Source organism: Lactuca sativa, chromosome 3, assembly GCF_002870075.4.
Source record: "Lactuca sativa cultivar Salinas chromosome 3, Lsat_Salinas_v11, whole genome shotgun sequence".
NCBI lineage: Eukaryota > Viridiplantae > Streptophyta > Magnoliopsida > Asterales > Asteraceae > Lactuca > Lactuca sativa.
In genome coordinates, this window is record NC_056625.2 from 294304452 (window position 1) to 294376540 (window position 72089).

The window sequence follows — 72089 nt, forward strand, 5'->3', positions numbered from 1 at the left end:
TACTAAAATGCAGTCTAGTACCCAACTCCTCATGAAACTTCTTCCAGAATCTGGAAGTGAAATGCACATCACGGTCTAAAACAATCAAGATCGGCACCCCATGCCGAGATACCACTTCCCTCACATACACCTCTGCCAATTTTTCTGCTGAAGAACTATCACTGATAGCAAGAAAATGAGCGCTCTTCGTCAACCTGCCGACAGTCACCCAAATTGCATCAACTCCTCTGGAAGTCCTTGGCAATTTGGTGATGAAATCCATGGTGATCTGTTCCCACTTCCATTCGGGAACCTCCAATGGCTGCAACTTACCATGCGGCCTCTAGTGTTCGGCCTTAACCCTACGGCAGGTCAAGCACCTCTCAACAAACCACGCAACATCCCTTTTCATACAGGGCCACCAATACTCCTTTCTCAGGTCCAAATACATCTTAGTGGCCCCGAGATGGATCGAAAATTTCGACCGATGAGCCTCTTCCATCAAAATGGTACGCGTTCCTCCCACAAACGACACCCAGATACGCCCCTGAAATGTCATAAGCCCCCGACCATCGGTAACGAACTCTGAAACCAAACCAACAACCCGCTCTTTCTACTGCATCTTAGGTTGCACAGCCTCGGCCTGTGCCCCACGAATGGCATCCAACACTGGAGCTATCACGGTCAATCTCAAACATACATCCCGCAGCGGGGTGCTCTCCGCCCTGCGGCTCAGTGCATCAGCTACAACATTAGCCTTGCCTGGGTGGTTGGGCTGATCCATCAAACCACCTTCTCTGTCGCATGTTTAGGTTGGGCTGATCCATCAAATATTTCAAACTCTTATGGTCCGTGTATATCGTACACCGAACCCCATACAGGTAGTGACGCTAAATCTTGACGGCGAACACCACTGCCCCCAACTCTAGATCATGCGTGGGGTACCTCATCTCATGAGGCTTCAGCTGCCTCGATGCATATGCTATCACATGCCCCCTCTGCATCAGCACCGCCCCCAACCCCAGAATCGATGCGTCACAGTATACCACAAAGTCCTCCATCCCTTCCGGGAGGGCTAACACCGGGGCTTCGCATAACCTTTGGCGAAGTGTCTCAAAGGAGGCCTGCTGCTCGGGGCCCCATGAAAAAGCAAAACCCTTCCGGGTCAACCTGGTGAGTGACACTGCGATCTTAGATAAATCCTTGATAAATCTCCGATAATACCCTGCCAACCCTAGAAAACTCTTGATCTCGGAGGGTGACCTCGGCACCTCCCAACTCATCACCGCCTCATCCTTGGCCGGGTCGACCAATATCCCTTTCTGGTTAACGAGATGTCCTAAGAACTAGACCTCCCGCAACCAGAAATCACACTTGGAGAATTTGGCATAAAGCTTCTCCAATCTCATAACTCCGAGAACCTCTCTCAAATGCTCCTCATGCTGCTCTCTAGATCTCGAATATACCAGAATGTCGTCGATAAATACAATCACAGTCCGATCCAGCATCGGTCTACACACTCGGTTCATGAGATCCATCAACACTGTCGGGGCATTGGTGAGCCCGAAAGGCATCACCACAAACTCGTAATGCCCATAACGCGTCCTGAACACTGTCTTCTGGACGTCCTCATCTCGCACCCTCACCTGATGATATCCAGACCTCAAATCGATCTTGGAGAACCAAGACGCTCCCTGCAACTGATCGAACAAATCGTCGATCCTCGGCAACGGGTAACGGTTCTTGACCGTCAGCTTGTTCAACTCCCGGTAATCAATGCACATCCGGTGTGAACCATCCTTCTTCTTGACGAACAGGATAGGCGCTCCCCACGGCGAGCTGCTCGGCTGAATCAACCCCTTTCCCAGCAGCTCCTGAAGCTGCAAGGATAACTCTTGCATCTCTGGAGGTGCAAGGCGATAAGGCACCTTAGCGATAGGCGCGGCCCCCGAAACCAAATCGATACTGAACTCCACTTGCCTCACAGGAGGCACACCCGGAAACTCCTCAGGAAATACATCCGGGAACTCACGCACTACCAGAACCTCCTCAACTGACCTCGGTCTCTCGGAATCGACCCGCGTATCCATCACATACGCCACAAAACCCATACAGCCCTGCTGTAGACATTGGCTCGCCCTAGCGGCCGAACAAAACGTTGATCCTGAACGTGTACCCTCGTCGTACACCGAAAGAACTCCCCCACTAGGGTCTCGTATGGTCACCAGCTGTCGCTCGCAGTTGATAACCACACCGAATCTGCTCAACCAGTCCATGCCCACAATGACACAGACATCACCCATCGCAATAGGAACCAGATCAATCGGGAAATCAACACCGAAAATCACGAATACACACCCTCGGAGAACCTCTGTAGCATATATCACCCTCTCGTCAGCTACGGAAACTCTCAGAGGCCGACTCAATGCCTCACGACTAACACTGATATGTTGACTAAAAGCCAAAGATATAAAAGACTGACTCGCACCCGAGTCAAATAACACCAAGGCAGGTACAGAATTCACAAGAAAAGTACCTACGCATAACATAATATAAGAATAATATCTCAACATCAAAATAAATACATGAAAGATTACATACCAGCCACGACATCGGGCGCTGCGCGGACCTCCTCCGCTGTCAGCTGAAAAGCTCTCCCTCGTGCCCTCGGCGCCTCGGCCTTCACTGGCCGACTATCGGTAGCTCTTATGGCGGCAAGGGCAGATCCTTGTGGTGCTCCCTGAGATGATCCTCGCAATTGCGGACACTCTGCCTTCCGGTGTCCGGTCTGGTTGTAGTGGAAACACACCGCAAATCCCTTGGGGCAGTCCTTGGCCATATGCCCCTACTTGCCACACTTGTAGCAAGATCCTGCTTTATAGACTCCATCATGACCCTTGCCGCACTTCCCACAAGTGCGGCCTTTCTGGCTCCCTGGTTTGGGATCAGCGGGCTTGGCCCGCTTGGCTGCTGGCTGAGACTGTGCCGGTCGCCGATCCCTCCCCTGAGACTCCGCCTCCTCCCTGGCCTGAGTGTCTAGCTCAATCTCCATCTTCCGGGCATTTGCCTGAAGCTCGAAAAATGTCCGGTATGAGGATTTCGCCGCGAAATCCCGAATGTCTCTCCTCAAAATACTCAGATATCGGCTCATACGTGCCTGCTCAGTGGACACGTGCTTAGGACAGAACATCGCCCTCTCATGGAACATCCTGGTAATCACCGTAACAGACTCAGTACCCTGCTTGAGGGTCAGAAAATCCTGGGCCAAACGCTCCCTCTCCACCTGGGGAACGTAATCATCTCGGAACATGGAAGTGAACCTCTCCCAGGTCACTGCCGGTAGCTCAGCAGGCGTAAAGTGAGCCGTCACAAACTTCCACCAGTCCTTCGCTCCCAAGCGAAGCTGGTTCAGCGCGAACCGAACCTTCAAGTGCTCAGGAGTTGAGCAAGTGAAGAAACACCCCTCCATGTCAGAAATCCATCTCATTGCCGCCACCGGGTCCTGGGTCCCATCAAACTTTGGTGGTTTTGTGTTGCTGAACTCTCGGAACAGCACCGCATCACCACCCTGCGGCTTCGCGGCAGCAATAGCTGCGGTGGCCGCTGCAACAGCAGCCTCAGAAAGAGCGGCATAACGCTCGTTGAAGGTCTCAATTAGCGTGGTCTTAATAGACCCGAACATCTCTGGTATCTCTGCCCTGATGGCCGCAGCCACCTCCTCATGGATGATCTGGCGGATCTCCTCATCAATGGTATCACTGCTCTCAGGCATCAGACGTGTCCTCACCATGATCTACCTCTGAAATACAACATGTCATACACCCCAAGGTATTCCAGACATCAGGCATACTCATACTCGACAACTCATCCCTCCTTGATCCTAGGTATTCCAAAGATTCCTATTTGGGCTGTACATCGCTCCGGTGCTTTCAGTAGTACGGGCCCAATACTACTGTCCGCACCGTATCAGAATACACCCCAAGTCCTCCTCTTCGGATCCCAAATTCCAAGTACTCTATCATGCACAATCCACTTTCTAACAAATCTCTCATAAGCCCCTCGCTGCTACCTACTCACTCTCAAGCATCTCATTGTAGCTCACCTCTCCCTAGGCTAAGGCATCACAAATCAGGCCACTCTAGTCCTAATAGGAGTACCTAGCCTACTCTAGCCTGAGAATACATCATATCAATATCAATATCACATAACATGAGGGTATTTTGGGAAATCACCGTTCGGGCGCGGACTGATCGTACACACAACTCTGCTCTATGTTTTTCCAAAAATCTTTTACTCTTTATGAAAATACTTCTCAAATCCTCAGTTTGAGTTCAAATACGCCCGAAGGTGTACTCGAATCCCTCAAACCAAGGCTCTGATACCAAATTGTAACACCGTGAATTTCAAAATAATTTTTCGCATAATCTAAAAACATATTCATTTAATTTTCATAAAAATATTAATGTTTAAAACTCCAATCCATGTCATACAAAAATCCCAAGATCACAAATCATAAAAATCCCATGTGTGTGTACTGATCAAGTCGGCGCCTTCCCAAGGTCATCGCTAGTACCTGAAACAAATAACACCAACACTGTAAGCATAAAGCTTAGTGAGTTCCCCAAATACCACACATAATACATATTAGCCACTCGAGGCTATAACTCTGTGGGTTCGTAGACCCTACTCTGTGAACCCACTGGTTCTAACTCTGGGAACCTTCCGGTTCCAACTCTATAAACATGCACAGCATAAATCACATAGAAATAATGCAGTACAACACATAACATACATATAGCATACAAATACTCTGTCAAATAACTCTGATTACCTACTCAAGGTAAAGTATAGTGAGAAGACTCACCTTGCGTATCTCGATAACTCGCAAATCCTGGAAATCACTCGCGCTCGATCCTCCGAGCTATAATCCTCCTATAACACAATATATCTCTAATTAACACTTCCTCAACTAAGGTTGACTACCCCCATCGAGTCAACACTGGTCAACTCTGGTCAACGGTCAACAGTCAACTTTGATCGGACTCGGCGAGTGCACTAGAGCGACTCGGCGAGTCTATACGTGTTCACTGACTCCCTAGGATCCTCTCTTGACACGTCGAGTTCTTCCCTGACACGACGAGTTCCACCTGGCATGAATCGAGGGGCCACCATGACTCAACTCGCCGAGTCTCAAGAACAACTCGGTCCAGCTCGACTCAGTCCACCTGTCAACCCTCTCTAACTCTCCCTGACTCACTGAGTAAACCCCTTAACTCGGCAAGACCACTCGCTAAGTAGTTAGGGACAATCTTCATGCTACTCGCCGAGTCTGTTCTTCGGACTCGGCGAGTCTAAGCAGTGCATGAACTCAATCTCACTCCTGAGGTCAGATCCGTTCAATTAACTTACAGATCCAGCCCTTCCAAGCACACTCATCACGTAAAGTTACAATCTTGACTACCATGCAACGACTACAAGGCTTCTTTTGGTGAAATGACATCTAAAATGGTAACCTAAGTCCCCAACTCAAAATGAAAGGCAAAAAGCAGAGCATTTGGGACTCTCTGGACCTACTAAGGTCCAGTTAAAGGTACCATTTCCCCATGGGACCTCTCACAATCCAATTACAAGGCAAACAAGGCATGAAGAAACCCTAGATTTGACCATCTCAAGAAAAACACGAGAATAAGCTTTGAATGTTACCTCAAATAGCTTCCTCTGCCGAAATGGAAGTAGATCCGAGCTCCCCAACTTTCCTAGCTTGACCTTCCTCTTCCTTTCTTGCAAACACAAACAAAGATGGTGAATAGTGGCCTCTTATCTCACTCACAAGGACTCTCAGATGCTCTGGTGCTCTCAAGGTCGAAGGTAGCCGCAATGAAGGGTTATAAGGTCCTTTAAATAGGGCTCAGGGCCGGGAAATTAAGGTTTCATTAAACAGCATGGACTCGCCAATTCCACTCTTGGACTCGTCGAGTCCGGACGCGAACCCGCGTCCAAATCCGCGATCATACTCGGCGAGTCTAGGCTCCAACTCACCGAGTCTCCTCACAATTTACCAAAAATAAATAAATGAATAATACCTGGGAATCCGGGCTGTTACAATCCTAGCCCTAATTTTCTTATTGGGTGATAATTAGGGATTCATATTCTAATCTATCCTTGTCCTTCCTATTTGTAGATGTCAAACGCAAACAACGTTGCTGCAAGTTCATTCACATTGATGAGCCTTTGTCAAAAGGTCACTTTCGATGGGACGAACTTTAGTGAATGGATAAGATACATCCGCACTATTGCTCACTGTGAGGACAAGGAGTATGTCCTCGATGAGAAGCTCGAGAAAATCAACCCTGAAATCGCTACTCCGGCTGAAATGACCGCTTTTGAAACTCACGAGCGTGATGCAACGAAGGTACATTGCATCATGATAGCCACTATGAACTCCGAATTCCAAAAGTCCTATGAGGACATGTACCCGTACGAGATGCACCAAGACTTGTTGGAGAGATACCACCAAAACGCAAGACAAGAGTGTTATGAAATTTTTACTAACATGATTTCCGCTAAAATGGGTCACGGAGAGTCTCTTACCGTGCACCTGCAAAAGATGCAAAGGTATGTCGACCGTCTTCGCAAGTTGAATGTTGACTTTGGGGAAGACTTGGCGATCGACATGGTGCTTCACTCTTTGCCTCCAACTTACAATCAATTTAGGATGATCTACGACATGAACAAAGAAGAGGTCACCCTAAGCAAGCTCCAAGGTCTCTTGAGGGTCGCTGAGAGCAACTTCAAGGACAAGTCTGTTGCACCAACTCCCAATCCACCCGCTGCTCTTGTGTTGGCTATTGGACAAGGAAGGGGAAAGAAGAGGAAGGCTTCATCTAAGAACCATCGCAAGGTTAAGTCCCGAGATGGTGCCTCTTCTAGTGGGACCAAAGTTGATCTTGCTAAACCCTGCCCTAACCCAAAAGAGGTAGAGTGCCACCACTGCCACAAGATAGGACATTGGAAGAGAAGCTGCGCAGAGTACCTGCAAGCCATCAAGGAAGGAAAGATCAAGCCGTCTTTCGCAGGTATACACACAATTAAATCTAACGATTCATCTCATGCTATTTCTTGGGTTCTTGATACTGGTTGTGGTTACCACATTTGTTCTAATGTGTAGGGACTAAGAAGAAATAGGGATGTGGAGGCTGGAAGAATAAATCTAATCATGGGGAACAGAAGATCAACGCCTGTGACCAAGATTGGAGTATATTCTTTAGTGCTTAGGAATGGTTTATCTTTAGATTTGAACAATTGTTGCTATTCACTAGAAATGGCTAGAAACATCATTTCATTTCATGGTTTGTTTAGACAAGGTTTTAGATTTTCTTTTAAGAATGAGAATGGTTCTATTTTGGCTTATCTAAATGGTGTCTTTTATTTTGAAGCTATACCATGTAATGGAATTTATGAAACCGTTATGATTGTGGATAACTTAGGAAATGATGTTTTATGCATGGATTCTTCCAATAGTATGGATAGAGCATCCTCGTGGCATTATCGTCTTGGACATGTCAACAAGAAGTGCATAGCCCAACTCCAAAAGGATGGAGTGTTAGAGTCATTCGACCTTAGGGAAGACGACACATGCGAGTCTTGTTTACTTGGAAAGATGACTAAGTCACCATTCACAAGTACATGTGAAAGGGGTGAGGGTCTATTGGACCTAATACATACCGATGTATGTGGACCGTTTAGATCAACCACAAAGGATGGGAACCGCTTCTATGTGACTTTTACCGATGACTATAGTAGATATGGATATATCTACTTAATCAGACAAAAGTCAGAAACTTTTGAAAAGTTCAAAGAGTTCAAGAATGAAGTGGAGAATTAATTGGGCAGGAAAATCAAGATGCTTCGATCCGATCGAGGAGGAGAGTACCTAAGTCTTGAATTCCACGATTATCTCAAGGAGTGTGTAATAGTTTCACAATTGACGCCATCTAGGACACCACAATTGAATGGTGTGGCAGAAAGGCATAATCGAACCTTGTTGGACATGGTTCGCTCTATGATGAGTTATGCTTCACTATCAATCTCTTTTTAGGGGTATGCCTTCGAGACTGCCGCCCATATCCTTAACCGAGTCCCTACTAAAAAGGTTGCCAAAACACCTCACGAGATGTGCACAGGGAAGGCTCCCTTGTTGGCACATATCAAGGTTTGGGGTTGTGAGGCTTTCATAAGACGAGATACTCACGACAAGCTCGAACCTCATAGTGAGCGATGTATTTTCATCGGCTACCCGCATAAATCCTTTGGATATCTCTTCTATAGACCGAAGGACAATGTTGTCTTTGTTGTGAGGAGAGGAGTTTTCCAAGAGCGAGAACTCATAAGCCAAGGAGACAGTGGGAGGCAAATTGAGCTTGAAGAGATTCAAGAATCGATAGATGAAGGAACCTTTACCGCTGGCACTCAACCCGAGGAGGAAACTCCGGTTGAACCGATTGACGAATCCTTACCTCTTAGACGTTTCGAAAGAGTTAGACTTCAACCCTAGTTTTATGGTTTTCATATTACTACCGAAGGGAACACGTATATTAGTGATGGTACACTAATAAACCTTGATGAACCTAATAGCTATAAGGAAGCCATGGCAGGCCCGGAGTCTGCGAAATGGAAAGAGGCGATGGATAGCGAGATCCAATCCATGTATGATAACCAAGTTTGGAATTTGGTTGATAATGTGCCCGGACATAAGACCGTTGGGTGCAAATGGATCTTCAAGACGAAGACTGACGTGGATGGGAACGTACACACATATAAGGCGCGATTGGTTGCGAAGGGCTTTACTCAAACTCCCGGAGTTGAATATGATGAGACCTTCTCACCAGTTGCGAAGATAAAGTCTATTAGAGTAATGCTAGCTATTTCCGCATTTCATGATTATGAGATTTGGCAAATGGATGTCAAGACCGCTTTCCTTAACGAAAAGTTGGCTAAAGATGTTTACATGGCTCAGCCAGAGGGGTTTGTGGATCCAAAGCATCCGAATAGAGTGTGTAAGCTTGAGAAGTCCATTTACGGACTTAAGCAAGCATCTCGCAGATGGAATCTTTGCTTCGATGAGAAAGTCAAAGAGTTTGGATTTGTACGAAGCGAAGATGAATCGTGTGTATATGTCAAAGTCAGTGGGAGTATAATAAGCTTCCTCGTTTTATATGTCGATGACATATTACTCATAGGAAACGACATCCCGACTCTGCAGGAGGTTAAATCCTGGCTCGGGAAGTGCTTCGCTATGAAGGACCTCGGAGAGGATTCTTATATTTTGGGAATAAGGATAGTAAGAGAGAGAAGTAAGAGACTAATAGGACTTAGTCAGAACACTTACTTAGAGAAGGTACTAAAACGTTTTAGTATGGAGAACTCGAAGAAGGGAGTATTACCGATACAAAGTAATGCCAAGTTGAGTAAGACTCAAAGTCCGAGTACCGAAGCTGAAATAGCAGAAATGAGCCGAGTACCATACGCTTCCGCAGTTGGCTCAATCATGTATGCTATGAATTGTACTCGCCCTGATGTAGCCTTTGCTTTGAGCATGGTTAGCAGATATCAAGGGAATCCTGGTAGAGCCCATTGGATTGCGGTTAAGAATATCCTTAAGTACCTTCGGAGGACGAAGGAATGGTTCTTAGTTCTATGAGGGAGTGATGACTTGAAGGTGCGAGGGTATAGTGACGCCAGCTTTGAGACCTACAGGGACAACTACCTTTCGCAGTCGGGCTGGGTCTTTACCCTGAATGGAGGAGCAGTAACTTCGAAAAGTTCCAAGCAGGAAACCGTAGCTGATTCAACGTGCGAATCAGAGTACATTGCAGCGAGCGATGCGTCGAAGGAGGCGATATGGTTGAAGAACTTCATCGGTGATCTTGGAGTTGTACCTGCCATAAAGGAACCCATGTAAATTTTCTGTGATAATGAAGGAGCGGTTGCCTTGACCAAGGAACCGAGGGATCATGGTAGATCTCGACATATCGACAGTAAATATCACTTTATTAGACATCATGTAAAAGAAGGACAACTCGTAGTGAAGAGGATATCATCAGAAGATAACCTAGCAGATTCGCTTACAAACGGACTGAGTAGGGTTAAGCACTTGCAGCATGCTAGGAGTATTGGGCTGAAGGGTGATATTAGCATAGATTAGATAGTAGTAGAAACGTATAATAGATAAATGTAATTGACATTTGATGATTAAATAAAGGAGTATTATTTATGAGTAATGTCACTGTCTTGTGTTAATTGTTTAACTATTGTTTCATTTTTGCATGTTTTGACTTCCAAAATAATTGAGTTTATTAAGAATAATCGAATTATTCAAATTGTCCACAATCGTTCATATGTTGGAACTAGATATGAATGAAGATTGTCATGAATCGGTGTGTAGATTGTCTAAATGGTTTTAGACATAGCAAAGGGTTGCTGCAACGGTCATGAGTGCTTATGAGCTAGTTTTGAGCATTGGAACAAACCCACGCTTGTTGGAATCACCTTATGGAATATGATATAAAAGGGTGATCGCAAGACGATAATATCATATAGTCTTAAAACCTAGATATATGGTTTGTTATTTGTTAAGTGGTTGTACATTGATAATGCGAAAAGATTATCCAAGGGCTTGGGATAAGCCACAAATCTTCCAAGGGCTTATCTTGGAAAGGATTTGGATTGCTTTGAGTAAAGATTATGCAACTAGGGTTTAAGGGTGAAACCCTAGGAGCCTTACAAGTATAAATAGACACTTGGGGAAAGGGAAATCGACACCTCTGCTAAAGCAAAGAAACCCTGGCCGATTTCTATTCCCTCTCCTCTTTCTCGAATGATCCTCTTGCTAGTTGGTGTTTGTAAGCCATTAGAGGAGTTACATTTGTGACTCTAAGGCTCCAAGAACAAGAAGATTAAACAAGTGTTTCAAGGTATACTTCTAACTTTGATTTTGTATTATTCTTATACTCTATTAGTTATTAGAAGTCTTGGATCCAATGCATGTTTAATTAGAGAAACCTAGATCCAAGCATTAGGGTTCGCATCGGATCTTTATAGATTATCGGGAGCTGAAAAAGGTAAGCGTGAAGAACCGTTATCCACTCCTGAGGATTGATGACCTCTTTGACCAGCTGCAGGGAGCATCTTGGTTCTCGAAGATTGATCTGCGTTCATGATACCATCAGATGAGGGTCAGAGAGGAGGATGTGCAGAAGATTGCGTTTCGGACGCGCTATGGCCACTACGAGTTTTTGGTGATGCCCTTCGGGCTCACCAATGCTCCTGCCGCATTCATGGACCTCATGAACCGCGTGTGTAGACCGATATTAGACCGGTCTATGATAGTGTTGATTGATGATATCTTGGATTACTCCAAGATGCAGGAGAAGCACGAGGAGCATCTGCGAGAGGTTCTGGAGACTTTTAGAAGGGAGAACTTGTATGCTAAATTCTCCAAGTGTGAGTTTTGGTTGCACGAGGTGCAGTTCCTTGGGTATCTCGTCAACCAGAACGGGATCTCAGTGGACCCGGCCAAATTGGAGGCCGTGATGAGATGGGACTTTCTAAAGTCTCCATCCGAGATTCGGAGTTTCCTAGGATTAGCCAGCTACTATCGGAGACTCATCCAAGATTTCTCCAAGATAGCCGTACCCCTGACTAGGCTAATAAGGAAATTCGTCGTCTTTCGTCGGGGGCCTGGGCAGCAGGCCGCATTCGAGACTCTAAGACAGAGATTATGCGAGGCGCCAATCTTAGCCCTGCCAGATGGCATGGAGGATTATGTTGTGTATTGTGATGTGTCCATCTTAGGTTTGGGTGTGGTTCCGATGCAGAGAGGGCATGTCATCACCTACGCATCGAGGCAGCTGAAGCCTCACGAGGCGAACTACCTGACGCATGATTTAGAGTTGGGGGCTGTTGTTTTCGCCCTCAAGATTTGGCATCATTTCCTCTATGTTGTTCGTTGTACTATCTAAACGGACCATATGAGTTTGAGGTACGTCATGAATCAGCCGAATCTAAACATGAGGCAGCGCCGGTGGATGGACGTGGTAAATGATTATGATTGCGAGATCCTTTATCACCCGGGTAAGACCAATGTGGTGGCCGACGTGCTTAGCCACCAGGCAGCGCCGATCAGGGATATATGCCCGAGGATGACGGTGGTGCCTATGTTGTTGGAGCAGATTTGGGAGGCCCAGCAGGAGGCCATAAAGGAGGAACATCGGAAGAGCGATCGGATTATGGGTCAGGTCTCTTCCTTTGACTATGACAGTCGGGGGTTGTTGACTCTGCACCATAGGGTGTGGGTCTCGTATCATGGGGGTGTGCACCAAGTATTGATGGAGGAGGTGCGCAAATCTCGATTCTCCATTCACCCCGGGGGGACGAAGATGTATAGGGATCTTTGTTTTGACTATTGGTGGCCCTGCATGAAGCGGGTTGTGGAATGGTACGTAGAGCGGTGCTTGACCTGCAGGAAGGTCAAAGATGAGCATTAGAGACCTCACGACAAGATGCAGCCGTTTGATATTCCGATGTGGAAATGGGAAGACATCACGATGGATTTTATCACTAAGCTTCCCAGGACTGTGCGGGGAGTGGATTCGATATGGGTCATCATCGATCCATTGACCAAGAGCGCCCATTTTATCCCGATTCAGGAGACCATCTCGACTGAGAAGTTGGTCGACATCTATATGCGGGAAGTGGTGGCGTGGCACGGTGTGCCAGTTTCTGTGATTTCAGGCAGGGATGTGCGGTTCACTTCCAGGTTTTGGAGGAAGTTTCATGACGAGTTGGGTACTCGTCTGCATTTTAGCACTGCCTTTCACCCGCAGACAGATGGACAGAGTGAGCGGACCATCCGGACTGTGGAGGATATTTTGCGGGCATGTGTCTTAGACTTCGGAGGTAGTTGGGATACTTACCTTCCTTTGGCTAAGTTCTCGTACAACAACAGCTATCACACGAGTATTGACTGTCCTCCCTTCGAGATGTTATACGGGAGGACCTGCAGAACCCTGATATGTTGGGGTGAGGTTTGTCAGAGGGTTATGGGGAGTACCAAAGTGGTAGTCAAGACTATGTAAAGGATTCAGTAGGTCTGGAGCAGGCTTCAGACTGCTCAGAGTCGGCAGGAAGTTGTGCCGACAAGCGCCGATCCAACTTGGAATTCCAGGTCGGGGATATGGTCCTCCTGAAGGTGTCACCTTGGAAGGGTGTCATTCGATTCAGGAAGCGGGGCAAGTTGGGCCCTAGGTATATTGAACCTTTCAGGGTTGTAGCCCGGGTGGGCAAGGTGGCATATAGGCTGGATCTGCCAGCCGAACTCAATCAGATTCATAGCACCTTTCACATTTCCTAGTTGCGGAAATGTTTGGTGGACATTCGGTAGTAGTGCCTTTAGAGGACATTCAGGTTGATGACAGCCTGAACGACATCGAGCGGCCAGTGGCGATCCTTGACAGGAAGTCAAGGGATCTGAGGAGCAAGAGAGTGGAGCTGGTAAAGGTGTAGTGGCAGCACCGAAAGGGCTCGGAGTGGACTTGCGAACTGGAGGATGAAATGATGGAGCTTTTCCAGGAACAAGTAGCAGTCTTCGAGCACGAAGTCTAAAATCAGTGGGGGAGATTTGTAACACCTGGTTCCTGGTGCGTATTTTTAAATTATGTATTTTTCATTTTGGCCTGGGACGCGGCGAGTTGGTGGCCCAACTGGTCGAGTAGAAGCGGTTTAGACACGGGAGTTAAGTGGCTGACTCGGCGAGTCAGAAACCGTGCTCGACGAGTCCATGCTGTCTGGACAAAAACCCTAATATGAGGGTTTGCACCCTATATAAACGCCTTAACTCAACCTCCCTTGTCCCTAACACTCCCCTACAACTACATATCGAAACCCTAGCCGATTGTGTGTGTGTTAAGTCCATTTTGGTGCTTTTTTTTGCTTGTGAAGCTTGGAAGGAAGAACAGGAGCTTGAGTATTCAACTTGGGGCTTGTGGATCCAGAAATCTCATTCCATCTTCAACTTAATCAATGTAAAATGCTCCTGCTTTGGTCTTCCATTTGGTTGTTCATCTTTAGATTGTAGATCTTGGGTGCATTTAGGGCTTTCAAGCCATTTTTGGGTTTAAAGGGTGTTATGTGGACTCTGGCCTTCAGATCTGGACCTTAAGAGGGGTCTCATGGCATAAAGGTGCCAACTTTAGGGCCATGAGATCCCCATGCACATTGTAGGACACTTTATATGGATTTTTGAGCTAAAAACCCCACGCATGTGCATCAAGTTTGGAACTTTACGTATAAAATAGACATTTAGAGGCCATATCTATAGTTTTGGTGTGGTAGACCTCTTTTAAATCAACTGCATGGAATTGGTCAAGGTTGGACTCGGCGAGTTGCTCTTGGCACTCGAAGAGTCAGTGACCATTGTACACCCAAACCCTTTCGGTGAATGGGTAAGTGTTAGGAAGGATGTCCTTTGTGGGTTTAGACGCAAAAAGGGACATGGAAGTCATGGGACTCAGCGAGTGGTATGAGCAGACTCAGGGAGCCCATACCAATCTCCCAATCTTTGAAGGTGGACTTGACGAGATGTTCATACAACTCTGCGAGTCATAGACGGGACAAGTCCTTAAGTTGGAGATGAACTCGAACAGTTCAAGAAGGAACTCGGCGAGTCGGATGAAGATGGTCCCAATTTTATGATTTAAGGAGAACCCGTCGAGTTTTGGTAGACTCGACGAGTGGAGCCGGGGTTTTGTGTGGGTTTAGAGAAGCATGGAATCGACGAGTTGGTAGGCCAACTCAGCGAGTCAAGTCAATTGAATGTTGAATTTGACCAATGTTGACTTTGACTGAACATGGACTGACCCTATTTAGGGTTGTATGTTATGTGTGTTGACTTGAAGGTTGTCGTGTAGGGATCGAAGAGTCGTTGGGAGTCGACTTGTGCGCCGAGGATAGATTAGACACTACACGACATTGAGGTGAGTTACCTTCCAGTAGGGTTGGGTCTAAGGCCACAATGCCGGCCCACCAAAACGGGGTATTTAAAAGATAATGGTCTTTGTGATAATTATCTTGGTCTGGTTATGTGTTAGTTATGACGTTATCTGGCTATTATGTGATGTGTATGATAGGGATTAGTTTCCCTAACAGTGGTCCCTAGGACCCAAGGGTAGGTTAGTACCCGGATATGCTTGACTGTACGCTTATATCTGTTTATTGTATGCTAGTTGTAGGGGTGAAATAGTCCCGATTACCGATTGAAAGATATCGATGTTGATTACCAGTTGAAAGATACTGATGTTGATTACCGGTTGAAAGATACCGATGATGGTTACCGGTGGAAAGATATCGACGATATTGTATCATATGTGGTATGATGGAGGAACTCACTAAGCTTTGTGCTTACATTTTTAGTTTTGGTTTCAGGTACCTCTTCGTCGAAGGGGAAAGAGCCAACGGTGTAGCAGTGCATCACACACACACACATGTTTCTACAAGAAGTTTTTGGGACTATACTCTGATTTTAATACTTATGATGTTATGATTTGAAAATGAAATTTTTGGCCTTGAAATTTGGGTCGTTACATCATATTACTCTGAAATATGGCAAATCTAAGATTATTGAGACCTTTGCTCATAATGTCTCCACCTTGGGACCAAAAACCCTAAAAATTGGTCCAAAAAGCACAAATCAAAAGTAATAAGGATAACTTTGAACTTTATACCTCCAAGTGAAGCTCATCCCTATGTAGAACTCAGATCTAAGCCTATACTCCAACTTCTAGCCTCCACAAGTACCTCCTCTTCTTCTTCACTAACACGCAAAGGCACTTTCTAGCTCAAGAACACACACACACACACTAGCTTTAGAACGATAATATTGCTCTCCAAGTGTTTCTCTCTGTGTGATGGTGGATGCGAACAAGACCATATCATTCCTTTTATAGTCGTCATGCCACAATTAGGTTTTGCATCTTGGACAGCTCCACCCAGTCTAACCTTGGGTACGCCCAGTGTACCTAGGCGAGTCTGCATCCAAAATAAGCGCATGTGTACGTGCAGTGTACTCTTCAGTACGCGCAATGTACTCAATTGCCATACTTTTTCCTTTAGGGGATAAATTTGACAACTTGATAAAGAAGAAGGGTTTAAGAGATGCACCTGAATTTCGGACTGTTACAAAGATAATGATCTTGAAGAATTGGAGAAGCTCATGGAGGAAGAAATGAAGACAATTCATCAAATCAAACGCACCAAACCAAGAGCATCCATCCCGTTTTTCTTTGAAGTATTTACTTACACAAAACCAATAACTTTGATGAGTGAGGAAAGCGATAATTTTTCGAGTGATGAAGACGTGGTTGCTTCCAAGGAGATGAGTCCAGTGTTGAAGGAAGAAAAGGATACTAGGGAGCTTCAGAAAAGTGAAGAAAAATTTGAGATTAAGGGAATAAAACGCAAGCTCGATAGAGACGAGAAAAAATCTAAAAAGGAGAATTCAGAAAAGGCGTATATTCGACGAGTCCAAGCATACAAGAGGCGATGGAAAGAACAGAAGGTCTAGGTGGTGATGGACTCCTCTGACAGCTCAACGTAGGAGGCCCGGAGTCCAGCTCATGACTCCATGAAAAAGAAGCGCTTCTCGGGAAGCAACCCGAGTTTGGTTTGCATTTTCATTTCTTTTAGTGTTTGCATTTTCTTTCTTAGGAAATTTGATTACTTCACCATCTAAAATCCTCTAAATGGAAAAATCAAGTGTGGGGGTTCCTGATATTTAATGGTCTAAAAATTAAGGGCTGTCAAATGAATTTATTTATTTTCAAAGAATAGCGACCTGACGACATGAGCACATATGTCTCACGACGTGAGGCTAGACTAACATGCGGAATGGAATACATTTACCCATAAATTTTCTAGGCCCATTTATAATTATTGTAGTAGCCCACTTCTGTTAAATAGCCCAAATATTTGAGCCAGACAATACTCACGATGTGAGATATTATTTCTCACGACGTGAGACGATAGACGCAGGACCACTTGAATAAAGAAATGAGATTCACTTTTGACCTACCATTTCTTATTCCTTCATCACCGACAACTCTTGGTCCCCCACTCAAGTTCGTTTTCATCTAAAAAAATTTATATTCCACTCTTTTGCTCAGGGTAACATCCATAAAATGTACACTAATCCTACTTTTAATGTCTTAATTTTGACTTGTGTGGTTAGATTAAGGGTTAGGGTTTGTAGATATTTTAATGGAAAAAATCAACATCCTAATAGGTGAAAGCTTTACTGGATGTGAGTTGAATGTACTCATAATCCCATTGGAATGCAACCCCAATATAGTAATTGTCCCGATTCATGAACTGACTTGACTGATTTCCGCTGCTAGCGAAGAACTCACGACGTGAGCCTTATTGCTCACGATGTGAGACCTGGGCACTTTGGTTTCTGCTTGCTGTTAATTGTTCAACTTACGAGTTTTTATTTTGTTTTTCCTGGTTTATTTTTTTTTTTGCAAGAAATGGCTTCGAGAGGATTCAATAAAAAATTTCAAGGGCATGTGTCATCTCGCCATATGTTATACCGCCTTCCCGTTGACATGCCAAATCAAGTTTTAACCAACTTCACAAACAAATTAGGATGGCTGCACAATAGGGAGTTTGCAGTTTCTCCAACGCTTGATTGGGCTAGATTTGAGGAGGTTGGCTTGATGGAAAGGATGGCAATCAGTAAGCCTGTGTATGAGGAACTATGTGTGGAGTTTGTCGCTTCTATTTCTTTTGAAGCCACCACAGTTGATCCCTTTTATCAAAGGGCACTCGTATTCTGTATTGGGTGCGAGAATAGGAATGTAGCCTGAGTCAGTTTTCCTGGAGAATGGGAATTTATGAGCAACGGGAAACTCAGCTACCTGCTTTTGAGCTTTTTATGAGAACGGCAGCAAGGGAGTATTTATCGGGCGCATCGGGACCAGATTTTTGGTCGACAATTGCCAATGGGGTATTTGATTCCGGGGTATCACAAGAGAGTCAGATTCGTTCCCTAATTCATTCTTTGCTCCATCGCTTGATTGGTTTTTCCATGAATCATAAGCGACATGGGGATAAGGTTACTAGCCTTAATCTATTTTTCTATGGAGAATTGTTACACCGGGAGTTTTCTGCAACATCCCATACCATTTGGGGAATTACTTGGGCAGCAAGGCTATGATTTCTCGAGATGGTAGCCCCATTACTGGTTGTCATTTTGTTACGTGCCTTGCGAATTCTTATGGTCTTCTTGTCCCACATTTGACCTGGACTTTAACACGCAAACTTGGGGATGATCTCACTATAGGATACTTAGAGTCCATAAGGGTGGTGACTAATGATGGATCACATTGGAGTATCCCGATGGATGATGATATAGAATACCAAGACAAACCAGCACCTCAATAAAGGCCTAGAGGATAGAGGAATGTGAGAGCCCGGGGGAGGTGGAGAGAGATCGTCAAGCGGCACAACAACATGCGTGAGGAGTGCCAATCGACTCGTTCCAAAGTCGGGTGGGTACTTACTTAGATAACCCTTATTGGAATGGTAATTATACTACTCAACTCGTTGAGGGTATTTATTCCCATTTAGGTGTCATTCGACCACACTCCATGCCGCCAGAATACCAGTATATGCCAACCTAGGAAGAATTATGGATGCCAAGAGGGGACAGAGCGGGAACAAGTAGAGCGCAAGATGATGAGGAGGATGATTGATTATTTTTAGTCATTTTTTGTAGTTTTTAGTTTTTAGTTGGTTTGTTTTTAATTTGTTTGGTTTGAGAACTTGTTTGGTTTGTTAGACATATTAAATATTATGTTACTTTTCTTTCCTTTTGGTGGTTGAATTTTAGATTGCTAAAGGAGTTTTGGGAAGGAACGTTGAGTCGAGAGCGTATACGTCTAAACAAGTGTCGTTTAGTGTCTAAAGTCAAGAATCGAGACCCACAATTGGAAATAAGTATGGGGTGAGTCGAGAGACAGGATAGAGTTAGAAGAGTCATCAAATAATGCATTTAGAAGGGTCTTAATTCATTAAGACATTGGATGAATTTCATTGAAGTTCATTCATTTACAAAAAAAAGGATGGGTTGTTTCAGTTTCTATTTTCCCAGTTCTCACGTCATGAGACCTTATTTCTCACGTCGTGAGCTGGGTTACGAAGAAATTTAGAATTCAATTTTAGCGTCCTCACGTCGTGGACACTATGACTCTCCGTGAGTCGAAAATTGTCACGAAATACAACCTTTTCATTCACCATTTTCTACACACTTCACCACTATTCTCTTTGGAGTTTTTTTGAAGATTATGTTGGCTCATTTCCTCCACTATATAATGTGGCGTATGCTTTCCCACATTATTCTTCACGTTTTGGAGATTTCCGCCTTATTTATTGAATATTGAAGTTTCGATTCATTATTGGTGCTTTACATATCTAACAAGATCAAGATTCAAGTTTCTATTTTGAAGAAGTTCCATGTTTGAGATGCACATTTCAATCACACGTCAGGGGAGTCTGTTCCTTTTTGTCCCTTTTCTTGCTTTTATTTAGTTTTATTACGTACTATGAGGGCATTGTATGAAATAGGTGTGGGGTAAGGGGTCGAAAAATTAAATATTGCTAGAAATTTGTTAAATATAAAATTTTTAATAGGTTTGAAATAATATCTAAATAAAAATTTCTAGTAATAATGATATTTTAAACTTGATTTGCTAGTGTTGCATGGGGTGATCTAATGAGAGCTCAAATGTTTAGTTTAACCAATATACGTTATAGTGCATTTGTGGCTCCCTTTATTCTAGTGAAATCATGGGACAAAAACACAATCTCGCTTAGTTTGAGGAATGCAATATGTTTAGCAACCTATACTTGAAATGTATCCAGGAAAACTAATGTATCTAACCAATAAGGGTTGAAGTTAAGCGTCCGTGCTTAAGCACGTAGGATTTTGAGTGAAAAAAGTGAGTACCTATAACAAAAAAAGGAGAGAGACAGAGAGAGAGAGAGAGAGAGAGAGAGAAATTACCAAAAAGTGAAAATTTGAAGAATTTTTGGAGCTATAGAAGTATCAAAGTTTGAAGATAAATGATCAAAAATTGTAAAATTTAAAAGTTAAAGATATCAAAAATCACACAAGAAGGTGGTGAATTCAAAGAAAGCAAAGAGCAAATATCAAAGAAATAAAGAATTCAAGAGCTCCATAGTGTGGTATCTTAAAGTTGTAATTATATAGATTATTTATGCTTTGGTTGCTTTACAAATATACCTTGAGGTTACAGAGTTTTCTGCGGATAGATTCGGAGGGATGCATAAAATGAGCATTGCTCAATAGAAGTGGGTACTTGTTTATGAGGATTGTGAGTATTTAGAATTGAGGGGGGTTACTTAGGAAACATTTTAGACACAAATGCACGTGTTGAGGTCTTGGCATGATGGTTGAGTTTGAGTTGGATCGTTCTATGCGATGTTGGTGATAAAGGTTTAATTTGAAAACTAATTATATTTGCTTGAGGGCAAACAAAGTATAATTGTGGGTTATTTTGATATTGCCATATTTATACCTATTTTAGGCAATATTTATTTACATTTTTTCTAATAATTTGGTTATTTTCATAGAATATTGAAACATCCCAAAAACACGACCCAAAAATTTTTGTTTTCATATATAATAAAAGTCAAAACACTGAATGTCATATAATAAAAACCATACGTCGGGTATCTCAAAAGCCATAATAAATTGTCGTATCAAAAACTGTATCAAATCATGTCTAAGTATCTGAACAAATCTCCCAGGAATAAAGCTGAAGCTGTGGTGTGTGCGATGCCATCATCCTGAGCTATTCCCTTTACTTGCGGAAGTACCTGAAACCAAAACTAAAACTGTAAGCACAAAGCTTAGTGAGCTCCCCCCAAACTACCATATACCATACAAACATATAAACAACTACTGGGCCCCCGCCCACTGCATCGGACTGAAGCCCGGAAACTGCATCGTACCGATGTCCGGAACTAACCAGGGCCCTACCCTCTGCATCGGAGCGAAGTCCAAAACTAATTGCCTCGGTCCAATGTCCGAAACTACCTGCATCGGACTGAAGCCTGGAACTAACTGCATCGGACCGAAGTCCAGAACTACTGAACATAGCATAACATACACATATCAGCTAGCATAACAACATAGACTGCATAATGATTCGGGCCATAACCGAAACACATAACACGCAAAACTTGTCTGAGCCACGAAGGAATCAAACATTCTAACTACTACATCGGACCGAAGTCCGGAAACTACTACTAATTAAATGGGCCGGCATTGTGGCCTTAGACCCGTTCCTACTGGAAGGAAACTCGCCTTGTAGCCTAGCTGCTGAAATAACTGCTCCGGAATCTGTCTATTGCGGATCCGGCTTCACCCCAGCTACAATTTCCATAAGTACCCTCAATCAAATACTGATAATAATACTGAGGGTAAAACGACTATCTTACCCTTGGTCAAAGTCAACCTATAAGTCAAAGTCAACATTCAGTTGACCTGACTCGTCAAGTTGGGTCACCAACTCGTCTAGTCCTTACTCTCACATTCTTGCTTCTGTTCCCTACTACTCGTCGAGTTTGGCATAGACTCGACGAGTTCCTCTTCGAAAGTAACATTCAGTCAATATGCATCCGACTCGCCAAGTTGTATGAAAAACTCTTCGGGTCCTCCTTCAACATATAAACACTCTGACTGTGAATCGTCGAGTTGTATGAACAACTCGTCGAGTCTGTTCTCGAGGCATGAAGATTGCCTCGGACTCGCCGAGTCAGGGCATTGACTCGCCGGGTTCTTCCATGAATGAGTGTAACCTCCAGCTCACTGAGTCCATCTCTCACTCACTGGTTCCACTCGGCATAACTCGAAAAGAGGAAAACAGGAGACTCGCGACTCGACTCGCCGAGTCGTTTACATGTGTTAGGTCCAGAAGGTGTTGCGTCCTGGGCTCGCTATTTAGTCCATTTAGTCTCCGATATGGGCCTGTCCATCCGTGAGTTATTTTATAGGGTTTTGTATTTATAGGTGCTTGCATGCATCCTAGTACGTAAGATTTGGAAATTATTTTGTCAAGCATTTGATCTTTATCTTTTGTAACCCTAATATCCTCTACAATGGAAGTTCTTGATCGAGCTCTGCTGAGGATTGAATCAATTGAATCATTCGACATATTCAGATTCATTCTTGTGTTTTATATTGCTGTTTTTCGCTTTCGTGATTTACCTGTTATAAGATCTAAACGATCAAAAATTTCTTAAACTCATCAATTAGTATCAGAGCAGGAGACTGTGTAATTCATACACATCTCTTCTGTGAAAGAAGTAATTAGGGTTAATTCTGCATTTACTGATATTTATTGAGCCGTCACTCCATAATTGACGTATCTCAATAATTATTCATCTTGCCCTAATATTAAGTATTACAAGTCTGATCTTACAACAGGTTGAACGATCAAGCATGGACGATTCTCAATCCAATCCTATCAACATCTCAAATAGTATAGGATCTACAACCAAGATTCCAGTTCTCTACACTCAAGATTACGAGGTTTGGACGCATCACTTTGAAGAGTACGTCATTGGATCTGAATATAATGGGTATTTGATATTGAAAGCTATTGTATCTGGACCATTTGCTCATTCAGGAACATCCATAATTATAAAAACTCAAAAGGAGTATAATGATTTGTTAAAAGATGTGAAAGATGTTGCTCAGGACGAAAAGGAGAAGTTTCAGTGCAACATCAAGGCATTGAGACTGATTTGATTCGCTCTTCAATCTGACACGTTTAGATTGGTTAGTTCCTGTAGTACTGCTAAAGAAATCTGGGATCGGCTGCGAGAGCTGTACTCTACAGATGAAGATCTGGAGCACTCAGTTCAGACTTTACTTATGTCTGAATTTGGAGAGTTCAAGCAAAAGCCAGAGGAGTTAGTTACACAAACATTCGATCGGTTCAATCATCTTCTCAGTAAGATGATCAAACAAGACATTGAAAGAAAGCTGATCGAACAGAAGGTTACCTTTTTAAATGGTCTAAGATCTGAATGGCGGGAGGTCGTATCAACAGTTAAAGCACATGAACAGTTTAAATCTTATTCACTTGCGAAACTAGTGGGAATTCTGAAATCCCAGAAAAAGATGGTGTTGCAAGAGAAGAGTGTGGTCTCAAACTTGGGGTCTTTGGCCCTTCTGTCTAAAGGTAAGAATTCAGTAGAAGACGATGATCTGAACCTGGGGGACTATGGTCTAACTTCAGAAGATTATGCTATGATGGTGTCCAATCCCAAAAGGTTCATCAAGAAGAAGTTTCCTACCAATAAGAACCGAAATTCGCAGGGAAGATACAGTTCTGAAAAAGTGAAGGAGGAGCCGAAGACTGAAGAACCAAAGAAAGAGGCGAAAGTGGAAGTTGATTCTGGTTTTAGCTGTTATTACTGTGGAGGAAAGAATCATTACGCCAAAGATTGTGTTTTGAAGAAAATGACAAAGAAAGATGAGGAGAAAGATGAAGAGGAAATTCTTATAAAAAAACTGGAGGAGATTAAAAGGAAGAAAGTTGCTACTAATCCCTCTATGAATGCTCTTATTGTGCAGGGTTCAGCAGAAGATGACGAGTTCGGTGGTGTACAAGTGTGGTCGACCGACTCAGAAGATGATGAGGTGAGAAAGCCTTCTCATGGAAAGGCTTATGTCGCAAGAGGTGGTGAAAGCAGTGGAAAATGTATGATGGTGACTGATGTATCTCAGATGAGGGGATACAATACTGATGGTGGAAATGAAGATACCGAGGAGCGAGAGGACTTATGCTTTACAACAAAACCTCTCAGTGTGCAGATCAGTGAACTTGATGAACTGATCAAGAAGATACAATTTGTTTTTGTTTCATTTAAAATTACACAAAAATCATATGAAAAGGAATTAAATAACTTGAATTCAAGACTTTCAAATCTAGATAGTTGTTTAACTCAAACACGGGTCACAAATTCTAATCTGACTGACCAAATAAGCAGGGTGTCATCCAAGAGTGAGGAGCGAAGGATGTGGATTGAGCAGAAGGAGTCAGAGCTAATTAAGTCTAGGATGAAAACATTTATTTGCATAGAGACAATTTGAAATTCTTAAAACAAAGGAATGTTTTTTGTTTGATCGCTAAAAGACTTTATGCTAACATTACTCAACTGCATCTAAATTGTGAATTAGGGCAGAAGATACATCGCATGATTCTACCCTTCCTTGAGTTTAAGGAGGATGAAATTGATGCCGAAGCATACAACTGTGAAAGTGTTGTATCTTCCGATGATGTTAAGCCTACTTATATGTATGGTCTGGAAAAAATAGAATCTTTTATAAAGTCCAAAGACCATAAGGACATGCTTAAAAATCTATTGGATGAAAACGATAAGCTGAAACTCAGGACCGAAACCATACAAAAATTCGACTCTTTGAGTACCAATTTAAGTTCAGAAAACAAAATTGATGTTGAAAACGCATCTGAACTTAATGAGGACGATGATATGAGTGAAATTTCTATAGAAGTTGAAGTCGATTGTTCTGAGTTTGTCAAGAGCGAACCCGAAAACCACAAAAACCTAATTTCTGAAAATTCTGTGGAATTCGCTCGTTTGTCCAAAACTAAGTCCCCAACCCTTAAAGAGAAAGTTGTTGTGTTTTAGAAGGTTAGAACTACTCCCAATCAGATGTATAAGGTCATAGGAGTAACCGAACATCAAACAGCCGAAGTCACTGCCATAGTGAACGAAGATAATGCAGATGGCTGTGATGACTTTTTCTGGTCAGCACCCATAGACAATGCAGACGAAACGGTTGGTCTGTCGGAGCGAACATCCTGGAAGACCAAAGGTAGATATGTCCCCGAGCCGCTGAATAAACCTACCAACTTCGACGTACCAAGTACAAGTGGCACAAAAGAAATTCCTGTAGAAAAGTCACCTCCACAAGCGAAACCTCATCTATGAAGAGTGAACCGGTTGCCAAGAAGCTGAAACAAAAAGCTAATATCCACAGACAACCGAAACAGGTGAAAAATCAAAAGCAACAGAGAAATCTTAGATACAAGAAAAATCTCTCAGAGCGAAAGCAGTTTTGGCGCTCTCAAAATCGTCACTACTACCGAAGGTCCAGGTTCGGTCCCTCTAATGACCATAAACGAAAGGGTCATTTCGAACCTCAAGTCAGGAAAAACTCTCATTCTAAATTCTCTTTCTCTAATTCTTCTCATTCTAAACCCTCTTCTAAACCCAATTTAGTTCCTACGCAAAATTCAAGATCATCAACGAACTTGAAAGGAAAAACGAAGATTTCCTCAGTCAAGGAGGACCAAAAGCAGACTAGTGCCCAAACACCCAAATTTGAATCCAAAACACCTGTAGCTAATTCTAACAAAATCAAAGTGTTCACTATTAAAAGAAAAGATGAAACAACCTTAGTAAAACGAACATATCTTGTTGATGTTTCTCTTACTATTCTTGTTCCTGTGAAAGGCTCATGTGGACCCAAGAAACTTTGGGTTCCTAAATCTGCTTAATTTTTGCAGGTTATTACTGACAAGCAGTTTGATGAAGAATGGTATATTGACAGTGGCTGCTCACGTCACATGACAGGAAGCAAAGAAGAGCTAAGGGAGTTTCAATCGCTTCAAAATGGTGGCAATGTCAAGTTTGGTAACAACTCCTATGGAACAATAAAGGGTTATGGGATGATTACCAATGGAGACTTCAGAGATTATAGAGAAGAAATCCAACAAGGTCATTCTCAAATCATATCGAAAAGGCGAAATGTTTCCTCTGAATCTCAGACCAATCAAAGGAAATCCAACCATATGTCTTTTGTCCAAAGCTCATTCTGACGAAAGCTAGTTGTGGCACCAAAGGCTCTCACATCTCAACTTCAAAGACATCAACAAGCTTGTCACCGGAGGTCATGTTCGGGGTCTTCCATTGCTCAAGTTTGATCGAGAACACTTGTGCGTTTCATGCGAAATGGGGAAACAAAGTCGTCAAAGTGACCCATCAATTATAAACACAAAAGTTGTTGAACCACTTGAGTTGCTTCACATCGACTTGTGTGGTCCATCATCAATCGAGAGCATTGGCGGTAGCAAGTATATTCTTGTTGTTGTTGATGATTTCTCATGTTTTACATGGGTATTCTTTCTAAAGCACAAATCTGAGGCCACTTCTAAGCTAAAGATGTTTATCAAGCAGGTTGAAGTGCAACTGAGAAAAGTCGTTCGAAACATTAGGAGCGACAATGGACTGGAATTCAAGAACAAATAATTCGAAAACTTTTTGGCAGAAAAAGGAACCAGTCATGACTTCTCAGCCCCTTACACCCCTCAACAGAATGGTATTGTTGAAATGCGAAACCGATCCTTATGTGAGGCGGCCCAAACTATGCTAAGTTTTGCTTCTCTTCCCTTATATCACTGGGCTGCTGCTATTGCTGTAGCATGTTTTACGTAGAATAGGTCTTATATCAACAAGCTTTTCTCTCTCACTCCTTATGAGATCATCAATAACAGGAAGCCGAACGTAAAATTCTTCCATGTGTTCGGTTCATGGTGCTTCATCTTCAATTCCAAAGAACATCGTAACAAATTTAATGTTAAAACTGACGAAGGAATTTTTCTGGGATATTCTCTTACTTCAAAAGCATACCGGGTTTAAATAAGCATTCTAGAGAGATTGAAGAAACCTATTATGTGACTTTCGATGACAGCTACGTCAAGAAGCTAAAGACTACTGAAGAAGCAATTGGAGAGATTTTGTCTCAAACAGGTCAAGTCACAACCACGATTGCTAATTTATTTGATCAGTTCGTAGACCTGTTCGATGAACCTGAGAAAGCCACTCTCTCAGAAGCCAAGGCGGCAGACAACAAAATCGATCATTTGAAGCAGATTGTCGAAGATGCAGCCAAACAAATGAGAGAAGGAGAACAAGTTCGAAATGAACCTCCTCAGCACGGCACTTCAGTTGAGGGGGAGAATCTATTTTCTTCGAATCAACCGAACTCACACTTTCAGGGGGAGAATTCTAGTCCTGTAGCACCCGAAAGCCCAGCTACACCCGAAAGTCTTGTAGCACCCGAAAGCCCTGCTACACCCGAAAGTCTAGTAGCACCTGACAGTCCGGCTACACCTGAGAGTTCTGTTGCAGCTGAAGGTCCGAACCAACCTGAAAATCCAAATGATTCATCATCAGTCGAGGGGGAGAATTCCGATATGTTCTATGATGATGATAGTCAATCTGAATTGGAAGAAATGGTCAATGCCGAATTGCATCCATCCTATGATCCAAACTAATCTCCCCTCATTAAATGGACCAGAGACCATCCTATATCTCAGATAGTGGGTAATGTATCTAAAAAGGTCCTGACCCGATCCCAAGTGAAGGCAAAGCAAACCTCCCTATTCTCCAAAGTAGAGTTCTGCATGTATAATTCCTTCGTATCCAAAGTTGAGCTGAAGACCGTCAATACTGATCTTGATCATTCTGATTGGGTTCAGGCTATGCAAGATGAACTCAATAAGTTTGAAAGAAACAAGGTATGGCGCCTCATTCCAACACCTAAAGATGCCTCAGTCGTTGGTCTCAAATGGGTATTCAGAAACAAAATGGACAAGGAGGGTAATGTGATTCGAAATAAAGCTCGTCTTCTGGTGAAAGGATACTGCCAGGAAGAAGGAACTGATTACGAAGAAACATTTGCTCCGGTAGCAAGGCTGGAATCTGTTCGAATATTTCTTGCCTACGCTGCACACAAGAACTTCGAGGTCTACCAAATGGATGTGAAATGCGCCTTTCTGAATGGAGAACTTGAGGAAATGGTTTACGTGGAGCAACCTCCAGGTTTTGTGAATGAAAAGCATCCAAATCACTGTTACATTCTAGACAAGGCAGTTTATGGTTTGAAACAAGCGCCTAGGGCATGGTATGAAACACTAACTAAGTTCTTAAAGATGTCTAAATTCAAACAAGGTTTGGTTGACCCAACCTTCTTTCGAAAGAAGGAAGGTAACCACCTTATGATTGTTCAAATCTATGTCGATGATATCATCTTTTGCTAAACGAATCCTATCTTAACAGCTGAATTCAGAATGCTGATGAAGACTAAATTTGAAATGAGCTCAATGGGTCTGATTAACTTTTTCCTTGGCTTAAACATTAGACAGGGACCTGAAGGCATCTTTATCAACCAGGAAGCATATACGAAGACTCTTCTTGCTAAATTCGGCGTGATGGGAGATTCAAAGGTCAAAGTACCAATGGCGTTCGGCACCATGCTCACACCATCCTTGGAAAACCAGCAGTCGATATAACACTATACCGCCAAATGATTGGTTCTCTGATGTACCTCACAGCAAGCAGGCCCAATATAATGTTTTCTGTGTGTTACTATGCTAGGTTTCAGACGAATCCTCGTGAACCACACATGCTAGCAGTGACAAACATACTCCAATATCTGAAGCGAACCACCTCTCTCGGTCTCTGGTATCCCTCAAACTCAGGTTTCTTTGTTCAAGCCTACTCAGATGCAGACCTTAGAGGATTTGGTTTAGACAGGAAAAGCACCACAGGAGGATGTCAATTCCTCGACGGGAAGTTGGTAAACTGGTAATCTAAGAAACAAACATGTGTTTCACTGTCCACAGCCGAAGCAGAATATATTGCAGCTGCTTCTTGCACATCTCAAGTAATTTGGATCCAAAGCCAACTCCGGGATTACGGACTCAACATGAAAAAGATCCCACTATATTGTGACTCAGAAAGTGCAATTAGGATCTGTCATAAACCAGTGCAACATTCCAAAACCAAACATATTGCATTGAGGTATCACTTCATTAAAGATCACGTAGAAGACAGAAAAGTAGAGATTCATTTTGTTCGAACTACTGATCAACTGGCTGACATCTTCACCAAAGCTCTTCCGGAAGCAAGTTTCAATAAAATTCTACAAGGGCTAGGTATGATGGAATCAGAGTCAGTACCAAAAACAACTTCTCAAAACTAAAAGTTGGAAGCGAAATGAACCGAACGTTCGGGTTCGGTTCATGTGAGTGCCGAAATGAATCGAGCGCTCGGGTTCGGTCCTATTCTCTTATCTTCGCTTATCACTTAAAGGTAGCTTCTTTGGTTGTAAACTTTTGGTTGTAAACTTTTTGTGCTCTTATTTCTCATTTCTTTCTTTCTTTTTCAAAGTTTTTTTTACCGAAATGAACCGAGCATTCGGTCTATTTCGGGTTCGGTTCCAAAGTTTTTATTAATTATTTTTTTTCTTTCTTTAAAAACTCCAAAAATATTTTTGTTTGTTTTTCTCTTTAAATCAAAAACTTCAAAAAAAAATTGTTTGCTTGTGTTCGTTAATTTTTATTTGTTGATAATTGTGGAGAAATTCTTGTTCTCACGTTTTTAATAGTTAAGTGTCCCTAGAAGCATGTTGTTGTATGTGTCCAAAGCCTCACCTGATTCTGGATAATCGCCTTACTGACTTGGTATATACAAACCTTGTCTTCCCAATTAGGCTTTTATATTTATTCGAATCATGAGCTACCTTACTCATTTCTCAAATGAGATAAGAGTTTTCTGCTTGGTCCTTATTTTAACAGCAGAGGTACTTTGGTTTCTTTACACCATCTCCAATACATTTCTCCATCCTATTTGCCTGATACACGTAACCCTTAAGACTCTCAGTAATTACCACTGAGGTTTATGGTTACACAATTTCAGTGTTTATGATCATAGCTTCGTGCCACTACGTGCTAAGTGAAACCCACAATTCAATACCTACTATGCATTGACGGTGACCAATTAAATTTGCTCTAGGTTTCACTAAAGAATTGACGAATTCATCCATGGGGCTGTACCTTGAAATCTCTAAATTTTCTTTTTGTGTGATTCTTATGAAATTGTTAAATCCCATAACATTTATTCCCTTAGAATCCAGTTTTAATTTTTTTTGAGATTTCACCTAAAACTATTTTCAAACTGCCACTTAAATTCTCTTCACACCTACTTGTTCCACAGACCACATTGGTCTCACAAGTACTTCAGTCGATTTTTGTCTTATGTCTAGATCAGGAATTTTGAACTTAAGCGAAAGCCATCCACATTAGCCTTATTAAAAGATGCCTTTCAACACTTCTTAATAAGTGTTTGATCGTAATTCAACGGGAAACTACACAAACACTTTAAGGTCTCTCTTGACTTTGAAGGAAGAGATTCGTGCCCGGGATCCATTGTTTCGTGTCTTTATTGACATCACAATTTCCCACATATGTATTGCTTTATTTCTTTTCTTTTACACTCTATGCACGAAAATCTTTTTGATTTTCCATAATTCTGGTTTCATTCCTTTCAAGCAATTTTTGGCTATGGGATTTAAGGTTATAAAAGAGACCTGGCTCACAATGTTACACGTGGTTATTTTGCTTTATGACGATAGCTCACTCTAAAGGGATAAGTTGATGACTCAGCCGAAAGTCCAATCGGTTTGATATTTCAAACGACGCTTGATGGGAAGGCGTGTGAAGTGGAACCGTTTTTGACATTTCAAACGGCGCCTGATGGGAAGGCATGTGAAACGGGACAGTTTTTCTCTCTCCTGCGTAATCATCGGGGCTCTGAACTGTCACGCATCAATCACCTAAGGAAAATCTTCGTATTTCCCTTGAAGATTTGCGAACAAATTTTTTCTCTCTCTTCTCACCACGGTATAAAAGGTAATTTCTACCATAATTTACCTCTTTACTACACCAAACCTTCAGAGAGCAAGAAAAGCTTCGTTTCTTCTACTATTCATCATCTCTCCCAAATTCTTCTCTTCAATGGTGGACTCATCATCAGTTCATGCTACTTCTCACATTCTGCCAATCCGTCCTCAACAAAGCTTGATTATCGACCTCACTCCTCAAGTTTACGATGCATTCATGTTTCCAATCATGGAATGTCTCAAGTATTCGCCACTGGTTCCAGCTCTCACCAAGGTCGAAACACTTCCAATGGAGTGGCTCTCGCAAATATTATCCACAGCCCACTATGACAAGTCTATCGATCGAATCTTCTTCGACATTATTGATCACAAGGCCTCCATCTCCAAGCAACGATTCAGTTCACTTTTAGGGTTTGAACCCGATGAATCTAGGGTTAACCCTGAATCCATTCTGGTGGGTCAGTTGTTTTCCATGTTTTATAACGTGGGATACACTGAAATTCTGACGACGGTGACCAAATTCAAGAAATCTTGCCTACCTCCTCAGTGGAATGGCTTCTTCACCGTCTTGTTCAAGGGGCTATCAGAACAAAGTGCAGGTTAAGACGGGGCGAGTTGTCTGTTTATGACCATTCTTTATGGTCTGTACCACGACATCAACCTTGACTATGGGTCGGTTTTATGGCAGCAGTTGATTCAAAGTCTAGCGTCTACTTCTCGCCATTTAGATATCTCCTATGCCAGATTCTGGACGCTGGTCACAAAGTGGGTGATGGACAAGTATCACATTCCAATTGTTGCTGATTCTCCACTTTCTTCGATAGGTACTTTCCACACTACGAAGATTATTGTCTCTGATACCTCTAACTTTCAGTTTATTGGCTCAATTCCTGAGTCAATATATGGGGATGTTCCAAGCGACAGCCGGATCATCAGAACTTACAAGGAGTTTTGTCACTCTGGTCCTAGAGAGCTCACTCCTGACATGATTCAATCAATTCATGATGCTGATCGGTCTGCTCCCAGGGGAAAGAAGAATGAAAAGGGAAAAGAGAAGAAGGTTGTCAAAGGAGCAAAAGGTCCTTCTCCGAAGAAACGAAAACCCTCCAAAGCAGCTCAATCTCCTCCACCAAAGAAGAGGAAGACTCAACCTAGGCGAAAGCTTATTCTTGCCTCCTCCTCCAGTGAATCTGAGTAAGAGAGTTCAAACTCTGAAGAGTCCTTATGTGGTAACACTCCTCCACGTTCGCCTACCCCTGAGGTACATGTTTCCACTAGACCTGTCTCTCCTCCCCCAATCTCCATCTTTATTTCCATTCCCCCCATAACCTCCACTACTCAAATACCACCCACCTCAATCCCTGTACCACCTCCCCTTTTTACTGAAGCTACCACAACAACCACCACTGGAGTTAGAACCAACATATCTGATACGGGGGCTCCTAATTCAGCACCCGAAACCACTCCCACTACCGATCATACATTCGCACCCGAACCCACTTCCACAACTGAGCCTCCACCTTCACCCTCACCTTCATCTCCTGCTCACTCAGCAGATAATGAAGAACCTTTTCTTGGAGGAGAGAACATGACATTTGACTCGGTCTATTACAGTCCGTATCAAATGCAGAGTGATGACGACGATGATGCTCCTGTCACCAAGAAGCATCTCAAGGAGCTTCATGAGAAAATTGATTCTCTCATTGCTTCCTCCTCTTCTTCCTCACAATCTACCATCTCATAGGCTGCTATCTAGGGGATTGTTGATACGCTTACTAAGGATCATGAAGCCTCTATCAACTCTGCCACTGCCGCTATTGACGCCTCCACCAAGGCGTGTGCTGCTGCGACCGAAAAAGTCGAAAAACTATTTGAGCCCTATTCATTCTATCAAAAGTTGAATATTCAAAAAATGAAGGCTACAAAGATGACCATCTACATGGCCAATCGTTCGGTGACTAACCCGAGGGGAATTATAGAAGTCATCCTTGTTAAAATTGGGAAATTTGTTTTCCCAGTTGACTTTGTGATTATGGATATGAAGAAGGATGTTAATGTCCCAATTATTTTTGGTCGCCCTCTACCTAATACTGCTAGAGCTTTAGTTGATGTTCATGAATCCAAGCTTGCATTGAGGGTTGGTGATAATGAGGAGACTTTTGGAAGACAAGATGGTTTTCAAGGAGAAGATGTAAAACGTGAGGTGTTCAATATGGATGAAGATAATGATCTTGAAGAATTGGAGAAGCTCATGGAGGAAGAAATCAAGACAATTCATCAAGTCAAAAGCACCAAACCAAGAGCATTTGTCCCGTTTTTCGTTGAAGTCATTACTTACACAAAACCAACAACTTTGATGAGTGAGGATAGCGATAATTTTTCAAGTGATGAAGACGAGGCTGCTTCCAAGGAGATGAGTCCAGTGGTGAAGGAAGAAAAAGATACTAGGGAGCTTCAGAAAAGTAAAGAAAAATTGGAGACTAAGGGGATAAAACGCAAGCTCGATAGAGACGAGAATAAAGCTAAAAAGGAGAATTCAAAAAAGCCATACATTCGACGAGTCCAAGCGTACAAGAGGCGATGGAAAGAATAGAAGGTCCAGGTCATGATGGATTCCTTTGACAGCTCAACGTAGGAGGCACGAAGTCCAGTCACGACTCCATGAAAAAGAAGCACTTCTCGAGAGGCAACCCAATTTTGGTTTGCATTTTCTTTTTTTTTAGTGCTTGCATTTTTTCTTAGGCAATTTGATTACTTCATCATCTAAAATCCTTTGAATGGTAAAATTGAGTGTTTTCCAGATCTTGAGGGCGAACACCACTGCCCCCAACTCTAGATCGTGGGTGGGAAACCTCATCTCATGAGGCTTCAGTTGCCTCGATGCGTATGCTATCACATGCCCTCTCTGCATCAGCACCGCTCCTAGTCCCGATATCGACGCGCCACAATACACCACAAAGTCCTCCATCCCCTCTGGAAGGGCTAACACCGGGGCTTCGCACAGTCTCTGGCGAAGTGTCTCGAAGGAGGCCTGCTGCTCTGGGGCCCATGAAAAAGCAGCACCCTTCCGGGTCAACTTGGTGAGTGGCACAGCGATCTTGGAGAAATCCCTGATAAATCTCCGGTAATAGCCTGCCAATCCTAAGAAACTCCCGATCTCGTTGGGGGATCTCGGCACCTCCCAACTCATCACTGCCTCAATCTTGGCCGGATCGACCAATATCCCATTCTGCAACGGGTAACGATTCTTGACCGTCAACTTGTTCAACTCCCGGTAATCAATGCACATCCGGTGTGAACCATCCTTTTTCTTGACAAACAGGATAGGCGTTCCCCACGGCGAACTGCTCGGCCGAATAAACCCCTTCCCCAGCAGCTCCTGAAGCTGCGAGGATAACTCCTGCATCTCTGGAGGTGCAAGGGGATAGGGCGGCTTGGCGATAGGTGCCGCCCCCGGAACCAAATCGATACGAAACTCTACCTGCCTCTCAGGAGGCACGCCCGGCAACTCCTCCGGGAAAACGTCCGGGAACTCATGCACTATCGGAACCTCATCAACTGCCCTTGGCCTCCCTGAATCAACCCTCGTATCCAACACATACGCCACAAACCCACTACAGACCTGCTATATACTCTGTCTCGCTCTAGCGGTCGATCAAAATGCTGACCCAGATCGTGTACCCTCGCCATACACCGTAAAAACTCCCCCACTGGGGACTCGTATGGTCACCAGCTGTCTCTCGCAGTCGATAACCGCTCCAAATTTGCTCAACCAGTCCATGCCCACAATGACACAGACATCTCCCATCGCAATAGGAACTAAATCAATCGGAAACTCAATGCTGAAAATCTCGAGTACACACCCTCGGATCACCTCGGTGGCATACACCGCCCTCTCGTCAGCTATGGGAACTCTAAGAGGTCAACTCAACGCCTCTCGACTAATACTGATGTGCTTACTGAAAGCCAAAGATACAAAAGACAGACTCGCACCCGAGTCAAATAACACCAAAGTAGGTACAGAACTCACAAGAAAAGTACCTACGCATAACATAATATAATCACAATATCTCAAAAATCGAAATAAATACATGAAAGAATACATACCAGCTACGACATTGGGCGTTGCGCGGACCTCCTCTACGGTCAACTGAAAGGCTCTCCCTCGTGCCTTTGGTGCCTCGGCCTTCACTGGCCGGCTCTCAGTAGCTCTAATAAAAGCAAGGGAAGATCCCTTAGATGCTCCCTGAGCTATCCTTCGCAACTGTGGATACTCTGCATTCCGGTGTCCGGTCTGGTTGTAGTGAAAGCATATTGCAAACCCCTTGGGGAAATCCTTGGCCATATGCCCCTCCTTGCCAATTATTGTAGCAAGAACCCGCTCTGCACACCCCATCGTGGCTGAGACTGCGGCAGTCGCTGATCCCTCCCCTGGGACTCAGCCTCCTCCCTAGCATGGGTCTCCAGCTCTATCTCCCACTTCCGGGCATTTTCCTGAAGCTCAACAAATGTTCGGTACGTCGATTTCGCCACGAACTCCTGTATATACCTCCTCAAAATGCTCAGATATCGGCTCATACGTGCATGCTCGGAGGAAACGTGCTCTGGGCAGAACATCGCCCGCTCATGGAACATCCTCGTACTCACTATGACAGACTCAGTACCGTACTTGAGGGTCAGAAACTCCTAGGCCAAACGCTCCCTCTCCACCTGGGGAATGTACTTATCTTGGAACATAGCAATGAACCTCTCCCAAGTCACTGCAGCAAGCTCAGCAGGCGAATAATGCGTCATCACAAACTTCCACCAGTCCTTCGCTCCCAAGCGAAGCTGGTTCAACGCGAACCGGACTCTTAAATGCTTTGGAGATGAGCAAGAGAAGAAACACCCCTCGATGTCTGAAATCCACCTCATCGTTGCAATCGGGTCCTAGGTCCCATCAAACTCCGGTGGTTTTGTGTTACTGAACTCTCTGAACAGCAACGCATCACCACCCTGCAGTCTAGTTGTAGCTACAGTTGTAGTGGCCGCAGCAACAGCAGCATCAGAAAGAGCAGTGTATCTCACGTCAAATGTATCTGTCAGTGTAGTCTTGATAGACCCGAACATCTTTATAATCTCAACGCGGATGGCAGCAGCCACCTCATCATGAATCATCTGGCGGAGCTCCTCGTCACTCATACCCCCCACTAGTCATTGGTCTGTGTCGTGTCCCCACCATGATGCCTCTCTGAAATACAACACAAGATATCAGAGATTCGCTCGGGTGTACACACACTCGATATCCTAATCCTACTTGATCTCTGGTACCCTAAGGATTCTTACTTGGGTTGCGCACTGACCCAGTGTATTCGGTAGTACCGGCCCAATACTACCGACCACACCGCATCAGCATTCATCCCAAGTCCTCCTCCCCAAGTCCCAAATTCCAAGCACTCTATTCTCTTAAATCATATGCTACTTACTAGCCGATCTCTCATAAGCTCTTCGCTGCTATCTAAACACTCTCAAGCATCCCTAGCAGCAAAGTTCCTAGACTAAGGCATCTTATATCAGGCCACTCTAGTCCTAATAAGGATACCTAGTCTACTCTAGCATGCCTAATATAGCTCATCATATAACATAACATAACATATCTCGTAACACTTTTTACAAGGGTATTTTGGGAAATCACCGTTCGGGCGCTAGTTGATCGTACACACGACTCTGCTCTGTTTGTCTCAAAACTCTTTTTACTCTTTTAAAATTGTTTTTTTATCAAAATTTTTCCCAAATCCTCAGTTTGAGTTCAGATACACCCAAAGATGCGTCCGAATCCCTCAAACCAAGGCTCTGATACTAACTTGTAACACCGTAAAAATTAACACAATTTTTCACATTTTCAAAACACATTTTCCATACACATTTATTAATAAAATCTCATTGTATCATATGTTTGTTCCACAAAACATTTTCCAAGATCGAAATACATAAAATCTCATGTGTGTGTATGAATCATGTCGTCGCCTTCCCGCGATCATCACTGGTACCTGAAACACATAACACTGTAAGCATAAAGCTTAGTGAGTTCCCCAAAATACCACTATAACACATATATTAGCCACTCAAGGCTATAGCTCTGCTGACCCTCTGGTCAGTGTGTCTCAGTGGGACCCTCCAGTCCCAACTCTCTGTGGGCTCTCTAGCCCTAACTCTATGGACCCACTGACCATATCTCTGGAAACTCTGAATCATGCATATCACATATCACAATAACACACATAAATAGCATACAAATACACTGGCACATAACTCAGCAGTAAACTAACACATAACTCTGTTACCACTCTAGGTAAGTATAGTGAGAAGAATCACCTCGGATGTCTCGGTAAATCTCCGACTCGGTGGAAATATGGTCTAGCCTCCGCCTAATCACATAAAGTAAAATACTCTCATAAATATAACTCTCCAGACTAGACTCAACCCTCTCTTGACACAAAGACCCCATTGTTGACCAAACCCTCAAAGTCAACGGTCAGACTTTGACCCGATTCGCCGAGTGCACTTGGGTGACTCGACGAGTCTACGCGTGTCCACTATCCCTCTAGTTTCACATGACACGTCAAGTCTTTCCCCTGCTTGATGGGTTACACCTGGCATGAATCGCGGGGCCACCCCGACTCAAATCGTCGAGTCCCATTACGAACTCGGTGAGTTCCGCCTTGAACTCGAGTCCTCTAATTCCCTCTGACTCACTGAGTCATTCCCCCAACTCGGCAAGTAATCACTGACTAAACTATGGTGAAACCCTAACCCTACTCGTCGAGTCTGCTCTTGGTACCCGGCGAGTTCAAGCCATGCTCGAGCTCAAATGACCTCCTGAGATCAGATCTGTTCCTCTGACTCATAGATCTGGCCTCCTTACGCAATATAAACACGTAAAGTTTGGATCTTGATACCCATGCAAAGACCCAATGGCTCTATTTGAAGAAATGGCCTTAATATGCCACCTAAGCTCATATTACCCAATGACACCCCATAAAGATCAAGGGGCTTAGGTCTCTGGACCTCTTTGGATCCAGATCCACATCCTCAACACAAGAAGGGACCAATTGCACTAACAATCACACTCTAAATGGGCTAGAAACCCTAACTCTCAATGATTAACACCCAAAACTGAAGAAGGATCGAATATATACCTCAATATGAAGTTCTTAGGCTCTGAAATTCACATAATAACGCCCTTTTCAGCTTCCTCTTGCCTTGGTCACCTTCTTCTTGCAAAAACACCCACACAAGGATCAAAAATGGCCTCTCCTCCCTCACAAACGCTCTAGATCGCTTAGGGTTTCACTCAGGGGTCTGGTAGCCGCAATTGGTGGCCATAAGCCCCTTTAAATAGGCCTCAAACCCCGGGGATTAGGGTTTCATTAAACAGCGTGGACCCGCCGAGTCCACTAGTCGACTCGCCGAGTCCGATCATTAACCCGGATGGAAAATCGCGACACTACTCGGCGAGTCTAAGCGTCAACTCGCCGAGTCCCTCCCAGAATCTCCAAAAATAAATGAATAATTAATGTACCTGGAGATACGGATGTTACAATACATTTACCCATAAATTTTCTAGGCCCATTTATAATTATTGTAGTAGCCCACTTCTGTTAAACAACCCAAATATTTGAGCCAAACATTACTCATGACGTGATCTATTATTTCTCACGACATGAGACGATAGATGCAGGACCACTTGAATAAAGAAATGAGATTTACTTTTGACCTACCATTTCTTATTCCTTTATCACCGACAGCTCTTGGTCCCCCACTCTAGTTCGTTTTCATCTAAAAAAATTTATATTCCACTCTTTTGCTCACGTTAACATCAAGAAAAGGTACACTATTCTTACTTTTAATGTTCTAATTTTGACTTGTGTGGTTGGTTTAGGGGTTAGGGTTTGTAGATATTTGAATGTTAAAAATCAATATCCTAATACGTGAAATCTTGACTGCATGTCAGTTTAATGTACTCAGAATCCCATTAGAATGGAACCCCAATATAGTAGTTGTCCCAATTCATGAACTGACTTGACCGATTTCCGCTACTAGTGACGAACTCACGACATAAGCCTTATTACTCACGGCGTGAGACCTGGGCACTTTGTTTTCTACTTGCTGTTAATTGTTTAAGTTTCGGAGTTTTTGTTTTGTTTTTCCTGGTTTTTTTGTTTTCGCAGGAAATGGCTTCGAGAGGATCCAATGAACAATTTCAAGTGCATGTGTCCTCTTGCCACATGTTATACCACCTTCCAGTTGATATGTCAACTCAAGTTTTAACCAACTTCACAAACAAATTAGGATGGCTACACAATAGGGAGTTTATAGTTTCTCCAAGGATTGATTGGGCTAGATTTGAGGAAGTTGGCTTGATGGAGAGGATGGCTCCATTTTTGACACAACATTTTTCTGTGGATAACTTTTCTTTCACTTGTAATGGGTGGAGAAATTTGTTTGCAGTCAGTAAGCCTGTATATCAGAACTTTGTGTGGAGTTTTTCGCTTCTATTTCTTTTGAAGCCGCAATAGTTGATCCCTTTTATCCAAGGGAACTCATATTATGTCTTGGGTGCGAGTATATGGAATGTAGTCTGAGTAAGTTTGCCTGGAGAATGGGAATTTATGAGCAGCAAGAAACTCAGTTACCTGCTTTTGAGCTTTTTATGAGAACGGCAGCAAGGGATATTTACCGGGCACATCAGTTTCTGCAACATCCCGTACCATTTGGCAAATTATTTGGGCACCAAGACTGCGATTTCTTGAGCTGGTAGCCCTGTTAATGGGGGTCATTTTGTCACGCGCCTTGCGAGATCTTATGGTTTCCTTGTCCTATGTTTGACCTGAACTTTGACATGCAAACTTGGGGATGATCTAACTATGGGATACTTAGAGTCCATGCATGTGGTAATTAATGAGGGATCACATTGGACTATCCCAAGGGATGATGATGTGGAATACTAAGACGAACCAACACCTCAACAAAGGCCTATAGGACGAAGGAATATGAGAGCCCGGGGGAAGGTGGAGAGAGATCGTCAGGTAGCACAACAACATGTGGGAGGAGTGCCAACCGACCCTTTAAAAATTCAGGTGGGTACTTACTTAGATAACCTTCGTGAGAATGCTAATTATACTACTCAAATTGTTGAGGGTATTTATTCCCATTTAGGTGTCATTCGACCACACTCCATGCCGCCACAATAGACGTATATGCCAACCTGGGAAGCGTTATGGATGCCAAGAGGGGACGGAGCAGGAACAAGTGGAGCCTAAGATGATGAGGAGGATGATTGATTATTTTTAGTTTTTTTGTAGTTTTAAGTTTTTAGTTGGTTTTTTTTAATTTGTTTGGTTTGTGAACTTGTTTGGTTTGTAAGGCATATTAAATTATTATGTTACTTTTCTTTGCTTTTGGTGGTTGAATTTCAGATTGCTAATGTAGTCTTAGGAAGGAATGTTGAGTCGAGAGCGTATACGTCTAAACAAGTGTCATTTAGTGTCTAAAGTTGAGAGTCGAGACCCACAATTGGAAATAAGTGCGGGGTGAGTCGAGAGAGAGGATATAGTTAGAAGAGTCGTCAAATAATGCATTTAGAAGGGTCTTAATTCATTAAGACATTGGTTGAAGTCCATTCATTTACAAAAAAGTATAGGTTGTTTCAGTTTCTGTTTGCCCAGTTCTCATGCCGTGGGGCCTTATTTCTCACATCGTGGACACTATGACTCACGTCGTGAGTCGAAAATTGTCACAAAATACAGCCTTTTCATTCACCATTTTCTACACACTTCACCACCATTCTCTTTGGAGTTATTTTTAAGATTATGCTGGCTCGTTTCCTCCATTATATAATGTGGTGTATGCTTTCCCACATTATTCTTCACGTTTTGGAGATTTGCGCCTCATTTGTTGAATATTAAAGTTTCGATTCGTTATTGGTGCTTTATTTAGTTTTATTACGTACAATGACGACATTGTATGAAATAAGTGTGGGGTAGGGGTCGAGAAAGTAAATATTGCTAGAAATTTTGGTAAATTTAAAATTTTTAATTGGTTTGAAATAATAATCTAAGTAAAAAATTCTAGTAATAATGGTAGTTTAAACTTGAGTTGCTAGTGTTGCATGCGGTGATCTAATGAGAGCTCAAATGTTTGGTTTAGACAATATACGTTATAGTGAATTTGTGGCGCCCTTTATTCTACTGAAATCAAGGGACAAAAACACAATCTCACTTAGTTTGTGGAATGAAATATGTTTAGCAACATGTACTTGAAATGTATCTAGGAAAACTAATGTATCTAACAAATAAGGGTTGAAGTTAAGCGCCCCTGCTTAAGCATGTAGCGTTTCGAGTGAAAAAAGTGAGTACACGTAAAAAAAGAGAGAGAAATTACCAAAAAGTGAAAAGTTGAGGAATTTTTGGAGCTATAGAAGTATCAATTCTAAAAATTAAAATTTAAAGATACCAAAGATCACACAAGAAGGTAGCTAATTCGAAGAAATCAAAGATCAAATATCAAAAAAATAACGAATTGAAGAGCTCCATAGTGTGGTATCTTAAACTTGTAATTCTCTAGATTATGTATGCTTGGGTAGCTTTATAAAAATTCCTTGAGGTTAGAGACTTTTCTATGGATGGATTTGGAGGGATGCATAAAATGAGCATTGCTCAAAAGAAGTACGTGTGTGTTTCTGAGGATTGTGAGTATTTAGAATTGAGGGGGGTTACTTAGGAAACATTTTAGCCAGAAATGCACGTGTTGAGATCTTGGCATTATGGTTGAGTTTGAGTTGGATCGTTATATGTGCTGTTGGTAATAAAGGTTTAATTTGAAAAATAATTAGATTTGCTTGAGGGCAAGCAAAGAAAAAATGTGGGTTATTTTTATATTGCCATACTTATACATATTTTTAGGCAATATTTATTTACATTATTACTAATAATTTGGTTATTTGCATAGAATATGGGTACTTATAAGCTTAAATTATATTTTGAAACCAAATAGAAGTATTTTCTAAGATAGGGACTAAAGTTGACAAAACATGGAACTTTGGAGGCTTGAAGGAAAGAAGAATAAAAACTCAGCAAAAATAGGTACTCACGATGTGAGCTAATGAAGACTCACGACGTGAGTGGAGTAATCTAGAAGATATACACCGGATGAAAGAAGAGTCCTTGTCGAATATGTACATCTCGCACTCACGACGTGAGGCTTATTGGCTCACAACGTGAGATTGGAAAATTCGAAAAATATATAAATCCTTGTCAATTACGTCTTGAGGGGACTTTGGCTGCCTTGTAGGATCCCTGGAGACGACTTTCAAAAGAAAGAAGAGTTTGTTATTGGTTTTCAACACTAAGGAAGAAAATGTTGATAATTTGATTTATAGATTAGTACATTAAATCATTATTTTGATTATGGATTTTGTTTGTTTAATTGTTAGTATGTCCAGCTAAATCTAGCTGCTTCTGTTAGCTAGATGAACTTGAAACTCATGGTTTAATGCATTAGATTTGACTTTACTTGTTGGTAATATGCTTGTGTTGGATTGATTTTACCTAGCATGTTTCTTTGATAATTGATTGCTTTAAATTCCAATTCCGTGTAGTTAGTGAATATGAAGTTACATGAATTTGAATATGTAACACCGTAAAAATTTGAAACAATTTTTCACTTTTGAAAACCATAAAACATCATTCACATTCATTAAAACATTGTATCATCATTGTATTAGTACAAAACCCTAAGATCTGACTATATATAAACTCCCATGTGCGTGTGTGTACGAGTCATGTCGGCACCTTCCCGCGCTCATTGCTAGTATCCGAAACACATAACACAACAACTGTAAGCATAAATGCTTAGTGAGTTCCCCAAAATACCACTTAGACACATACGCCTTTCCAGGCCATACTCCATACGACCTTCCGGTCCATGTGTCTCAGGGGACTTCCGTCCCAACCCGGTAAACCTTCTGGCCTTACCCGTGTCGACCTTCCGGTCCATATCATAACGCCTTCCGGCCCATATCATACATAGCGTACATATCACATACATAACGCATACCGAACATACAACGCATATCATACAAAACATGCATCTCATAACATACAAGACCTTCCGGTCAAACATAGGTACCTTTCCAGGTACAATATAGTGAGAAGACTCACCTCAGGTAGAAATGTGACCTAGCCTCCGCCTAATCACATAAAGCAAATGCTCCCATAAATATAACTATACTCCAACCTTTCATTAACATCCTTAGAAGGGTAGAAGACCATTTTACCCCTCTCCTGGCTCAAAGGCCTCACTGCTGACCAAACCCTAAAGTCAACAAAAGTCAACGGTCAAACTTTGACCCAACTCGCCTAGTGCACCTGGGCGACTCGGCGAGTACACACGTGTCCACTGACTCTCTTAGTCCCTCTCTTGGCACGTCGAGTCCTTCTCCTTACTCGACGAGTCACACCTGGCATGAATCGTGGGGCCACCTCTAGTCAACTCGCCGAGTCTCAAGAACAACTCGGTGAGTACCGCTTTGAACCCCAGTCCTCTGATCCCCTTCTAACTCACTAAGTCATCCCCCAACTCGGCAAGTCTACTCACAGAGCATTTCACGAGAAACCCTAACCCTACTCGCCGAGTCCCAAGAACAACTCGGTGAGTTTATGCCATGCACTTACTCTAAAGACCTCCTAAGGTCAGATCTGTTCCCCTAATGCATAGATCTGGCCTTCTCAAGCATGAAAGTCACGTAAAGCTCAAAACTTGATGCATCTATATCAACATAATGGCACCAAATGTTGATTTAGTCCCAAAAATGGCAACCTAAGTCCAATAACCCCGAAATGACTCATAAAGCTCCATGGGTTAGAGTCTCTAGACCTCAATGAGAATAGATCCAAAGCACAAACTCGAGAGGGGACTAAATACTCCACATATTCTTCTTCTAAAGGGTTTTAAAAACCCTAACTCTATGAAAAAACACCCAAACTGGAGAAGGTTCGAAGGAATACCTTAATATGAAGCCTTTGATCTCTGAAGATGCTAGATTTGCACTTCCTTTAGCCTTCCTTTGCCTTGGTCACCTTCTCCTTTAAGTTTCACCAACAAAAGATGAACAATGGCCTCTCTTCTCCTCACAAGTGATCTAGGACTCTCTCTGGGTTGTGGTAACCGCAATGGACGGACATAAGGGCCTTTAAATAGGTCTCAAACCCCAAAAATTAGGGTTTCATTAAACAGGGTGGACTCGTCGAGTCCACTTATGAGCTCCCCGAGTCCAGCTGTGAACTCGCGTCCAAATTCCGCGACCATACTCGGCGAGTCTAGACGCCAACTCGCCAAGTTCCCCCCACAAAACCCAAAAATAATGGAACAAGATCTCATACCTGGAAATCCAGGTGTTACATTTCTCCCCCACTAGAATCAGACTTTTCCCTCGAAGTCTCACTCTGCAAACAACTTCGGATGTTGCTCCCGCATCTCACGCTCTGGTTCCCAAGTCAACTCTGACACTTTCCGGTGCTGCCACTGGAACTGCACCAATGGCACTTCCTTGTTCCTCAAAACCTTGATCTTCCGATCCCTAATCGCCACTGGTCACTCAGCATAATTCAGGCTCGCATCCACCTAAATATCTTCTAATGGCACCACTGTCGACTCGTCGGCTATGCACTTTTGCAACTGCGATATGTGAAAAGTGTCATGAATCTAACCCAACTCTGCTGGCAACTCCAAATGATAGGCTACCCTGCCTACCCTCGCGATCACCCTGAAAGGACCAATATATCGAGGCCCCAACTTGCCCCTCTTCCTGAATCGGATCACTCCTTTCCAAGGAGAGACCTTTAGGAGCACGAAGTCGCCGACCTGAAACTCAAGCTCGGACCGACGTCTATCCGCATAACTCTTCTGACGGCTTTGAGCGGTCAATAACCTCTGCCTGACCTGCTGGATCTACTCTGTCGTCTGAAACACAATCTCTGTGCTACCTATCACACGCTGCCCTACCTCTCCCCAGCAAATGGGGGTTCGACACATTCTCCCATACAACAGCTCAAAGGTTGGCATGCCAATGATCGAATGATGGCTATTGTTATAAGAAAACTCCGCCAAGGGCAAATACGTGTCCCAACTCCCTCCGAAATCCAATACACATGCCCGAAGCATATCCTCGAGCGTCTGAATCGTCCGCTCACTATGCCCATCCGTCTGTGGGTGGTATGCGGTACTGAAATGCAACCTCGTACCCAACTCCTCGTGAAACTTCTTCCAAAATCTGGAAGTAAAGCGCACATCTCGATCTGAAACAGTCGAGATCGGAACTCCATGGCGTGATACAACCTCCCTCACATATAACTCTGCCAACCTCTCAGCAAAGGAGCTCTCACTGATGGCAAGGAAGTGAGCGCTTTTCATCAACCTGTCCACAATCACCCAAATTGCATCGACACCCCTCGCGGTCTTTGGCAATTTGGTGATGAAATCCATGGTAATCTGTTCCCATTTCCACTCGGGAACCTCTAATGGTTGTAGCTTACCATGTGGACGTTGGTGTTCGGCCTTAACCCTGCGATAGGTCAAGCATCTCTCTACAAACCATGCGACATCCCTCTTCATACAAGGCCACCAATATTCATTTTTCAGATCCAAATACATCTTAGTGGCCCCGGGATGGATCGAGAATTTTGAACAATGAGGCTCTTCCATCAAAATGGTACGCGTTCCGCCCACGGATGGTACCCATATCCGACCCTGAAAAGTCATAAGTCCCCGGCTATCGGTAACGAACTCTGATACCAGTCCGACAACTCGCTTTCTCTTCTGTCTTTCTGACCTCACAGCCTCAGCCTGGGCCCCACGGATAGCATCCAACACCGGGGTCATCACTGTCAATCTCAAACAAACGTCCCGCAATGGGGCGCCCTTCGTCCTTCGGCTCAGAGCATCGGCTACAACATTAGCCTTGCCCGGGTGGTACAGGGTCTCACAATCATAATCCTTGACCATGTCCGACCACCTCCTCTGGCGCATATTCAGGTTGGGCTGATCCATCAAATACTTCAAGCTCTTGTGGTCCGTGTATATCGTACACCGAACCCCATACAAATACTGACGCCAGATCTTGTGGGCGAACACCACAACCCCCAGCTCCAGATCATGGGTGGGATACCTCGACTCATGAGGCTTCAGTTGCCTCGAAGCATATGCTATCACATTCCCCCTCTGCATAAGCACCACTCCCAAACCAGATATCGATGCATCGCACTATACCACAAAATCCTCCATCCCTTCCGGGAGTGCGAGCACCAGGGCTTCACACAACTTCTAGCGAAGTGTCTCAAATGAGGTCTACTGCTCCGGACCCCATGAAAATGCACCACCCATCCGGGTCAACTTGGTGAGTGGCACAGTGATCTTGGAGAAATCCTTAATAAATCTCCGATAATAGCCGGCCAATCCCAGAAAGCTCTTGATCTCGGTGGGTGATCTCGGCACCTCCCACCTCATGACTGCCTCAATCTTGGCTGGATCGACCAATATCCCATTCTGGTTGACAAGATGTCCCAAGAACTAAACCTCTCGTAACCAGAACTCACACTTGTAGAATTTGGCATACAACCTCTCCGATCTTATAACTCCAAGGATCTCCCTCAAATGATCCTCATGTTGTTCTCTGGACCTCGAATATACCAAAATATCATCAATGAATATGATCACCGACCGATCCAACATCGGCCTGCACACCCTGTTCATTTGATCCATGAACGCAGCTGGTGCATTGGTGAGCCCAAAAGGCATCACCACAAACTCGTAATGCCCATAACGAGTTCTGAATGCTGTCTTCTGGATATCTTCATCCCAAACCCTCATCTAATGATAACCCGACCTCAAGTCTATCTTGGATAACCAAGATGCCCCCCTGTAACTGATCAAACAGATCATCGATCCTTGGCAACGGATACCGGTTCTTGACCGTCAACTTGTTCAACTCCCGGTAATCAATACACATTTGGTGTGAACCATCCTTTTTCTTGACAAAAAGGATCGGCGCTCCCCAAGGTGAGCTACTCGGTCTAATAAACCCCTTCCTCAACAGCTCCTAAAGTTGAGAGGATAACTCCTGCATCTCTGGCAGCGCGAGGCGATCAGGCGCCTTGGCGAGAGGTGCTGCTCCCGGAACCAAATCGATACGGAACTCCACTTGCTTCTCGGGAGGCACACCCAGTAGTTCCTCAGGAAAAACATCCGGAAACTCACACACTATCAGAACTTCCTCAATCGAACTTGGCCTTCCCATGGCCACGCGTGTGTCCAACATATAGGCTACGACCCCATTACAGCCCTGCTGCAGACTCAGCCTCGCCCTGGCAGCCGAACAAAACGCTAACCCGCACCGGGTCCCATCGCCATACACCCTAAGCACTCCCACACTAGGGTCTCGGATCCTCACCAACTGACGCTTGCAGTCTATAACAGCCCCAAATCGGCTCAACCAATCCATGCCCACTATAACACACATGTCCCCCATCGCAATCGGGACCAGATCTATTGGGAACTCCACACCGAAGATCACAAGGATACACCCTCAAATCACCTCCAAAGCATACACTGCTCGCTCATCAGCTATGCAAACTCGCAGAGGTCGACTCAACGCCTCTCGACGGATACTAATGTGCTGACTGAATGCTAAGGAAACAAAGGACCGAATCACACCCGAGTCAAATAATACCAAAGCAGTTACAGAACTCACAAGAAAAGTACCTACGCATATCATCATATAAGCACAATATCATAAACAAAAGATCAAATACGGAATACATACCAGCCACAACATCAGGCGTCGCGCAGACCTCTTCCGCAGTCAACTGAAAAGCTCTCCCACGAGCCTTCAGAGCCTCGACCTTCGCCGGTCGAGCCTCGGCAACCCTAGCAACCGGCGCAGATCCCTGCGATGATCCTTAATGTAGCTGACGGCACACGCCCTTCCGATGGCTGGTCTGGTTGCAATGGAAGCAAACCATAAATCCCTTGGGGCAATCCTTGGCGATATGCCCCTCCTTGCCACATTTGTAGCAAGCACCCAATCTACAGGCCCCCTCATGACCCTTGTCGCACCTCCTGCAAGTGCGGCCCTTCTGGCCTCCAGTCTTTGAATCAGCGGACTTGGTCAGCTTGGCTGTCGACTGAGACTGAGCCGGCCGCCGATCCATCCTCTAAGACTCGGCCTCCTCCCTAGCCTGAGTCTCCAACTCAATCTCCCTCCTCCTGGCATTTTCCTGGAGCTCAGCAAATGTCTGGAACGTCGAGTTCCACACGAACTACCGAATGTCCCTCCTCAGGATACCCAAATACCGGCTCATCCGAGCCTGCTCAGTAGACACCTGCTCAGGGCAGAACATCGCCCTCTCATGAAACTTCCGGGTGACCATAGTAACCGAGTCATTACCCTGGTTGAGGGTCAAGAACTCCTGAACCAGCCGTTCCCTCTCCACCGGGGGAACATACTCGTCTCTGAACATGGTGGTGAACCTTTCCCAGGTCACCGCTGAAATCTCTGCAAGAGTGCAGTTCGTTGTCACGAGCACCAATCCTTCGCTCCCACGCGAAGCTGGTTCAAAGCGAACCGTACTCTCAGATGCTCCGGACATGAACACGTAAAGAAGCATCCCTCAATGTCAGCAATCCATCTGATCGCAGTGATCGGATCCTGCGTCCCATCAAACTCGGGTGGCTTCGTGTTGCTAAACTCCCGGACCAGCAACGAGTCACCTCCCTGAGGCTTGGCAGCAGCCACAACTGCTGTAGCTGCAGCGGCTGCAGCCTCAGTCACCGCGGAGTACCACTCATCAAAAGTCTCCAACAACGTGGTCTTGATAGACCCAAACATCTCCAGAATCCCAGCCCTGATCGTCGCAGCCACCTCATCATGGATCATCTGACGAAGCTCCTCGTCACTCACACCGCCCGCCTCAGGCCTGTGGCGTGTCCCAACCATGACGCCTCTAAAATACAACAAAATTATCAGAGACTCGATCGAGCATATTCATACTCGATGACGCAACCTACCCATCCTCTGTTGTCCAAAAGATTCTTACTTGGGGTGTCCACTGATCCGATGTCTTCAGTAGTACGGGCCCAATACTACTAACCACACCGGATCAGCATTCACTCCAAGTCCTCCTCCTTGGATCCTGGATTACGAGTACTCTATTCTCATGAGCTCCTGACTGTTATCTACTCACTCTTAAAGCATCTCAGCAGTAGAAATCTCCTAGGCTGTGGCATCACAAATCATGCCACTCTAGTCCTAATATGTATACCTAGTCTACTCTAGCATGCATAATGTAACATAACACATCTCATAACATATAACGTAAGGGTACTTTTGGGGATTCACCGTTCGGGCGCTGGCTGATCGTACACACGGCTCTGCTCTGTTTGTCTCAAAACTGATTTTACTCTTTTCAAAAAAAAATTACTTCCTTATCAAAAAATTACCTCAAGTCCTCAGTTTTAGTTCAGATACGCCCGAAGACGCATCCGAATCCCTCAAAAAAGGCTCTGATACCAACTTGTAACACCGTAAAAATTTGAAACAATTTTTCACTTTTGAAAACCATAAAACATCATTCACATTCATTAAAACATTGTATCATCATTCTATCAGTACAAAACCCCAAGATCAGATTATATATAAACTCCCATGTGCGTGTGTGTACGAGTCATGTCGGCACCTTCCTATGCTCATTGCTAGTACCTGAAACACATAACACAACAACTGTAAGCATAAATGCTTAGTGAGTTCCCCAAAATACCACTTACACACATACGCCTTTCCAGGCCATACTCCATATGACCTTCCGGTCCATGTGTCTCAGGGGACTTCCGTCCCAACCCGGTAAACCTTCCGGCCTTACCCGTGACGACCTTCCGGTCCATAACTCCCTGACCTTTCGGTCCATATCATAATGCCTTTCGGCCCATATTATAATGCCTTCCGGCCCATATCATAATGATTTCTGGCCCATATCATACATAGCATACATATCACATACATAACACATACCGAACATGCAACACATATCGTACAAAACATGCATCTCATAACATACAAGACCTTCCGGTCAAACATAGGTACCTTTCCAGGTACAGTATAGTGAGAAGACTCACCTCAGGTATCTCGGTAAGTCCCGACCTCGGTAGAAATGTGACCCAGCCTCCGCCTAATCACATAAAGCAAATGCTCCCATAAATATAACTATACTCCAACCTTTCATTAACATCCTTAGAAGGGTAAAAGACCATTTTACCCCTCTCTTGGCTCAAAGGCCTCACTGCTGACCAAACCCTAAAGTCAACAAAAGTCAACGGTCAAACTTTGACCTGACTCGCCAAGTGTACCTGGGCGACTCGGCGAGTACACACGTGTCCACTGACTCTCTTAGTCCTTCTCTTGGTACGTCGAGTCCTTCTCCTTACTCGACGAGTCACACCTAGCATGAATCGTGGGGCCACCCCGACTCAACTCGCCGAGTCTCAAGAACAACTCGGCGAGTACCGCCTTGAACCTCAGTCCTTTAATCCCCTTCTGACTCACTGATTCATCCCCCAACTTGGCAAGTCTACTCACAGAGCTTTTCACGTGAAACCCTAACCCTACTCGCCGAGTCCCAAGAACAACCCTAACCCTACTCTAAAGACCTCCTGAGGTCGGATCTGTGCCCCTAATGCATAGATCTGGCCTTCTCAAGCATGAAAGTCACGTCAAGCTTGAAACTTGAAGCATATATATCAATATAATGGCACCAAATGGTGATTTAGTCTAAAAATGGCAACCTAAGTCCAATAACCCCGAAATGACTCATAAAGCTCCATGGGTTAGAGTCTCTGGACCTCAATGAGTCAAGATCAAAAGCTCAAACTCGAGAGGGGACTAAATACTCCACATATTCTTCTTGTAAAGGGTTTTAAAAACCCTAACTCTATGAAACAACACCCAAACTGGAGAAGGTTCGAAGAAATACCTTAATATGAAGCCTTTGATCTCAGAAGATGCTAAATTTGCACTTCCTTTAGCCTTCCTTTGCCTTGGTCACCTTCTCCTTCAAGTTTCACCAACAAAAGATCAACAATGTCCTCTCTTCTCCTCACAAGTGATCTAGGACTCTCTCTGGGGTGTGGTAGCCACAATGGACGGCCATAAAGGCCTTTAAATAGGTCTCAAACCCCAGAAATTAGGGTTTCATTAAATAGCGTGGACTCGCCGAGTCCACTTATGAGCTCGCCAAGTCCAGCTGTGAACTCGCGTCCATATTCCGCGACCATACTCGGCGAGTCTAGATGCCAACTCGCCGAGTTCCCCCCACAAAACCCAAAAATAATGGAACAAGATCTCATACCTGGAAATCCGGGTGTTACAGAATACCTAATAATTCAGTGGACACTAGTTTATTAGAGTTAAGATCAAACCAATATAAGTTCATCAATTAAATTATTAAAATTAAGTTGTGCTAGTGAATTCATGATTATGACCACAATGTGTATTTATCAAATCAATCTTACATAGCTCCAATCTCATTTAATAATTGATTATGTTTTAACTATTGTGTAACAATACATAGATTTACATGAATTGATTAATGTTAGCAGATTTAGAAATAAATTGCTAATACTATCTTAATTTGTACTAGCAGTAATTGTCATAGCTAAATTATCAACCATTGAGGGAAAGTGGATTCGAACTAACAAAAGTATTTTGGTAATTGATTGAATTTTGTATTAAGAATTAAGTTCATCTAAACTTGCAAAATTAGATAAAAACCCATTCCCTTGTTAATAATTTGGTTAATATAACAGTAAGTAGATTAATTAGTCAATATCGTTCCCTATGATCGACATCCGACTTACCCCAAGCTATACTATACTCTGACTAGGTACACTGCCTAGGTGCAATTAGTTAGTTAAGGTAGTTAGGTTATAAATTTCAAATTAGGTGTAGTTATTTGTACGCATCACTTTTATATGGGAGGAGGTGCCAGACTCCTATCTGTTGGGGGGAGGTCGGACAGAGAGTTATAGGGAATACCGAGATAGTACTCAAGACGAAAGAGCATATCCAACAGGTCAGGCAGAGGTTGTTGATGGCCCAGAGTCGTAAGAAAAGTTACGCTGATCGATGAAGTTTTGAGCTAGAATTTAAGGTTGGTGACTTTGTTCTCCTGAAGGTATCATCTTGGAAGGGTGTGATCCTATTTAGGAGGCAGGGCAAGTTGGGCCCCTGGTTCATTGGTCCTTTCAGGGTGGTTGCTCGAGTGGGAAAGGTAGCTTATCGGTTAGAGCTTCCTGAAGAGCTGATTCAGATTCATGACACCTTCCATGTATCCCAGCTGAGGAAGTGTGTAACCGAGGAGACAGTAGTGGTCCCTTTAGAGGATATCCAGGTTAATGATCGCCTGAATTATATTGAGAGGCCAGTGGCAATATTGGGTAGTGTCAAAACTAGCATCTTAGCGCTAGAAATCCCTATCCATATATAACTAGCATCCTTTGTGTTACTATGTAACACTATGTGCAATATAAGTTAATTTTAATACAATACCAATTTATTCATCCAAAATTTGTTTTAAGTCGAAACCATCTTCATGTAAACCCAAAAATATAACTCAATGAGCAATGATCACTCAACTTTGAGCCTTAATCCAAACTCTCTCGGTCTAGACTCCTTATTGGTCCAAAACTCTTTTATTGGGCCCTCTTGGGCAAAAAGCCCTAGTTAACCCTATTATGGGCCGAGAACTTTTATTTGGACCATAGTTGGGCCGAAAACTCTTCATCAACATAGTATGGGTTCGTAAACCTCCTAATGGGCCTTATTGGGCCATGAGGAATTATTTAAGACTTAATGGGCCATATTTGTGCTAAGAACCATTTCACTTACCCCTTTTAAGCTGCAAACTCGTATGTGGGCTCTCACAGGACAAAAAATCTTTATTAGACTAAAGTATTCTCGGTTATCCTTCAAGCCCCAAACAATTTTCCTTCTTCCCTCTCCTATTGGGCCAATCAGTTAGCCCATAAGTAATAAAAAATGAAATGAAATGGGGATTTACCTTGGTAGTGACACCTCATTATTGTATGGCAAATATCTATGCAATTGTTTATCATGTAACTATGCAAAAACATAATGTCCAACATATCTCTATGGGAAACCTCTCTCCTCTCCATCTCTTAATCGGCAGAAGCCACCCTCCTCACCACCATTTTCTTTTCAAACTTCAATCAGATTCCTCATCCCTCTCAATCCTCTAAAAATCCTCCCACTCTTTCTCCTAAAAACTGTGAAATTTTGTGTGTTTTCAAGAGGTTTTCATCAAATTTCATCCTTTTGGTAAGTTATTATCAATCTCAAGTTGTTTTGTTTTCAATTCATGCTAAGATCATTCATCATACAACAAGATTTTTTGTTTTGCTTCCTAGAACTCCTCCAACATCAAAAAATCTCTTCAAGATACTAGCAAAGGCTGAAACTCACCCCATTCTTCCTCTTCATAACCGATAAAGTCCAAGTTCAGTTTCATACCCCTTTATTTTCATGATTTTCCATCTTTATGAGGGATACAAGTTTGGTTTTGTGTAAAATCTTTGTATTTATGCTTGCATGTGTGTATTTTCATGATATGTATTGTGATATGTTATGAAACTATCTTAAACACTCTTAAACTCGAAATATCTTCCAAGTTTTTAAGATATTAGGAAACAAGTTACTTTATGTAACTTACTATGATTCTTGGAAAGATTAAGCACGTTAAAAGTTACTAGAAAACAAAAAAAAACTATACAAAGGGGCCATACTTGACAATATAGATAAACAAAATGAGTTTTATTTGACATTCACGATTTGATTGGGCCAAAGGTGTCATTTTTGATAAAAAAAAATGGGCTTTTAATGTCATTCACGGTTTTATGGGCCAAAAGTGTCATTTTTTATAAAAAAAAATGGGCTTTTAATGTCATTCACGGTTTTATTGGTCCAAAAGTGTCAATTTTGATAAAAATGGGATCTTAATGTCATTCACGGTTTTATGGGCCAATAGTGTCATTTTTTATAAATAAAAAAAATGGGCTTTTAATCATTCACGGTTTTATGGACAAAAGGTGTCATTTTTAATTTAAAAAAATGTGCTATTAATGTCATTCACGGTTTTATAAACCAAAAGTGTCATTTTTTATAAAAAAAAAATATGGGCTTTATTTGACATTCACGGTTTTATTGGTCCAAAAGTGTCATTTTTGATAAAAATGGGCTTTTTTGTTGTTAATTTCTGTTGGGGTTATGATATTGCGTCTTGGGCTCATTCCTTTTAGCTCATTTTTGTAAACAGTTTGGGCCTGTCCAACAGTGTATTATTTTATTCTTGGGTTTTAGTATTTAAGGTGCATGCATACATCCTTTGTTAAGGACGCTTTTGATTATTCTGATTATAGTATTGTAAACCCTAGCTCGCCTCTACAGTGAAAGTTCTTAATCGAGCTCTACTGAGGCGTGATTACGTTTGAATCATAAGCATTATACTGATTCTATATTGTGTTCATTATCTTGTTTGATTTTGTTATTTGTTCTTCATTGTGAAAGATCTAAACGATCTAGAGATTTTATCTCAAAAATTGGTATCAGATCAGGAGGTTGTGTAATTTATACACATCTCTTCTGTTGAAGAAGTTATTAGGGAAGCAATCACAGTTGGTCCATTTGCTCACTCAAGTACTTCAAAAATTGTCAAAACTCAAAAGAAGTACAATCAGCTCGTGAATGATGTGAATGATATTCCTCAAGACGGGAAAGAGAAGTTTCAGTGCAATATTAAAGCCTTAAGAGTGATTATCTTTGCTTTACAATCGGACATGTTTCGATTGGTGAGTTCGTGTGCTACAACGAAAGAGATATGGGATAGGTTAAAGGAATTGTATTGTACTGATGAAGATCTGGAACATTCGATTCAAACTTTGTTACTTTTTGAATTTGGTGATTTCAAACAGAAGCCCAAAGAGAAACTTATTCAGGCTTTTGATCGATTTAATCATCTTCTTAGTAAGATGATACAGCATGGGATCAAAAGGAAGGTTACTGAGAAGAAGGTTACCTTCATGAATGGTCTCAGACCCGAATGGATGGCAGTTGTGTCCACAATAAAGTCACATGAACAATTCAAATCCTACTCTCTGGCAAAACTGGTGGGAATACTGAAGTCCCATGAAAGTGTAGTTTCAAAGGAAATGGATGTGGTTTCCAGGTTGGGTTCGTTATCTCTTATCTCTAAAGGAACAAATACCGTTGAAGAAGAAGAAGAGTTAGATCTTGCTGACTATGATCTAACTGGTGAAGAGTATGCCCTGATGGTTTCCAATCCAAGAAAGTTTATCAAAAGAAAGTTCCTCGTCAACAAGAACTGAAACTAGCAGGGAAGTTATAATTCCGAAAAGGTTAAGGAGGAACCGAACATGGGTTCAAAGTCTGAAGAATCTAAGAAGTAAAAAAAGATTGGGGGAGACTTAGGTTTTGATTATCATTATTGTGGAGGCAAGAATCACTTTGCCAAAGACTACATGTTGAAGAAAAAATCTGAAAGAGTTGATGAGGACAATGAGGAAGCGAACCTCCTGAGACGATTGGAGGAGATCAAGAACAAGAAATCAGTAGCTAACAGTAACAGTATGAATGCTTTGATTGTGCAGGATACAGGTGATAATGATGAATTTGGTGGAGTGTAGGTGTGGTCCACAGATTCAGAGGATGAAGAAGTAATAAAGCCCACTCATGGCAAAGCTCTGCTAGCGAAAGAAGAAAAGGTTGGGGGAAGATGTTTGATGGTGACGGATGGTGTGTCTCAGATGTGTAGATACACAACAGATGGTGGATTGAATGATGAGAAGGAGCGAGAGGACAAGTGTTTCGCTGCCAAACCTGTCAGTTCCCAAATCAACGAATGTGATGACTTGATCAAGAAGGTACAAAATATTCTCATTTCTCTAAAAATTCCTATTGCTAACTATGAAAAAGAACTAAATGGACTAAACTCTAAATTTTCTAGTTTAAGTAGTAGTCTTAGCAGTATATCATCGAAGAGTGAGGAGAGGAGGATCTGGATTGAGAAGAAGGAGAAGGAATTAATTAGGTCTAGGAATGAGTCAATCTATTTGCAACGAGACAATCATAAGCTTTTAAAACAACGAAAAGTTTTTTGTTTGATTGCAAAAAGATTATATTTTAACATCACTCTGTTACATCTCGATTCTGAAATAGCAAAGAAGATACATCGCATGATTTTACCCTTCCTTGAGTTAAAGGAGGATGAAGTCGATGCCGAAGCTTACAACTGTGAAAATGTTGTATCTTCTGATGAAATATCTCCTGCCTACAAAATTGGTCTTGACAAAATAGAGTCTTACATAAAGTCAAAAGACCATAAGGACATGCTCAAAAATTTGTTGGATGAAAACGATAAACTGAAACTGAGAACCGAAACTGTACAGAAATTTGACTCGTTGAATGCCAAATTAAGTTCAGAAAATAAAATTGATGTTGAAAATGCATCTGAATTTAATGAGGATGATGACATGAGTGAAATCTATGTAGAGGATGTGGTGGACTGTTCTGAATTTGTTAAGAGCGAACCCAAAACAAGTAAAAATCTCATTTCTGAAAACTCGATAGAGGATGATGAAATGAGTGAAATCTCTGTAGAGGATGTGAAGAAGATAATGCTAATGGATGTGATGAGTTTTTATGGTCAGCATCGATAGATAACGCTGATGAAACAGAAGGTCTATCTCAAAAAACATCATGGAGAGTCAAGAGTAGGTATGTGGCAGAACCACTTAATGAACCTACACAATATGATGTGCCAAGTACAAGTGGCAGCAAAACATCTTCAGGCGAATTAGTGATGGCTTCTAGTGGGACTTGTTCGTCAAAGAGAAAAATTCATGCTCAAATACCGAAGAAAAATGTCAATATTGATAAAATTCAAAACAGGTGGCAGAACAAAAACACCAACATAACCTAAGATACAAGAAGAATCTCTCGGAAAGAAAATAGTTTTGGCAATCCCAGAATCCTCATTATGTTAGGTATGAAAAGACAAATAAGTCACGAGGAGAGCCAAGAGCCAACCGAAAGGAGAGTTTCGGGCATCAGGTGTTCCACAACCGAAATGGTAACCTCGGTCCTCATGGCAATAACAACCGAAAGAAAGGTTTCGGTCCTCAACATGTAAGCAACCGAAAAAAAGGTTTCGGTCCTCAACATTTAAGCAACTAAAAGGAAGGTCTCGGTCCTCAACATGTAAGCAATCGAAAGGAAGGTTTCGGTCCTCAACATGTAAGCAACCGAAAGGAAGGTTTCGGTCCTCAACATGTAAGCAGCCGAAAGGATGGGTTCGGTCCCAGATCCAATTATCACAAGAACCGAAGGGAAGAAAGTTTTCATACTCAACCAAGGAAGAGCAATAATCGACGATCTAATCTTGTTTCTAAACCTCATTCTTCTCATTCATATTTCTCATTCTTCTAAAGATTCAAAGGGGAAAGGAAAGCTCTTTCCAGAAGACGATAGACACCCGAAAGAGACCCAAAGCATGCAGACATCAAAACCACAAATCCTATGTCTAAATCAAATGACTCCAAGTCAAATAAAGTCAAATTTTTTACTATAAAAAGAAAATATGAAACAACTCTAATAAAAAGAACTTATCTAAATGATGTTTCTCTTACTATTCCCTGTGTTGTAAAAGGCTCACAAGGACCCAAGAAACTTTGGGTTCCTAAATCTGCTTGATATTTTGCAAGTTATTCGTGACGAGCAGTTTGATGAAGAATGGTACATTGACAGTGGCTGCTCGCGTCACGTGAAAGGAAGAAGGGAAGAACTGAGGGAGTTTCGGTCTCATAAGGATGGTGGAATGGTGAAATATGGCAATAATTCATTTGGAACTATCAACGGCTATGGAATGATTACAAATGGTGACTTATCGATCAGAAAGGTTGCATATGTTGAAGGGTTGCAGTACAACCTCATCAATGTCTCACAAATGGTGGTTGGCACCGGATTGATGGTCTCCTTTTATGACGAAGGCTCAGGAATAGTTGAAAAGAAGTCAAATAACATTTTGTTGAATTCAAAACGAAAGGGAGAAATGTACCCTTTAAATCTCAATCCAATTCGAGGGAAAACAGTAGTTTTCCTGCTAACGAAGGCACACTCGGACGAAAGTTGGTTATGGTATCAAAGGCTCTCTCATCTCAATTTCAAAGATATCAACAAGTTGGTACTTGGAGATCACGTTCGAGGTCTTCCAGCTCTCAAATTTGATAAAAAAACATCTATGTGCAGCTTGTGAAATGAGAAAGCAGAGTCGTCAAAGTCATCCTTCTATTCTCTATACAAAGGTGATATAACCACTAGAGCTACTACACATCGATATATGTGGTCCTTCCTCTATCGGAAGCATTGGTGGAAACAACTACATACTTGTTATCATAGACGATTTCTCTCGCTTCACATGGGTATTTTTCTTAAAGCAAAAATCAGAGGCAACTCCCAAGCTCAAACTCTACATAAAGCAAGTAGAGGTTCAACTACGAAAAGTGGTTCATAATGTGAGAAGCGACAATGGCTTGAAATTCAAGAACAAGGATTTTGAAGATTTTCTAGCTGAGAAGGGAACGACTCACAATTTTGCTGCTGCATATACTCCACAATAGAATGGAATCGTCGAAAGGCAAAATCGTTCTCTGTGTGAAGCGGCTCGAACTATGCTGAACTTCGCTTCTTTACCTTTATATTTATGGGCTAATGCTATTGCTGATGCTTGTTACACACAAAATAGATCGTGTCTGAACGAACGCGTCTCAATCACTCCTTATGAGATCTTCAACAACCGGAAGCCAAAAGTGAAGCTCTTTTACGTATTCGGTTCAAGATGCTTTATCTTCAACTCAAAGGAGAACCGAAACAAGTTTGATGCTAAGGCCGATGAAGGGATCTTTTTGGCTACTCCTTAAACTCCAATGTGTATAGAGTTCTGAATAAATGTTCAAAGAAGATTGAAGAAACATACTATGTCACTTTCGATGACAATTATGTCAAGAAGTTGAAGGGAACTGAAGATGCTATGCAAGAAATCTTCCCAAGGTATGTTCAAGTCACAATGCCGATTTCAAATCTTTTTAAGCAATATATGCTACTCATCGAAGAACCTGAAAAAGCTATTGATTTTGAATCCAAGCCTAAAGATAACCAAGTAGACAATTTGAAGCAAATTATTGACGATGCTGTAAAGAAGATGGTAGATGAATAACCGAAGGCAAGCAAACCGTCAGGTGATAGTCCTTATATCCAGGGGGAGGGTTCGTCTCTTCCAAATAATCAAGATTCATCATTCCAGGGGGAGAATCCATCATCACTGTCATCAAGTTCAACCGAAAGTCCAATCGAAAGGGAATGTTCTGATCCAGAAGTTGAACTCGTGTCATCATTTGAGGGGGAGAATACAAATACTAATGCTGATGATGATACACAATCAGAATTTGAAGAAGAAATCAATGTAGAACTGGATCCCTATTGTGATCCAAATTACCCTCCTCTCATTAAATGGACCAAAGATCATCCTCAACGTCAAATCATTGGTGAATCCTCTGAAAAGGTATTAACTCGATAATAGTTGAAAGCGAAGCAAGCTGTATTATTCTCTCAAGTAGAATTTTGCATGTTCAACTCTTTCGTCTCCAAAGTTGAACCAAAGACGATAGATACAACTCTTGATCATTCCTATTGGGTTCAATCCATGCAAGACGAGCTGAACGAGTTTGAAAGAAACAAAGTATGGCGACTAATTCCAACTCCAAAGGATGCTTCGGTCGTAGGTCTCAAATGGGTATTCAGGAATAAGATGGACAAGGAAGGGAATGTGATTTGCAACAAGGCTCGGTTGGTTGTGAAAGGATACGGTCAAGAAGAAGGTATAAATTATGAAGAGACCTTCGCTCTAGTTGCAAGATTAGAGTTAGTTCGAATCTTTCTTGCTTATGCTGCACACAAGAATTTTGAAGTCTATCAAATGGACGTGAAGTGTACCTTTCTCAATGGAGAACTTGAAGAAACAGTGTACGTTGAGCAACCGCCAGGCTTCGTGAACGAAAAGCATCCAGATCACTGCTACATTCTGGACAAACCAGTATATGGCCTGAAGCAGGCTCCCAGAGCATGGTATGAAACCCTTACTTGATTCTTGAAAATGTCCAAATTTAAACAAGGTTCGGTTAACCCAACCTTCTTTCATAGGAAAGAAGGTAACCACCTTATGATAGTCCAAATGTATGTTGATGAAATCATCTTTGGCTCCACGAATCCCAGCCTAACAGTTGATTCAGGAAGTTGATGGAAACTAAATTTGAGATGAGCTCAATGGGTCCAATTAACTTTTTCCTTGGCTTGAATATTAGACAGAGACCCGAAGGCATTTTTATCAATCAGGAGGCGTACACAAATACATTGCTTTCCATGTTTGGCATGATGGGAGAATCAAAGGTGAAAGTTCCTATGGCATTTGGAACTAAGCTTACACCATCGTTGGACAAACTAGCTGTTGACATGAAGCTTTATCGTCAGATGATTGGGTCATTTATGTATCTCACAGCCAGCCGGCCAGACATCATGTTCTCAGTATGCTATTGTGCCCGTTTCCAAGCTAACCCACGCGAACCTCACATGCTGGCAGTGAAGAACATCTTTCGCTATCTGAAGTGAACCTCCTCTCTCGGTCTATGGTATCCAACCAACTCGGGATTTTTTGTCCAAGCATTCTCAGACACTGACCTAGGGGTTGTGGATTGGATCGTAAAACCACTACTCGATGATGCCAATTTCTGGATGGCAAATTAGTAAGCTGGGAATAAAAGAAAAAAACCTGTGTTTCTCTCTCCACAGCTGAAGCAGAATATATAGTTGCAACATCATGCACATCTCAAGTCATTTGGATACAAATTCAGCTTAGAGACTATGGGCTGAACATGAAGAAAATCCCACTATATTGCGAATCAGAAAGTGCAATTAGGATTTGTCATAACCAAGTGCAACACTCGAAGACAAAGCACATAGCACTGTGATATCACTTCATCAAAGATCATGTGGAAGATGGTAACGTAGAAATCCATTTCGTCAGAACCACTGATCAATTAGTAGACATCTTTATTAAGGCCTTACCTGAAGCAAGTTTCAATAATATCCTTCAAGGCATAGGAATGATGGAAGCTGAATCTGTATCGAAATTGTCTTCACCTCATTAAAGGTTAGAAGCGAAATAGAGTGACCGCTTGGTGTATTTCGGGTTCGGTTCACCCGGGAACCGAAATGAACCGAACGCTCGGTCTATTTCGGGTTCGGTCCTTCTAAACTCATTAGCTTCTTTTTCAATAAAATAGATTTTGGTTGTATTCATTCTTACACTCTTTTTCATACTTATTTTTATGTTTTTCTTTTAATATTATTTATTTTTTTTTATAAAATCCAAAAATAATTTTCTTTTTGTTTTTATTTCTCTTTAGAAATTCTTTAGAAAATCCAAAAATATTTTTTTCTTATTTTATTTTTTTTCTCATGTTTTTCTTTGTCTAAAAGTTACTCTCAATAATGGAGCTAAATCAGGTATAAATTCTTATCTATAGATTACTTAAGTGTCCCTAGATGCATACCGTTGCATGTTAACCAAAGCCTCTAAAGATTTTGAGTGAGGCCTTAATAATGTGATAAATACAAATCATGTTTTCCCAATTAGGCTGTTACATTGACTCTAATCGTGAGCTAGCTTACTATTCTCAAATTGAGTTTAGAGTTCTCTACTTGGTCCTACTCTTGTAACAGAGGTACATTCGCTTCTTAAACCTCCTACATCATTTTTCTCCATCTCACTTCATGTCATTCATGTAACCCTTGAGACTCTCAGCACCTACCACTGAGGTTTATGGTTACACAACACTCTGTGTTTCTGACCTTAGTCTCGTGTCACTATGTACTAAGTGAAACCTACAATTCACTACCCATAATGCATTGACGGTGAGCAATTACTATGTTCTAGCTTTCACCAATGAAATCTCTTTTTATTTTGAGTGACCCTTTTGAAATTGTCTATCACCAAGACTTTTCTTCCCCAAGGATCCAGTTTTATTCTGTTTTGAGATTTCTTATTTTCAACACTCACTGAATACATGTCCAACCTACTTGTTCAATAGGCAACATTGGTCTCATAAGTACTTCTTTCTCTTTCAGTCTTATATTAAGAACTGAAACTTGAATTGAAGCAAAATCCACCCATACAAGCCTAATATATAAAAGATGCCTTTCATTGCCTCTTAAAAGGCACTTGATCGTATTCTAACGAGAAACCTCACAAACACTTTGAAGCCTCTTTTGACTTAAAAGGAAGAGATTCGTGCCTAAGATCCACTGTTTCATGTCTTAATCTACATCACAATATCCCACAAAGTTTTATTTATTTCTTTATCATTCATACTCTATGCACGAAAATCTTTGATTTTCCAAAAATCTGGTTCTATTTTTCATATGGCTTGGGTTCTAAAAGCATCATGGCGTTTCTTAATCAAAATAATCAGGTTGATATGGGTTCATGCTATTTTTGTTGGTGACGTTTGAGATAAAGTACAATGGATGAGTCAGCAGTTATCCAAAAGTTTCGTCAATTTGAAAAACGTGATATCTGTGGAAATGCATGTAAAAGTGAAACATTTTCTCTCTCTTGCGTCATCATCGGGGTTGCCAACTGTATAATCCCCATTACATCAGGAACCATTTCACAAAAAGGCGAGATTTCAGACGGATTTTTTTCTCTCTCCTACTCTCATGTATAAAAGGGTTTCTCACAATCAACTTTACTCTTTTACCGTTCTCAATTCTTCCAAAAGAAAACAATGATTTCTCTCACTATTCATCATCTTCTTCTCAGGCTTCATCAATGGCGGAATCCTCTTCTATTCAAGATACATCTGTTCGTTCCACTCTTTTGACCATCAAGCCTCAACAAAACCTTTTGGTTGACCTAACCCCATTCACTTATGAACCCTACATGTTGCAGGTTGTGGAATGCCTCAAATATTCTCCTCTTGTCAATGCTCTCACAAAGGTGGAAGTAGTTCCCATGTCCTATATTTCTCATATCTACTCCACTGCCCACTATGATAAAGTTGCAGAACGAATCCACTTCGACATTCACAATGAGAAGACTTTGATTTCCAAGAATCGATTGTGTTCCCAGCTAGGTCTTGCTCATGAACCAACTATGGTAAACCCTGATTCCATCACCACTAGTCAGATGTTCTCCATGTTCTACAACATAGGGTACGATGAAACCCTAACCACTATCACAAAATTCAAGAAATCCTGCCTTCCCCCATAGTGGAATGGTCTTTTCACTCTCTTGTTCAAAGGTCTTTTAGAACGTAGTGCTGGATCAGACGGAGCGAGCAAATCGTTCATGACCATCCTTTATGGGTTGTACAATGGGGTATATCTCGATTATGGTTCAATCCTACGGCAGCAGATTGTTCAGAGCTTAACTTCCTCCTCTCTCCATTCTGAAGTCTCCTGTGGCAGGTTCTGGTCGATTGTCAGGAAGTGGGCGATGGATCGGTTTCATGTTCTAATCATGGTCGACTCGCTTCTCTCCATCGCAACTTTCCATATGATGAAGCTCATTATCACTGATCCGTCCAAATTTTCATTCATTGGGTCCATTTCAGCATCAATGTATGCTTGTGTGTCTGAGGCGAGCCTGGTTATTCAAGACTACAAAAAGCTTCCTTCTTCAGGTCCAAGGGAACTTACACCTGCTATGATTCGCTCCATAGAGGAAGCAGACAAACCGGAAAAGAGAGGAAAGATACAAGACAAGAAGAAGGAAGTGAGGGTTATCAAAGCTGCTAAGGGGCAAACTCCAAGGAAGCAAAATTCAGAAAAAGAAGCTCCTTCCCTGCCGAAGTAGAAGAAATCCAAAAAGCCAGCCCAAAAGCTTATCCTTCAATCTTCCAGCGACTCAGACTCTAAGTATCTTCCTACTGGCAATAAGCAACCTTCTCCTACCACATTTGAGAGCAAAAGCTCTGATGAAGAGGTTTCAGTTCGTGGTGATACTCCACCACGGTCACCCACCCCTGAGGTACATGTTCGCTCCCTAGTACCTTCTTCTCTACCAACTTCTATTCCTATTTCCTTACCAACAACCTTCCCCGTTATTACCTCACAACCCACCTCTACTATTCCCATTCCCACTCCTCTATTTTCTGAAGCCAGAACTACAACCACCACTGGAGTTCAAACCAACGTATCTGATACGCGGGTTAGTTCTTTAGTCCCTGAGACAACCAAACCACTATCTCCCACAACTCCAACCGAAACCAACACTGTCCTTGGTGGTGAAGACATGGAGTTTGATTCATTCTACTACATCCCCTACTGTGTTCAGAGTGATGAAGATGATGATGCTCCTATTACCAAAAAGCACATCAAGGAGCTGAATTACAAACTCGATACTCTCATGGACTCTTCTTCATCTCACCATCCATATTCAGAAGCTGCCATTCAGACCATGCTTCACTCCTTTGTCAAGGCTCATGATGCTTCTATATCTAATGCCACAGCCGCCATTACCGCTTCAACCAAAGTGTATACAGAAGCGACCAAAAAAGTCGATAAACTAATTCAAGATGCTACCATTTTTCTTGAGTCCTTATAGGGAGCAGCTGAGTTGAACAATTCTAATGTGAACAGCTCAATCATCAAACTCGAAGCAGCATTTTGCTGTTGAGAAGCAAAAAATTGCCACTCTTCGCCAAGATATTCAAATGGATAATGCTGCTCTTTTATCCTCTCTCAATGAACGTTTCACAAAGCTTCAAGCAGATCTAGCCATGGAGAACTCAGTCATGGATGAAATTGCTCTCAAGACAACTCAGTTGAAAACCAAGAATCTCCAAATTTCTCAGGCGAACAACGAGGTTAATCAACTTCGTTCTGAAAGGGCTGTCGTCAAAAGCTGTGTCTCAGACGTCCACGTCATACTATCGAATGTCCTGGACACTCACGATCCTATTCTTACAATCTCAGTTTGACGCCATCTTGCTGACAAATTTCGTCCTGCCCTTGGGATGTTGAGTCGCATTGAAGGTATTTCAGAGACTATGGTCCCTCCGAAATAAGGGGGAGAAGGACTAACATCTTTGTCTCGACCTCCTCCTAAGTCTCACCCTCCTCCTACTTCCCAACCAGAACCAAAGAAGACTGCGCATGCTTTGATTTTGGGCTCTAAGGCTAAAGGCAAGGGCACTGTGGATGATAGTGATCAGGAAGAGGAGACAATTGTTGAAGCTTTGAAGCAAAAGGCAAGGGAAAGGGAAATAGATCTCAACGCTAAGATTGTAAAGAAGGATGAAGAGAAAGAAAGAAGATTAAAGGTGGCTCATGATCTCCTAGAAAGCAAGAAAACCTTCTTTCCCATTTGGACTATGGAGAAGCTGATCAAAGAAGCCATTGAATCCTCTAGCACTCATTGGCTTGAGCCAGTAGTGTCTTTGGATTGTGAAAACACAAAGATTCTCATTTTGATATGCCTATCACTCGAAAGGTGTTTGTATTTCACTGCTTTCTTCCCATTGCAGAAGTCCCACATCCAGACCCGAAGGTTGATCGTGAGCTCATTGACTACTACTTGGAGTTTGTCAACCACAATATCTCACTTGGAGGGCTCAGAAAATCATCACTTTTCGGGTCCGTAAGCCTCAAGCAGCAGAGAAATATATCAATGTCATGTTCAAGGTTATAGAGGTTCGGCCATGTCTAAGCATCCTTGCTAATCTACCCAATCTCAATCCTCATGATTGGATTATTCTGCACAACATTCTACTCTCCAACCCAGTTGAGAATGAGCCAATAATTGATCATCTGAAAAGATTGCTAGTCTGCTACATTTTGGAGGTAGCTAAGATGGATCAAGAGATCGCTTCGGTTCTCAAAAAGAAGCCTACCATTTTGCCTGTTAGTTCTGCAAGTGATGTCAACAAGATGAAGATGGGAAAGATTGACCCAGTATAAAACTTTGTGATGTTCACCAAGTAGGATGGTAAGAACTTCTTGTTTGCTCTGATTGATAAACACCTCTTTACTACTTCGTGCTTGGAGTACGTTCTGGGAATTATTCACAGGTGCAAGCAAAATAGTGAAAGCGGCAAGAAGTACTTCACGTATATGATAAGGTGGTATATCCACTTTCGCCATGTTCATCTTGCTGTGATTCCATGTTTGTTAAAGGTGGTGAAGCGAAATGTTGCCAATCAACCGAAGTGAAGGTCTCGCCCTAATTGACGCAAAGGGGGAGATTGTTGGGGTTATGATGTTGCGTCTTTGGCTCATGGTGGTTGTCGAGGCAAACAAAAATAATAACCCTAAATATTACACACTAAAATAGTGTATAGTCGTAAAGGGGTCGAATCCGCGGAGATTGGTTCAATTTATAACTCTAAAAAAATTATCTTTGTAAAAATACTTGTAAAATAACAATAAAAATAAAATGGGGGTGGGGGGGTTGGTGTTTTGAAATACTTGCAACAAACTAGAATTAACTATGATTTAAATAGACAATTTCAACAAAAAATAAGGGTTTGATGTAAAATCAATAAGGGAGAGATAGTTGACTTAAAGTTTCCTCACTTTGACTTTTGATGAACATATCATTAGAATCCAACGGTGCAATACTTTGATTTAAATCCTTAATTTGGCTATGGTAATCCAAGAGCTTGAGATTACCTAGACTTTTCTTAATTGTTGAAATGGCTAGAGAAGCTCATAACAATTTCCTTGGTCAAAGTCACTAATTCCAAATAGCATGTAATTAGTGAAAGTCAACTAGCATTAAGAACCAAAAAGTCACCAAATCCAAGAAGATTCAATTGCTTTCACTACCATGTTGGAGAAAATGTTTTTATGATTGTGTAAAGCAAAAACAACACAAAAATCTTGCTAATTTGAGGATCCTTTACTTAATAAAGAAATTAGCCAACTAATCACCACAAACACATTTAAACTCATGAATAAAAACATACTAGTACTGATAATATGATAAAACACAAAACAATCCCATAAAGATTTAAGAACAAGTTTCTGGATTCTTCAACATTCAACAAAAGTTCAAAGGATTCAACAAAAATTCAACCAAGATTAGTTTAGCCAAGCATGACTAAACTCAAAGAAGCAAAGTTAGTTAAGATTGTACCAAACATTTGACAAGAATCAAGAGATGAAAAGAAGATATTCTTGAGGTGTTCTTGGCCTTCAAAAGTGCTCCAAAATCTAGAGAGAAAGTGTCAAACTCGAACCTACAAGATAAGGCTGAAGAGGCACACCAACCTTCCCAATATAGAGCTCTAGACAAAATCCCGAATTTGCCCTTGTCAGGAATCCACGCGGGCCGCGTGACTTTGATGGATTTTTGCGCTCCTTCATGTCTTGGGCCCCCACAGTTTTTCCATTAGCCCAGTTCGAGTCTAATCAACTTCTAGCCCATTTTTCTGCAAGTTCTCTTCAATTTGAGGCCAATTTGACTTTTCCAAATCCTCCAAAGCTCTCGTAATCGCCCGATCATCAATCCCCGCACACTCGAAAATTCTCCCACATCTTGCAAATTTAAAGTTTAATTCTTCCAAGCCTTCAAGTAATTGACAGGCCCACTCCATGCATCATCTCCATAGTTATCAAGCCCAAAACTCTTGATGGCTTCTAAGCCCAATTGCTTCCCAACGATCCCGCTCCGCTACTCTCCGTAAAACCTGCAATTACGCTCACGAAATTCGAAAGTACCCTAAAGTGGTCATAAAATAACAAAAAGGAAAATATGCATGGAAATTAACTAAAATGTGATTGAAATATGCTAAAATAAACTATAAAAAGAAGTAAATAAAATGAAACTATCAGCTCATTTCTTTTAGCCTAATTTTGTAAATGGTTTGGGCCTGTCCAACCGTGCATTATTTTATTCTAGGATTTTAGTATTTAAGGTGCATGCATGCATCCTTTGTTAAGGACGCTTTTGATTATTCTGATTATAATATTGTAAACCCTAGCTCACCTCTACAGTGGAAGTTCTTAATCGAGCTCTGCTGAGGCGTGACTACGTTTGAATCATAAGCATTATATTGATTATATATTGTGTTCATTGTCTTGTTTGATTTTTTTATTTGTTCTTCATTGATTTCCCTGTGAAAGATCTAAACGGTCTAGATATTTTATCACATCAATTTCGGTATTTTTGGGCTAAAATGGTCATTTTTTGTAAAAATGGACTTTTTATGACTTTTTCATTTGCAATGGGCCAAAAGTGAACTAATTAATAAACTTGGGGCAGAAATGACTATTTATATAAAATGGGCCAAAATTGGAACACTTAGTGAAACGGGCCACCTGTAAGAATTTGGACCAAAAAAAATTGGGTCTTATATGGCCCTTCTATCCTAATTGGGCCTTATATGCCACCTTTCATGTTAATTGGGCCTTAGTGTCAATTTTATGTAAATTGAGCCTCTTGTGAGCATATCTTTAACAATCGGCTATTTTGATAACAACGAGGAAACAATGAACTATTCCGGCACTCTCGAAAAAAATGATTACATTTACTATTTATGTGTTATATTCAAAAATATACACTTGCAACATTATTTTAACGCTAAAATAATGAAACACACTATTCAAGTAGAAATTTCATTAAGGCTCTTTTGAGACGCACCTACACCATACTTACTTTAGTGTAGACCGTAAGTCCTGTAGTTATAACCAGAGTCTCCTTGAGGGCGAACAAGAATTTGTGTATAGATCTATATGGGGGTGACACCCCACACCTAAGCTGCTCGCTACATCTAGATAGGCCAGTCTAGGGTGACAAATATCTTCTCAGAAACTGATGCCTAAAGAACGTTAAGTAAGGCATTCTGTTATATTAGTATGGTTATAACAACCCACATAGAGAATACCAAAAACTATTATAAGTTTTACGCTGAATATACATACCATTCAATTTTGCAAAGTATAAATATTGTGTTGATTATTTGTACTATCCACCCCACTCTGGTCTTTGGGTTTAAGACCACAATTTCTCATGACACAGAAAATACAGGATTTTATGGGAATCACTCTCTATACAATTTTCAAACAAGATAAACCAAGGATACACATGTTATAATACAATATTTGAAACAAAACTCACAAAGTATTTTTACATAAAATATCGGATTTTATGGAGTTTTCAAACCAATGTAAACTTTTCATATAAACATGCTTACGAACTCACCAACATTTTATAAGTTGACGCATTTCAAAATAACTTGTATTCTCAGGAACTCATTAAGCAGGCTGGCAGCTTTTGTGACAACCCGATATTTCAAATCTTTGTAATGACCTAAAAAGTCAAGTATTGTAACCACTTTTGAGTTAATAAAATTAACTTTGATAATAAAATGTCCAAAAAGTTCTATTTAAATTCCCTCTATGTTTAAAGGTCATTAAACCATGATCGTACGTAAAAAGAACGCCCAAATCCGACTTCGTATATTGAAGTTATGATTTTTCGAAGTTCGGCTTAGCAACAGACAACTAAAAACTCGAATCGGAGATCGAGCGACTTTTGTCCGGAATGACCTAAATGAGAATCGAAGGTCTCGACAATAGTATTTCAGGGTGAAAAGTCTGGCAAAAACCGACGTCAGATAAAGAAGTTATGAATTTTTAAAGAAATTCCTTAATCATGTCATTTTATTAATAAATAATAAAAATAATTTCGGAATTTGCCAACGGAGTCTAAACGAAAGTTGTAGAGCGTAGTCTCACCTACGCGTGGATATAAAGACCATCAAAAACGGAGTTCGTATGAAGAAGATATGATTTTTTGAAGTTTATTAAATAAATTATATATAAATTTAATTCAAAAATCCGGTAATATCCGAAGGAGGAGTCAGCGTCCTCATCCGAGTTACGCGCAGCGTAACCCCGTACGCCCCGCGTACCCGAGGGCCTTGGTCTCGGTCCGTCCACGTCGCCCTTATGCGAAGCTACCCGACCCGTCCCATCCGACCCGATCCGTCCCATCCGAAGCCGAGGCAGTCGAGGACTCGGTCATGCATGACGTACGAGTACGCGCTGCGTACGAGCGTACGCCCCACGTACCGAGGCTTCTCAGACCCCTACAAATAGAGATGCGAGGGTTCCCGGAAATTCACCCCATTTCTCTCCTTTCTCTCACGATCTTGCCTCGATTTCCGTACCCGTTCAAACCCGAAGCTCTGGTCTTTTTGCTCAAGTCCCGAGGGTCGATTTTACTCCCGAGATTCCCGAGAATCCCGAGAAAAATCCGTTTCCCAAGACGAAACTCTGCCCGGTTTTCCATCTCGCTATCTTCAAACTTTCAAGTGAGTTCATACCCCTTAATTAACCTTTTTAAGATATTCTAAATTCTTTTATATGCTTTCAAGGGGGGGAATACAAGTAAAACACACGAGTATTATCGTGTGTTACATAAAGAATTATTTTATATGCTTTTATATATCCAAATCACATGTGATTTATAAACTTTATAGGAAACTTTCATATATAAAATATGTTACAATAGAATTCTACCTTTTGAAATATAAATTGTTGTAATGCATGTATGAACTAAACATTTTCTTAGATTTTATGTATACTTGTCTATCTCAGGCTCTACAAAAATCTATACTTTCATAACAAGCGATTCCTTTTCTAGGTATTTCTAAACAAAAGAGACAGACTTTTAGAAAACTATAATAGGTATAGTTTTACGAGGATATTGCTAACTTTTACATACTAGAAACATGATTTTCAAGAAGTCACTTTCATATACAAGAACAAACGAACATTTTAACACGTAAATCTGTTTTTATACCACGGTTTTGTGAGACATAAACTTCACGTACGTTCGAGTATACATTTCAAGTCCTGTATTATGTACCAGGATCCCTTGGAGGGGGAGCATGGTGTTTGTGTATAGATCTATATGGGCTTGACAACCCACGCCCTGACTGTTAGCTACAGTCCATCGTTTGGGGTGACAAACGTCATAACATTCCAAAACCTGAAGAACGTTGTGTATAGGCATTCCGAGTCAATAGTATGGTTATAAAACTCACATGGGGTATTAAAAATGCATTGATTTAGAAGGTTTTCAAACACATTGATTATTTTACACTTACATACATTTTCAGAAACAAACATTGGTCTTGAGAGAAGGCCACTTTTATACTAGTAGAAAATATAGGATTTTCTAAACACAACACAACCAAGGACCAAAACATTTCATTTTATACAAACATTGTCATTTAAATACTTATGAAACTCGCCAGCTTAAATGCTGATCTACTCTTTCAAAATTACTTGTATGTCCCATGGAATCAGTAATTTCAGGTATCATTATGCTTTTGATGAAAGGATGCTGCGGCGCCAGTTTAATCTCATATTTTGACATCATATTGTAACTGGTTTTGAACATGTAACTTTTGAAAAATGTAAACTTTCAATTATATATGTGATGGTTGTATTGCTTTCTTTACTATGTATTCATTTGTTACGTTACCACATGAAGTCATCCGCCCCCGAACGTTTCCGCCGTTCAGGTTTGGGGGTGTGACAGATTGGTATCAGAGCAATGTTTATAGTGAACTAAGTATATCGAACCACATAAGATATACAAACTATAAATGCTTAAGGGACTAACACTCTCTGACAAAACATTTTTCTTTTTACGCTTAAGCAGCGTTACGTTTAACTTAAATTGATAGTTCATTTAAGTACAATTACATGCATACAACAAATTATTTTCATGATATCTAACTATACAACAAGTATTTAGACAAGTTGACACTACGATTAAGCCTCGATATATGTAATCAGATTTTGGACAAATATAGCGTGATCAACTATATTTGCCCGAGATTGGACCAACGTATATCGAGGAATGATCGTAGTAAGCAACAAGTCAAAACTTACCAAACCGTTACTAGAATCAAACACAATAATTTAAATACTATAGGAGTATTTGCTACCTAAACTAGTTTAACTTACATGTTTTGCAAGTTTCAACTTTATTCAACTCCTATAACC